The sequence below is a fragment of the Fukomys damarensis genome, unplaced genomic scaffold (genome assembly GCF_012274545.1).
Source record: "Fukomys damarensis isolate Sample0158 unplaced genomic scaffold, DMR_v1.0_HiC HiC_scaffold_26, whole genome shotgun sequence".
Classification (NCBI taxonomy): domain Eukaryota; kingdom Metazoa; phylum Chordata; class Mammalia; order Rodentia; family Bathyergidae; genus Fukomys; species Fukomys damarensis.
This window is the reverse complement of record NW_022900938.1, coordinates 1412731-1475293: the sequence shown is the minus strand read 5'-3', so window position 1 is coordinate 1475293 and position 62563 is coordinate 1412731. Positions and strand designations below refer to the sequence as shown.

The 62563-nt window shown below is 51.7% G+C and overlaps 1 protein-coding gene across 11 annotated transcripts; it reads right to left on the bottom strand.

Annotated features, from left to right (window-relative positions):
- Window positions 1-2038: 2038 nt before the first annotated feature.
- Window positions 2039-29976, bottom strand: LOC104867566. 11 transcript variants are annotated; one of them, XR_002025608.2, is made up of 11 exons: window positions 28807-29976; window positions 27319-27452; window positions 24347-24505; window positions 23137-23207; window positions 22327-22448; window positions 20461-20804; window positions 15549-18147; window positions 12964-13908; window positions 3442-3684; window positions 2810-3025; window positions 2039-2680 (listed from the first exon to the last, which is right to left on the bottom strand). XR_002025608.2 is itself a non-coding variant. In XM_010631983.2 (10 exons), the coding sequence occupies exons 4-9, from the start codon at window positions 24401-24403 to the stop codon at window positions 2843-2845; spliced, it is 828 nt and encodes a 275-aa protein (XP_010630285.1). In that variant the 5' UTR covers window positions 24404-24505; window positions 27319-27452; window positions 28807-28915; window positions 29022-29976; the 3' UTR covers window positions 2039-2680; window positions 2810-2842. The 11 variants fall into 11 exon arrangements, 6 of the variants coding, with proteins under 6 accessions (XP_010630285.1, XP_010630287.1, XP_010630283.1 ...); XR_004514419.1 differs by having other exon boundaries at window positions 16766-18147; XR_004514420.1 differs by having other exon boundaries at window positions 15549-18143.
- Between the last annotated feature and the right edge of the window lie 32587 nt (window positions 29977-62563).

Genomic DNA, 62563 nt, shown 5'->3' with positions numbered 1-62563 from the left:
TTGGTACATTTTAGGTATGCAATATGATGGCATTCATCATTGGGATCTTGTACCTGTTTGTGATGTATCTCGGTTCTTAATTTTTCCGCATTCCCCTGCCCCCCCTTAACCCCTCCACCCCTCCCTATTCACAAAGATTGTTTCCGTTTTTTCCTTCTGTTCTCAGGACCAAAATGTATAATAGACAATGTGGAATAGGAAGGAAAGAAGGGAAAGAAAAGAGCATGCAGCTCTTCAGGCTACTGCCAGGCCCTGCACTCCCTGTGTTCTGGGACCTGGAGTCACCAGCATGGGAAGTCCCAGTGCCATTCTTACCTTGAAAGTCTCAGCCAGCTTTGCAGCCTGCCATCCCCAAGGAGGCCCCATTCAGCAGCGGGCCACCTAGTGATCCACCACCAGCGGGGGACACTGATCTGAACACAGAAACCGGGACTTTTCTCGGGGAAGAGAGGGCGCTGGCTTCGGGAGCCGTCCCAGGGCCCGCACTGAGGTATGAACAGTGGACATTCAAAGCAAGCGGCCCCGGAGGTCTATGCAGGGAGCAGCCTGCTCCTAACGGGGTGAAGGCTGGGTGCCAAGATGCCGCCAGGCTGTGTAGGGCGGGGTGCTGCTAACATCTCAGGACTGCTGGGAGCGCGGTCTGGAGGCTACCAGCATCCGCACGGGGTTTAATATCAGAAGCAGAAAGGCCGTCTGCAGCTCTGCACCATGTGTGCAGTGACAGCAGTGACCCACGTGTCCTGTGAGGGCAGGGAGGGCTCAAATGGGACAGAAGACCTTGCAGGCTCTAGGTTCAAGAGGCCTCCCACACTGCGGAAGGCCTGGGGATGGGAGCCCCATGGCCCAAGGGGTGCAGGAAGGAAGCTATGGTGTTCCGAAGCTTGTGTGCATGCTCTGTCCCGCGTCCTGCAGAGAGGCCACATGGCACTGGGCTGCTCCGCCGTCCATGCATGAAATCCTCTCACACTTCAGACCAGTATGGAGAACGAGGAGGACTCGGACCCCAGTGCCAGGGCACCAACACAGCCGCCGAGACCCTGACGAGCCGGTGGCACAGAGACACGCACCACGCAAAACGTGGACTGGGCATCCCTGGGACTCCCCACCTAATATGTGGAGACCGGAGCTGGCCAGGAGCAACTGAAGCAGAGGGAAGACAAACCTTGTGATCACTTGTCAAGAACAAATACCAACACCCAGCCAGAGCTGAAGCTTTGTCATCCTAGAGTCCTAGGAGAAGCTTACATAAAAGAAATCTTAAAATTTTATTCAAAATTGCTTAATTTCCAAACTTTTGATCAGTTGCATTTTAATACGGTTAGACAAATCATCCTTCAGAACTGTCAGCTCCTGTAAATGTACCACTGGGGACGAGACACTTGCTTCAATTGGCACCCTGAATAACAACCTGGTAAACGTTCAGCTCTTTACATGTGAAATTAAGGCCATCATTTTGAAAACTGAAAATGACCATCTCTGCATTAGGCTCCCAGCTGCCCTGATGCAGCTGCTAAATGAGGGGTTCACAAGTTCCCAGCCTTGTTGTCTCACTGCTCTGGGGGCTGGAAGTCGGAGCCAGGCTGTTGGGAGGACCCTCCTTGTCTCCTCTGTGCTCCCAGGGGGCTGCCATCCTCGGTGTTCCTGGGTTCCCCACTCTCTGGCTCTCCAAGCACCATCTTCCTAGGACACAGGTATAGGAAAAGCCGGCCCTCCAGCGCTATACTCTCAGCTAACACATCTGCAAGGACACTACTGTTCCAAGCCAGGTCTGAGGCCCGGTGGGTTTTCTGCAGAGGATACAACTCAACCTGCACCAGTCTCCAAGGTTCGGAATTCTGGGCATTCATTAAAGCACTCTCTAACGTAGTTTTGTAGTATAACAAGCTTACATGTGCTTTTCTTCTTCCTCCCACACTTGTTTTGATTCTTCCTAAGTCTGGATCTTGGAGTTAATCTGTCTTGAGTGTCACCGTACTTGACTTAAGAGATTTTTCTTCAAGTAGAAATTCAAGTCAAGACAGAATAATAGGGAGCATATTTATCCTTCTGTTTGAAGCAATTGAAGCACCAGACAAACATATGAAACCTTTTTAAAGACACTGGGCATCAAAGAACAAACAGCAATGATCCTGGAGGGGAGGGGACCAGCAAGGTGAAGCCTCATTGGCCCGGGGGACAGTGTGGACGGTTTCCAAGGCACAGTACAGGGAAAGGAAGCCGGGAAAACCAATTCTCAATCCACTGTCCTGTTGGTGCAATTATTTGGATCTTCTTAATAACTGTTATTAATCCATTAAATCGAGGTTCTTACAATTACCATTAATCATTGATGTGCCACTGACTTTTGGAATAATTGTTGTATATTTATTGTTAGACTTTCAATAAGGAAATGCTTCCATCACTAACAGTTATCCCTAAAAGGCTTACCTGTATTTGCAAGTAAGATTGTAGATATTAATAATAATCTAAATGTCATGCCTGGCTTACAGTAGTACCATAGTCGGACTAGTTGGCCCTAGGGAAATGTACTCAAGCACGGTCCTGAGTGAGTACAGGTCCAGGGACTAAGGGGGTGACGCTGAGTTCACACCTGTTTTATTTCCAGGCTGAAACCAAGCCCGAATTGGAAGAAGTGGCCGAAATAGCACAGCTGCAGCTAAAGTGCTGATCTTTCTCAGACCTGAAAAAGAAAAAAAAAAAAAAAGAGCAAAGGTTAAAATTGAGAAAAGAATAAATAAAAGTATACATGTTTCCTTTAGAGTTATTAACAACCAAAAGTAACCGAGAAAGGAAGAAATTTAAAAGTCACTTTCGTAAGAGTTGCACTGCAGGTTGGGGACATCTATGCTTTGCTCCAAGTTCCAGTGCTGGCCACTCCCGTCTGCAGGTGCTGCTGTCGCGGTGGACACAGGCACAGGCCGGCCGTGAGCTCCAGTGGACATGGCCGGCCGGGTCTCCCAAGCTGCCTCGGCCTCCAGTTTGCGCACATCAGCAGAACCTCACTGGGTGCTTCTCTCTCCGGTCTCTGTGGAAGAGAGGCGAGGTTTACACTTCACAGACCAGGAGCCGCCTTCCTGCACTGTGACTTCCGGCAGGGTGGGCCGGGTAGGAGACCACACGCTGTGACCCGCGTGGTTCTCGCTGCCCCTCTCGGTCCATCCTCAGCCCCCCTGAGTTCCTGTACCAGAGCCCAAGTCACTTCTGGCTCGGAGCTGCCCAGTTCACGGGTCACTGTGTGCTCCAATAAACTCCTCAAGAATTTTATTGTGCCTCGGTTTACCTTTTAGCAGTATATTTATCAAAAATTGGAATTTTGGGGGCCTCACAAGCATAAGGTCCCGAGTTTGATCCCTGGTACCAAAAAAAAAAAAAAAAAGGAATTTCTTAATCCCCTTCACAAGAAAATATGAGCTGTAAGACTGAATGCGCTCCGGAGCTCACCCGAGCCCTGTGGACACTTGGTTTCCTGCTGCACTTTGTTGCTCCTGTGACAGTGACACAGAGGAGAGCGCTGTCTTCAGGCTGTGCTCTTCCCTCCTGGGCGCCTGCGGTAACGAACCTGCGCCGAAGCACAGCAGCTCTGGAAGGCAGCAGATTCGCTCTCCTGCAGATTGCAGCCTCGCTGTGCTCAGTCCGGAGCCACCAGAGTCTTTGGAAATTCATCCATCGTACCGCGTCGCGGTCCTTCAGTGCAACCGGCAGCAAAGAAGAAACACAGTCAATAAAAACTGAAAAGGCGAGAAATGCAAAGAGCGGATTTGAGAGCCAGGTGGCTGCAGTTTTAGTTTTTATATTAACAACAGCTTCCCACATTTCAAGATTGAGCAGAAAACTTTCCTCTTCCTTTTGAAAATGTATTAATTTTTCTGTTTCCCTAAGTACAATGAAGAAAGCAGGAGTTTTATTTAACAAGTGATGATTTCAAAATTGCTCCAAGTCATTCCACGGGACCAGGCATTCCTAGGCCCTGCGTGGCTTCAGTGGCCACAGGCTTGGACACCGCTGCCTAATGCTGGCCCTGAGTCTCCTCTTCCAAGAGAGACAGCCGGGTAGATGACGGCTATCCCTGCCTTTTCTCCCTAATCTCGGGATGTGAGCAGGGTTATAGCACCCACGGATGACGGGCGATGGAGACATCCCCAGAGAGGGCGTCCCGTTTCCCTTCCATTCCCGGAAGAGGCGCTCAGTTCTACCTTTCTGCCTCTCAGCGCCCCAAACAGTCAGGTGCGATAAAAGCTTCAGACTAACAGAGGCTCCTGATTCAATAGGACATCCCTGTAACACTGTTTACCAGGAGGCTGGGAAAATTGGAGGGATTAGGGTTACAGCCCTAAGAATTTCCCTTTATAGATTTAACCTGAAATAACAGGCTCAAAGGACAAATAAAATTAGCAGTTTCCCGGATCATTCCTGGAAAAATTTAAATATAAAATCCTGCTGCAAAACAGCAAGATGTCAGTGGCCACATTCAGAAGAGACCTAGGAGGGAAGAGGCGAGGGAGGCCCTGACCCCAGCTACGGCAGTTCCGGTCTTGCTGCCCACCTGGCAAAGGGACAGACTCCTGTCACAGCAGCGTGGTCTCAGCTGTGCCCTCACCATGAGCAATGCTCATTCTGCTGGTGTCTGTCCTGGGCTGCATGGCGACAGAGCCCTTCGGAGGTGTGAAGATTCTCTCTCCCCCACCTTTTCTCCCTCCCTCTCTCTAGGGTCTTACTGTGTCATTCAGGCTGGCATCAAACAGGGATCCTCCTGCCTCAGCCTCCAAGTGCTGGGATTACTGGTGACCATGCCCAATTAACACTCTCGTCCTGAATTCATAATAAAATATTCACTTAATTCTCTTGCATGGAGGGGTCTGATCATTTCAAACTCTGACTACACTGAGGCTGCCTTCAGTTTTATACTGTGGTTTTCTTATATTGGTTCTTGCTAAATTGCCCAGGTGAGAGATGAACTCTCCTGCCTCAGCCTCCTAATGCCCAGGAATTACTGGCATGCATCACAATGCCCAGCTTGCTTTTCAGCAAATGTGAGGCAGGGTGGAAGTCAGGTGAAGGAGCCTCCAGGACAAGGAGCACATGGCCTTGGTGTGGTTCTGCAGTGTCCTGGGTCTCACAGCTGCCACCACGAACTAGCATCAGTGGTGGTTTAAACAGCAGCAGCATCTCCCGCATGCCATGGAGCTGGAAGGCCAGGACCCAGGGGCAGCCCAGCCTCGGGCTCTGAGTCCTCCATCCTGGCTCAGGCGCCCCTGGCCTTGCCTGCGCCGCTCTTCCTCCTGCGGCCTGCCAGTCCCTGTTACCTCTGGACGCCGAGAACCCCCAGGGCCTGGGCTCAGAAGCCCCGAGAGTCCCTCCCCACTCCTCTCTGTTCTGCGCACCCGCTCTCCGCAGCAGGCCTGACCCTCTCAGAACCCGGAAGAACCGGCCCTTCCCTGCGGCCCTCAATCCCCCTGCATGCGGAAGCAGCCGCTGCAGCTCCGCAGCTCCGCGAAGTGTCCCGGGCCCCTCACTGTGCTGCTGTCTGGTTCCCTTCTGACAGAGCAGACCTGGCCTCGCCCTCCAGTCAGGAGAGCGACTGCCCTGCATCTTCAGTGTCGGGCTGCGCCTGGATGGCAGCCCCTGCACAGAAAGCCCACGCCCTGCTCAGCCGCCCTCTGCACGCACCCTTCCCTGCCCGCTCCTTTCTTCTCCTGACTTCACCAGCTCCTGCTCAGCAAGCCCTGATCCTGGGCATGCAAGCTCACCCTAGAATCTTCCTGACCTTGGCTCCTCTCAGGGACATCCTGCTGTCAGCCATCAAGGCCTCCCGTCCCTGTCCTCCTAGATGTCACTGATGCTCAGTTAGCCAGAACGTGTTTGAGGCAAGTTTCTAAAAATGTGCTTCAACTGGGAATCAAAACTCCCACGGCAACGCTGCTTCTGAAGGAAGTGTCACAGTGAAGGGTCCACTTCCTCAGTGCCATTCACCCCACACCCCTGTTCAGACAAGAAAGGGCAGAGCAGCCTCCAGAAGACAGGAGCAAGGTGCAGCCGAGGTCACCACAATCCGAGGTGCAAGTGAGTCCCAGAGTGCTGGTTCCGTCTAAGGACAGGGAGCCACAGTCCGTCCCTTACAGAGAGTCTGAAGTGGGCGTGGAAGTGCCCATCTGTAATCCCAGCCCTCTGGAAGGCTGAGGCAAGAGGACTGCAAGTTCAAACTCATCCTGGGTAGCCTAGTGTCTTAGAGAGAACTTGTCTCAACATAAAAAGTACAAGAGCTGGGATGCAGTTCAGTTTGAAAGCCCTGGGTCTGGTCCACATGGCGTCAAGAGAGGGAGGTCCTGAGCCTCCAGAGTCACGACTGCAGGGCTCGGGACGGCACAGGGAGGGCGGGGTAGAAGTGGTGCACGCTGTGGCTTCCCAGCCCTCAGCAGCCCCAGACCAACAAATGCTGGAGGCGTGGCCCCAGCATGCAGCACATCCACTCTCCACGGTCCCTGCACAGGGAGACTATGGAGAGCACCGAGCAGCCCCTGCTGTCCAGCCTGCGGGGGGAATCCCAGCACCCAGGGCCAAAGCGCAGGGAACAAGCTTCCCTCCACCCAGCCGCAGTGCAGCGAGAGGACGCGAGGGCTGGAGCACAGTGTGGCAGAACAGACCCAACCATCACGAAGGCACGGCCGCACACGCGTGCGATGCCACACCGCCACTCTAAGCTCACCCGTGACTTCGGCCGCCAGTGGAACCAGAAGCCACACACAGACAGGAGCAGCCGAGGGCAGAGGTCGCTGGCTGGATGTGGGGCGCTCACGTCCGGAGCAGCTGGAGCAGACGCGAGGGCCCGGCCAGCAGAGGGGACCAGGCGCTCCACCTCAACCCCATTCCTTAAAGATCACACTCCAGGAGCTTCCAGTCTGCCAACCACTGGCACAGCACAAGGCAGCTCCAAAGAGAGAATTCGGAATTACAGTGGACCCTCGGGTTACAACCAGCCTAACATGAACAACTTGGGTTATGATTGCAGTTTTAATTTTAACTATGACCAAAGTCTTGAGTTACAACCCAGATGCCGGCCACTTATGCTTCCAAATGGTCTCAGATACAGATTTAGCCCTTACAGATTTCTGGAAGGAACATGACATCACCCTTTCCTGGGTGGGGTTCACTGAGAAATCCTGGCCAGCATCTCTCTAAGGACCCTGAGCTCTGCCTGTGTGCAGGCTGTGTAGAGGAGGCTGAGCCTTCACTGGCCAACCTGAGTTACAACCAGCCTCAGGAATGCATTGAGTTCAGAAGTCGGGGGGACCACTGTATTAAATTCTCCCTCAGCGGTGATCCGCAGGGGTCCTGGAGCCCGGCTCCTGCTGCTGGCTGCTGCTTCCTGAACAGAGAAATTAAGTGCTTGCAGAGCCCCCCAACCCCACACTTACCCTGGGGGCCTCCTGTGAGCAGCCCTGACGGGGTGCCCAGTCCTGTGCCCTCTCTGTGGAGGCAGCACAGTGATCTTGTTCAAGAAAAAGGGTTTCAAGGGCCACTGAGGCCACATGTTGGCCTTCGTTTCTGCTTCTTGATCCTTCTTTGGCCTCTTCTGTGTTCTCCACCTATCGCTGGGAAGCCCACCACCTCCGGTTACCACCCCTCACCTCACGAACAAAAGCTAAGGAGCCAGAAGACCCCAGGTTCCCTGGTGTGGTGAACTAATGAGGTTTCTCGGTTGCTCACACAGGCAAGGCCTTGTGCCTAGGTGTAGAAAACAGAGCCATTGGCAGCTGTAACAATAAAGAAGGAAAATGCCTCGTTCCGTGGACAGGACAGCAGCACCATGAACGTCCACTCCTAGAACCGCACAGGCAGGCACACAACCAGGAAGATCTCCAGGGAGAACAGGCCCAGAGCCCCCGTGTGGGATCCTGACGCTGTGGTGCCCAAAACGGGCCCAGGAGGATGTGCATAAATACACCAAAAAGTAAAGGCCTCAGACAATGCTTTCCCACTGTCAAACCCTGGGCCACAGCCACCTGAGAGACTGGCTGAGACGTGACGGCCCTCTCTGCATGTTGAGGGCTCCTTCTCTCCTCCTTTATTTACAGGCCCCTCACTCTCATCGTCCACACAGCAGACCAGATGCTCAGAAGGAGTGGGGGAAGCTGTCCTGGGAGGGACGGTGGCCACCTGACAGGCTTCTCAGGGCCACAGGGCTCGACCTGGGCATGAGAGGACTGGAAGACCGCACCAGGAGGCTGAGGCTGCAGACAGCATCTGCCAGAGATCTTTGTATCTCACTGTTTAGCGATTTATTTTCAGGGTATTTTATAAAGTGCTTAACCCACATTGGATGGAAAAGAGAAAAAAATCTCTCTTCTGCCAAAAAGAGCTTGAGTTTTATCACGGTGGAGTATATATCACACTCACAGAATGCAAAGTACTTTTCATCTATTATTTCATTTTACCCTGAAAAATACTTTCAAGTAAGTAGTGAATGTTTGGTTTCCCCCACTCTACACATGGTAAAACTTTTAATTTAAATTATCCTCAATTCACACAGAAACGTTGGCCATGGGGAGCAGATGGAGAAATTGAGTCTCTAGCTCCCGGGAAGTGTGCAGTGGTTGCGCCGCTGTACTGGAGGTGGCTGTGTGGGTAGGGTTCACTCTTTTGGTGTAGAAAGCCCAAGATGTGTACTCTGCCATCCGATGGGGGGGGGGTTCTAACTCACTTTTTACTTTTTTAAACTTAAGATTTCAAATGAATTTCAGACGATGAATCAACTCTGAATCAATTCAGCCCATGCTTTGAATCAATTACTAGTGATTTTATAGAAGGCAGGGTATTTGGAGATCATTGAACTTCCCCAACATCCACTTTTTAGAGAAAGCCTCCTACAGAGTTGATATTTACCCTAAAACCCATCTTGAGACCAAATTATTGTTCTCAGTTTTACTCTGGGCCCAACCAGTATAGACAGAACTCTCTGTCTGGGCGTGAGTCTGGTGTTGCAAGCACGCCCAGGCTGACTGCTGCCCAAGAATGAGAATTACACAGGTCAGAGTCTGTTTACCCTGCAAACTGTGGCAGGAAACGGACCAGGGTTGCTGGAAGATTCGCCACACTCCTAGCCAGCCACAGAGCCCAGGACCACAGTGTCCTGATGAGGGAGGCCGAGGACCTGTGCAGATCCAGGGGTCACCAACGTGGACTCCGGACAGACTGGCCCATGGGGTGGCGGGCGATGCGGTGACCCACAGGAGGGATTGTCACACGGGCGTCCCACCTCACACCTCACAGCTGCGCCAAGGCACAAGTACAACGGTAGTGAGAGACTCGGTGTTTGACGTATGAGCACCATGGTACAGAATGATGTTTTACAGAGCCGCAGCAAGAGCAGGCGGCTGATTTGCACAGTGGTGACATGCTCCCTGCCCTTCCGAGGTCCAGGACTGTCATTTACAGCTCCAGTGATCGTAGGGTTCCATTTCACACCTCCCTGCCCCTTCCCAGACAGCTCTGAGTTGTGGGCACAGAGAACCTGCATTTGCCCCTCGGGTGAACATTTCCGTTATGGAAATGAGCGGAGAGACCACAGATTGTGCACACAGGAAAGTTCCTGCAGGTCAGGTGCAGTGGAGGCCATGTGGCCCCAGCATCACCGAGTGTCCCCCTCCCCACCTGTCGCTCCTCAGGCCAAGCCCCGGGCTGGCATCCACCCGGCTCTGCGTCGCCTCAGCGTGGCCGGGCCCACAGAAGCCACTTGACGCGTACCTGCTGAATACGAAGGGTGGCTGGAGACTAGGAATCCCTGCGTGTTTCTCTTCAGACAGACACTCCCAGCAGGACCAGCCTGCCCAGCGGCTGTGGGCTGCGCCGTGACCTTCCTGTCACAATGCTGACTGATACAAAGCCCCAGGATTTTCTTCCTTGTGAAGTCTTAGAAAGGTCAAGGCCACCCGAGTCCCTCTGCAGCTCTCAGGAATCTGGACAGGGTTTCCACCCTCCCATGGCACAGGCTGCTGCCCCCTCTCGTAAAGCTGTATCTGCAGTCGTTAACAGGCACAGGGAAGGGGAGCCGTCCTTCTGGTTACGGAGAAGAGGGGCCCACTGACTCTTAACATTCCTTGGGTTTCACTCTTCTGCCCTTCAGCGGTCCACAGCGGTCCGCAGGGTCCTCAGGTCATCTACTGGCCTTAGTCAAACTTCAGCAAATGCCGTGTGCACTCTGGCCTCCCTACCCTTCCAGCCCTGTGGGGATGCCAGGTTCTGGTAGCGCTGGGACACTCAAAGGTGGACGTTGGCTTTGCCTTTCTGGATAAAGAAACCTGCCCTGGTGCTGTCATAAAAATGGGTGCTATTGTCCCTTGTTGTCTTCCCCGGTGACTTAGTCCATGTTCTACCCACCATGGATTCACTTAGAGAGAAAGCAAATCCCCTCTGCAGAGAGCCCAGCTTGCAGCGCCCTTCCCTGGAATCCACTGTCCTGGGATTGCATCAGCCTCGAGCTGCGTCGACACTGCCCCAGCCTCAGCAGCCGTTCACTGAGCACAGAAAGCCCCCCAGTGGGATCAGACCCACGGCAGCCAGTTATTTCGCCAGGCTGCATGCTGCTCTGACTGAACTGAGGACATCAGCCCACAGCAGTCATCCTGGCCCGGGAGCTCATCTGACCTCCCGTGGCTGCAGGGAGCAGGGTGCCCGTGAGGAAGGAGGGTGAATTCCCCACAGCGCCTTTACCCTGTGCCCCTCAGCTTGTCCAGGAGAGGGACAGCAGCATAGAAGTCACACTGCTGGAGCCAGTCTTCATGTGTTCCCTTCATATCGTGACATGAGGTGACTTACCTGAGCGCCCTCTGCCTTGATCCATGACGTGGGCCCAAAACACCTATCCTGGAGGGCCCGGATGCTGGGCAGACTCACAGACTGTGGCCCCCAAAGCCCTTCGTGAGCAGCCCACGTGAGCCACAGCCCTTGTTACGGTTTCAGACAGCAGCCTTCACGGGGTGACTAGGGTTTCCCCGAGTCCCACTATTTTTGCATTTGAAATAGTCCTCTGCCTGTCCCTACACATTTCATCTGCAGAGTTCTCCACACCCACAGGTGCTGTCCTGGACGTGACAGTAGCAGACTCGGGAACCGACCCACTGGAACTGTCTCCTCAGCTCCACGGTGACCAGAGCTCCTCTGTTAACTATGAGTGGCCTCCCGGGAAAGTAAATGTGTGGGGAATGCGTGTGTGCATGCGTGTGGGCGTGTGTGCTGAGTCTGGGGCCACCACGTCTCCAGGGAGCAGAGCTGCTGTGATATGCTTCTGTTGTCTTACAATTATCGCTTTTGAAGAAACAACCCGCTCTGCACTCCACAGTGACCCGTGCTTGTCACCGGCCCTGTGGGATGGACGGCTGTGGTCACAGAGCAGGCGCGGAGGAAGAGGACCTCCCGGCAGGAGGTGAACTCACTGCTACAGCACACGTGGACACACCTGAGCCTCCCTGTGGCTTCTGTTCCTGCAGGACACAAGGCCTCTTCCTGCAGGCTCACGGCTGTGGGGAAGCAGCCCTTGGTGTCCTGGCCCTTTGTAGGACTCAGAACTGGAAATAGTGACTCAGACTTCCCGCTCCACCCGGGTTCTCTGCTCCTGCCTCAGCCCCGGGCTCTTGACGTGGTTTCAGTATTGCTGTTCTATAACATGAGATAAAACCAGTGTTGTAGCTGTCTGATTTTTACTGGGTGATTAGTCGAGGCATGATAAGGAGAGAGGCACGTAAAGTATTATTTTATTTGAAAGCCAGAAGCACATAATGTTTATTAATAAAGAGCCTAGTTTACATAGATTTTATTATTATTGAGCATAAAATGGTTTATATTACAAGCAAGGGTGAAATTACTAACTAATTAGCCTGTGATGATCACATTTAATGGAATATATAAATCTAGGGTGTTGCTTTCGTGCAAACCTTGAGGGTCTTATGCATTAAGCATGTATATATGCAGCCTTTCTGCTGAAACGGGATTAGGACGGACATATAACCCAAGGTCAATGACAGATTTTGTGTTTCCCAAATTCCAAATTCTCGGCGCCCTAAATCCCTTAACGCTTGTGGAAGTCAGTTTTAATACACAGCTAAAATGAGAAACACAAAAGTGAAGAATTTATAGGCCAAACTCCCCTGTCTCTCTCTCCTTCCGTCCCTCCTCCCCTGTAGTGCAGGACTCACTTCACTCTTCTGGAGAACTTTGCTTCTATTAACTTAGAGGATTGCTCAATCTTTGTAAACACACCATTCTCATCTATTTCAGTTAAATGTTGTAATAGCACCATAAAATGTGTCAGGCATTGCAATAAACCATCAGTCACCAGAAGCACAAATCGTATGGGAAAATTACTAGAAACCATGTTTTAGAAGGAAGGAAAAAAGAAAACCTTGAAGAATTCAGGAAAATAATTCTAAATGTTTCTCGTTGAAATGGAGCAGGACTGTAGTTTGAGCAAGTTTCATCATGAACCAGGGGCTCCTTGCTGCCTTGAGGATGCTGGAGCCCAGGGCCTGAGCCTCTCAACCCCTCTGCACCCACGGTGCCCAGACCACGGGAGGCCCACACACTCTGTGCAAAACACAGAGCTGGATCACATGGGGCTGAGGGTGCACAACGGAGCTGGCTGCCAGTCTCCCTGCACACGCTCCCACCAGTCATCCTATCCACCAGGCACCACTACCGGGCCCTCTCGAAGGAGCTGGGGCGGCCTTTCTAGGGGAACAGAGGCCCTGCCAAGGGTGGCACCTTGGGGGCTTGTCCCTTCTCAGTCAAGCAAACCAGACAGAAACAGAAAGCCAGCCTGGCTGCTCTGCAAACACTCCGTAGCTTCTGGTTGCTGTGGGACCCCCCAGCCCCCAAAGGCCAAAATCGTTATGATGAGCCCCATACTGTACATCCTGCTTTAGGAAAATGCTTTTGTTTTGATGGCTGGACTCAGAGAAAATGTAGACTTACCAAACCACGAATCTGAGCCCCAGGAAATCTGTGTTTGGAAGGCTCTGGGGCTCTGCTCCCCCTCTCTGGCCGGCTCCTGTTATCTGCAGATGAACACTGCCCCCTGCTGTCCAGAGTACGCACTTCCCCGGGGAGCTCTGTGGTAGAAGCCACTGCAGGGTAACCAGAAATTAATTTTGATTCCTTCAGCTCTTAGCTGTCAGTTCTGAAGAGTTACAACTGCAAAGAATTGTGCTGCATGAAAAGACGACTCACTTTGTTTTATTATTGTTACTCAGTCATTTTTATGAACTATCATCACTAGCAAAGACCCACTGAAACAAAAGGCCAAGCAAGAGACAAGGCAGCTGCTGCGGCTGGGAGCCCAACTGAGCATGGAGCAAGGTGTGGAGAACACAGAGCTCTGCGAAAGGTCCGGAGCCAGGTAGGACACCCACCCAGAGGGAGTGTGTGGGCTCAGGCCAGAAATAGTATGCCGGGAGCCTCCTGGCTCTGAGTCGGCGCTCTGGTCCCTGCCCGGCCCCTAGTCTGACTCCCTGGCAGAGGAACGAGGCCCGGGCTGGAGGCGGCTCTGAGGAGGAGTCCGCACACCACAGAGCAGGGATGTGTCTTCCCCTGGCCTCCTGGGTGGGCTGCCTCCGGTGACCTCTGTGAGCAGGTCCACCCCGAGGAACTTCGGGGCCCTCTGAAGCTCTCAGCAAGGGACTTTTGGGGTTAATGGACCTGTGGAGCTCCTTGCCGTGCCACACCAGGCACTGTCCTGCCCCATCCCCACATCCTAGGCCCGGTGTCAGCCACGCCGTGGATGCCCGGGTGACATATCTCCTTCTCGGGGCTCGTGTGGCAGGAGCGAGGTCCTTGCTGTCCTTCACCATTGCTCTCTTTGCAGGTGGTACCACCCCATCCCACAGTCATGGAGGAGCAGGCGCAGAGAGCTGTGAGGGACTGAGAGATGAAGACCGCATTTATTAAAATATATTGTCACGTTGTCCTATTTTATTGGTAGTCCCTACTGTGGCCAATTTACAAGTTAAGCTTTGCCTAAGAAATCAACACAGTGCACTTCGGGCTCCAGGCCGTCCAGGGCTCCCAACCTCAGGGAACATCCTGGAGGACCGTGGAGGGCACAGCCTCTGTCCGCTGTCTGTCCCGGGTGCATTACGGAACAAGGCCTAGGGAGCTCTGCTCTGAGAACTCCTGTTTCTGTTACCCCTTCTTTAGCGAGTAGCTCTACACATGTAGGCCAACGCCTGAAAGTCCGACCACATCAACGGTGACAACAGCTGATCCTTATTGCACTTCCTACTTGCCAAGCTGCACGCTGGCATCTTCCATGAGACGCTGTCGTGTGATCTCGGTGACACAAGCTAAACTGTTCTCACGGTCACACCCTAGGCACATGCAGAGCTGGGCCTTGCGCCTGAAGATTTCCTTGGTTCCCATATCATAAAATTCTCAAGTGTTTATTTAAACACCGAAAAGGTTCACTATCATAGAAGGAAAAACACAAAATACAATTTTCCTCTGATTTGCCGACAAGAAGAATCATACTTGGCACAGAGGACTGACCACACACTGTCAGCACCTGGTAAAGACGCCCGAAGACGTCACTCCAGAATCGACTCCAAAGCCCCTCGAAAGACACCAAGGAAGCCAAGCTGTCTCCAGAAGCCAGGAGAACTGCCGCTGCCTCTGTGGCCCTGCCTGTGCCCCGGCGTCCTGACATCCTGGCTATGCGAGTCCTAGGAGAAAGTCTGTGGCTTTCCCGTTGGTGCTGAGCATGGAGCAGCTGCTCACTGAGTGTTCGTCTGCAGGCTGATTAAACACAGCCAGAGCCCCACTGCAGGTCAAGGCAGAATCACCCCCTGCACCCACCCAGCTGACCTGGGCTCTTCTTGCCTCTGCCTGTGTTCAGCTCCTCTGCTAGTGGCAGCTGGTTAACAACAAAGAGATAGCATCTCTGAGAGTCCTACTGCTCCTAACCCTGGATTCCTGGGGTGGGGCTCTCAGTGTTGTTGGGAGTAGACTCCTCCGAGAATATTGCTATGACTGGCAAGGACTGGCACTCTCAGTGGTGTGCAGAAGAATTTGGCAGTGGAAGTCCCGTTTCCAGGGCACAGCTCACCTTTAAAAATTAGTGGACAAAGAGGCTAGCGGTGTCCCCCTGCATAGCCTGCTGTCAGCTCTGCCCCCACAGCCCAGGCCACACCTCTCCCTGCACCCTGAAAACCACATCAGTGGGAGCAGAGGTCAGAAGACACGCAGCCCCCACTGAGAGAAGAACCCCATGGCTTCAGAAACCGCAGAGACACCTGCGATGCTGGAGTCCACTTTACCGAGAAAGGACTGTTGAGCCATAGTATGGGCTGGATTGTCTGTCCCAGATGCTGTGCTGAGCCCTAGAGTGACCACACTGGGTGCAGGGTCATTGGGTGCTGCTTTGATCCCACAGAACCGGTATCCTCAGAGGAAGAGGAAGAGATACCAGCAACACAACACACACACACACACACACACACACACACACACACACACACACACTGCATGCTGGGAAGAGAGGCACAAGGGAAACCTGATCTGCCAACCTCTAGATCTTGGGCCTCCACTTCCAGAACCGATAGAAAGCAGGTTCTTGTGGCACTGTCACGACCACAGACCAGACTGACAGCCCTCAACCCGCAGCCTGGCCTCCTCCTCGAGCGTCAGGGTCCCCACGGGCTCCAGTCAGGACTTCTGGTTGTCGTTTCTCGGAACTTCAAGCCTGGAGCCGAAGGTCTCCATCTCCCCAGCTTCCCTCTCTGCCTCTGCATGGGCTGTCTGAGAGCCGCACGGTGTCGTCACCGTGACCCTCACCACAGCCTAAGACCCGGGAGGAGCCAGCCCTGCGCTTTTTCCTCGAGCTCTGGGACACAGCATTCAGCATGCGGCCCCCGGGGCTCCCCCACCCTCCCTGACCCTGTTGCTCTGTTTCTCAGAAGACTCTGGCCTGCAGCCCTGCTGCCCACAGCTCTGTCTCCTGAGGGCCCGGCCCGTCCAGCCCGCCTGCATGCAGCACACACTCACGCCCAGGCCCGGCAAGGTGGCACAGAGCCAGCAGCGTGGGGCTGACGCCCTGCAGTGAGCGAGCTCTCCTAAGGAAATGCCCCCCGCCCTGCGCAGTTTCTGCTTTGCTGCCCTTCAGCCACACGTCATATCTTCCCTAGATGCCTTCCCCGCTTAGAGACCACTTCGCTTCTGCCCTCGTCCCTCTCTGCTCGGCCCCGGCCTCCCAAAGTGGCTGACATGGCCATCCGTCCACATTCCTCTTCCCACACAGCAGCTCGAGCGAGGGACCGGAACCGGGATTTCCAAGTACAGATTACCCATCCGAAGGCGTGGCACCAGTGCCTCCTCTTCCTACTTTCTGCTTAAACCCTGTACTGGCAGTGAAAACACAAACACAATTCCCCTAACTCTCGGCGGGGACTCTTGTTGGCTGATTTCTTCCAACTCAATTGCACCGGTTCAGACAAAGATCAGCCAAGGTCACAACAGTGAAATGCATGTTGCAAGCTGAGCAGAGACCTTGGACAGGAGTCACAAGCGTGGACTCCAAGCCAGAGCGCTGAAATCACCCTACAATTATTTTATTTTTGACTATAGCAAGTCTCAATCAAATGGCTATCCTGGGTTCAAAGCACAGTTTTCTGAAAACATTTAAAAGCCAACGTGTACTTATGTGTAAATGTGCACATTAAATGTAAACGATTCGGCAACATGGGTCAGATTTTACAAGCCATAGAAATGTCTTCTTTAAACTCACCCAGCCCGGAAATGGCCTCGTCATACTTAGCCACGTTTGAAGACAGGCTTTCTGCCCGGACAGGAGAGTCCTCTAGGCTGTGGGGAGTCTGCCGGAAGCACCCTCGCTCAGAACAGCAGAGCTGCTGGGGGATGGGGGCCGTGTGCTGCCCACCAGGACCGGACTGGATGCCTTGGAGGAGCCACCTTGCCCTTCTCCCCAGAGGTTGACAGGAATGCGTCAGGCTCACTCCCGGGCTGGCAGTGCCAGGCCTAGGTCGGGCCCTGGGCAGCCGGCCAGCAGAACCCAGCCCCCACCTGGCCCTGGGGAGGTCAGTTCACCTGGAGCCAGTGCAGCCACAGTCTCTTGTGTCATGAGCCATTCGTGTTTGGTCACCAGGCGCCCCTCGAGCTTCTGGAACCAGTCACAATCGTTCCGCCAGAGCTCCGTCCATGGAAGGCCAGCAAGATGCCCAGGAGCCAGTGGGAGAGAAAGGGGCAGAGTCCCACAGGGCGGCAGCGGACACCCAGTGAGGTCTCCCTGAGCAGCAGGTCCTGGTCCATCTCCCGCAGGACAGCTGATGGAGAGGGACGTCCCAGCTCTGCCACCTGGGTGATCCTCAGCTCTCCTGCCCACCCACATTTCCCACCACCGCTCGCCCCCCAGGCTGCAGGTTCAGAACCCTGCTGACAGCCTCTGAGTTCTGTATGACTGGTGATCAAATAACGAAGTTTATTAAAAATAAAATAGAACCTTCATAAAGCTCCTCAGACACCAAATGACTGTCACAAAACAACACTTGGATGCATTAAGTGCAAACAGATCAGGAACCTGTGGATTACATTTCCATGGAATACCTGTGGGTTTAAATATTCAGCAGGAAAGCGTCCGGGAAAACAGATCCTGAAGTTTCCTGAATTGCAGTCACTGAGAAATAATCTCTCCCAGGTCCCCATGCACACGTAGTCACACGGGCACAGAGGCCAACGCAGCCTGCCGCCAGGGTCACAGCTACGGCGGGATGACTGTGTATGCGGAGGACGGAGCTCTGTGTTCACCTCCCATGGCGCTGTGTTTGGCTCTCACCGGAGAGAAGGTGGGAATGGCTCCCGCTCACGCTCTGCCGCCCCTCCCGATCACTTCCCTCTGTCTCTAGAGCCCTCGGGAACCTGCTGTACTGGGTGACAGAAAAGTGTGTCTCTCCCCACAGACCTCGGCTGGCGCTGGCCCAGGGCCCTGGCTCCCCAGGCCAGCGCTCCACACTCGGGACTTGCATCTCATTGCCACGCTGAGCTGGAGAAGTCAGTCGTCTCCGCAGAACGGCGAGAACTAAAAGTAGCAGCAAGAAGTCTCCGCTTTCCAGCACAGAGCCGGCGTTGCCAGAAATCCACAGCCAAATCTGACTTAAAATTTGTACAAGAAAAGAACATCAACTCCGGTACCCACAGCCTCCCCTCCCCTCTAAGACCCATGGGGCCGGAACCACAGCTATCCAAATTTCACTCTGGATGGATGATTTTCCTCCGCTCCTTCCCTGACGGAACCTTGCGGTTCATTCACTGTCACGAGTGACCAGATCCACAGCGCTTACCCACGAATTGTCGACGTGCAGAGCTGAACAAAGCAACTTTGGAAATGTGAACAGAATGTGAAAGAGGAAGAAGAAAGAGCCGGGAAGCGCAGTCTATTATTTAAAACAAATAATTCCTCTGGAGGGCATGGAAGCCCTCAGAACGTATTCCCTGGAAGGATGGGAGATCCATCCGTCTGGTCGTCCTGACTGTGGTCCCGGCTGTGTGTGCCGCTGAGGCAGCTACAGAGAGGTTTCCCGGGAGGAAGCCGTGGCCCATGTTCAGTTACCTTAGCAAAGGCTCTAGAGCAAAACTCGTCATCTAAGTGGGAACCATTTTCTGAACACACATCTATTTTCACGGACGGCACCGAGGTGTCCACAGGGATGTCTCCTAGCACCTCCGGTGAAGAGCCCACAGCTTCCTGCCCTGTGTCCCAGCCTTCCTTAAGGATACCAGAGGAAGCCACTGCCCCCCACCAGGTCCCAGAGGATGCACAGAGCTGCCCTGTAGATACTCCCTGTCTAGTTCCTGCCTGAGCCCCGCCAGGCCTGGTGACCGACACATCCAAATCTGCACTGGCCTGAGGCAGCCCGATTCCCACCCCACTGGCAGAGGTCTGAGGTGCGCTCCGGAGCACGCCTGCCCACTCAAGGACGCAGAGCACCCGTTTCCGGGGAGGGGCTCTGCGTCACAGAGAGGAGGGCTGACGTGGCCAGCTGTGCTCCCTGCACCCCTCTGGGAAGTCAGGGCGGTGTGTCTGCCCTCCAGACAGCAAAGGACACTTCCAGCCTCCAAGCCACCCTCTCCTATTCCTGAATCCCAAGTCTCTTCAGGCCAGCTTCCTGCTTCTACTGGGCAACCACTCCCTAGAGTCAGAGGGAAATACAGTTTCCAACTTGAACGTTGAGCCCTGATCTTTGTGCCCCTTTTCCCCAAAAACTGGTTCCAAGGAGCTTTTAACCTCACCTCCCCTGCCTGGGGACAGGGAACCCAGAGAGGGCAACAGCTGCGGCCTGGAGGACACAGAGGCCGGGCCACGGGGAAGGATGCAGTGTGAGTCACAGCCAGTTGCCCAAGCTGCTCTCTACTCAAGCCCTGGAACTCTGCATAAAAGCAGCGGCCTCTTTCACTTCCCCTATGCTCTGAATCCAGGTCCGGAGCCCGGGCTTAAGGGAAACGAAGACAGTTGTGACCACACTGTCCTTCGTGGCTTGCTTCTGTGGTCCTTGCTATGTTAAAAACACTGTCTTTCCTGATTAGCGGAGCCCTGCCCTGCCATGAGGGTGAGCTTGGGTCATCTGTAGGAAATGGACGCACCCTGAGACCACACCGTGAAGAGAAATAGATCGGACACACGAGCTTAAGTATTTCGTGGTTTCTACTGTATGAGAAACCCAGAGTACAAACAATCTCAGCACACAAAATAAAAGACAGACAACAGGACACAGGCAGTTTGATCTGTTGTGGTCAGGAGGAGACCAAGAGATGTAGGGAAGGGGAGGGACATAAAAGAATGAAGGTGCGTTGTACGCCTGTACCTCCCCAGGGGTGCAAGCACTATGTGCTGCAAACATAGACCAATAAAAAAATGACATATGCCCTCCGTGTGACAGCGAAAACATTACAAACATGCTTGCCAGACATACAAAACCTCAGCAAAGAATCATGGCTGTTTCCTGAAGGACACAACGGGAGAGTTACTGGGGGAGGAAGGACGCAATGCAGCCAAACAGAACCGAGGAATGCCTTCAGGAGCATAAGCACTGGTAAGCCAGCCTCTCCATGGATTAAACACTTTGGAGCAAATACGAACACAGAACCACAAAGACGGGAGCTTAGTGGAGCAGAGCTACAGGAGCGACCTAGGACACACAGGAAGACCGTGTGTGGCGGGGTGGCCCTCAACTCAGGGGCCCACGATGATGGAACATTCGGAAAACATGCTGCCCACCAACAATGTGCCACAAAGCCATCACGCCTGTGGGACAGGAGTGCTGCCCCCGCTTGCACCCACCCTGACGACATGGGGACTCTGGGCCCTGGAGCCCAAGGCCGGGCTCTGACCCCACACACCAGTACACGGAGTGCAGCACCTGACCTCCCTGCCCTCTCCCGCTCTGCCAGACCACCCAGACAGTGCACCTGCTTCCGGGAGCAGCAGGAAGGATGCACGGGGCTGATGCCATCGTGACTTTGGACCTGAGGCCCTACGGACATCAAGGGCTCCGGCGCCCATCCATCTTCAGAACCAGCTTCTGCATTGCTGTTTGATGTGCTGCCCAGAAGGGCAGGGTCTGCTGGTGCCCATTCAGCATCTGTCCAAGGCGAGGTGATTAGGGCCAGGCTGCGGAGTCCATGACCATGAGCACATTGCGAGGTGCTGAGCAGGGAGGACGGGGCAGGTCAGTGTGGGCAGTCACTGCGAGTGCAGGGACTGGCACCAGTGCAGGCAGAAAACACCAGGGCCACCGTGATTAATTCTGCTCCTAGTCCGGAAGGTGAAAAGCTTTTCATTATGTAAATTATAAATGTCCTGGAGGGAAACTTTATCTCCTGCTCTCCCAAGCTGCCAGGCTGCCTGAATCAGGGTTTTTTTTATGTTTATTAGTCCAGGGGGGGCAGTTAGGGCTCTCACAGCTCCAAAGTGCTGAAGTGCTGACGTTTATCTATTGCTTCCAAACGGACCCTATGGCAGGGTGCCCAGGCGGGCACTGAACAAGGAGCAGGCTGTGGACCTCGTGGGACCCATCCCACTGCGGTCCCCAGGTCCTCGCGTCCTCTGTCATAGCTCGCCTCCTGCTCTCCCTCCTCACCCCTAATTCTTGGTGTCAAGGTTACTGACAAAGGGCCCCAGCACTTCCCTCAGGAACAAGCTCCTATGTGGCGGAGGTTGGCTCCTGGGTCCCTTGCAGGGCCGTGGTGGGCAGGGGTGCTGCCAGTCGTGCTCTGGGCATCTCCAGTGCATTGTGAGTAAAGCATAGACCCTCACTCTTGAGGGTGGGCTGCGTCCAATCAGGTGAAGCAGCACCCGACTTGTGCACACCAGGCTGAGCTCCCTCAAAGGAGGGAACAGGCTGTACACAGCCTGCCGACATGGACAGCAGGGTGGACCGCACCGGGTCCCCACCTACCACCCACCCCGCAGAGGCCTTGCCAGCCCGCACCATCACAGGAGCCAGTTCCACACAACTCTCCCTCCTATGCCCTCCACACGCAGGCTGCATTTCTCGGGAGAACCCCACACCGCTGCACCCCAAAGGGAGGTCTAGGAGAGGGACGGTGACCACAGCTGAACAAGCCTCGCCATCTCAGTCCACGGCGGCCCCTGGGCAGCCGTCCAGGGTGGGTTCCCCGGCTGCACAGAGGCCCCAGGAGGGGTAGGCAGACACGGGCAGGCCATGGGTGGGTCTGTGGCTCTCGCTGGGAGGAAGCTGAGCAGAAGAGTCCCATCCTCCACAGTGCAGACCCGCGGCCACTTGGTAGCTGGGCAAAGCCTTGCTGCCTGTGGTCACACATGAGGGGCAGTGCAGCAGACAGAATAGCACACAGAAATGTCCCCACCTGCCACAGCGAAAAGAGCCCCGCCACCGCCCTGTGCGTGTAGGATGTGCACAGTGAGGCAGTCTGGTGAGCGTGTAAGTTTTCAAAGTTCGTTACAGTGGGACACATTGCCACTAACCATCCTCATACTCCCTGTCACTTCACAGGCTGGTCCATCGTCCCTGCCACCCTCGGAGCAGACCTGGACTTCCTCCCTCGTGGGCGTCTGCAAGGTTCGACCAAAGCTAAAGCAAGTGTGGATGCTGAAGGCCACTCCACAGAAAGGCAGCTCCTGAGCCCTGGCACCGGGTCCTGGGCCACCTCACTCTCAGGGTCTGAAGCCATGCAACTCCCGGCTCATCCCCAAAGTCAGGATGGCTACGAAAGGGCCCGTTTTGCACGGAGTCAGACGTCGAGGTGGCCAGAGTGGCACAGCTAAGGACACGTGCCCTGTCCTTCTGTCCTCACCTGCCCTTCGAGCCTGGGCCTTCACAACAGGAAGCTGCTGCTGCAGGGAGACCATCGAGGTTGAGTCTGGAGGGGAGGTGCTTGGGGAGCCACAGAAGCCGTTTGGAGCTGAGTGCCTGGCTCTGGAAGAAGCAGAAAGGGTTAGGCTGAGGGCTTGGGGTCAGAGTTTGAGTCAGGGTTCGAGAACACACTACAGAAAAGGGGTACAAAGCCCATGACTGGGACAGCAGCTCTAAGGCAGGCTGCCTCTGGAAGCCCAGGCCTGCTCCCTGCAGCCTCCTGGGAAGGTGGGAGGTGAGCTGGACGAGGGGCAGATGACACCATGAATCCTGTCCCAGGTTGCAGCGAGGAAGAAGGAGCCTTTGTCCCAGCATCGTCTGAGGATGCTGTCCGGGACGTTAGGGACACAGGGAGGACCCTGTGCCTGGACATTCCCCACCCTGCCCATCCGAGAGGTGTGGATGCCAAGGAGACCACAGACTGGGAATCCCGTCACTGCACCCGTGACTTCAACACAGGGACTTACAGTCCATGTCCCTCTTTTGCTGCTTGTTGCTGCCAGTAATAAAAATCAGTTGGGCGTGGTGGCACACACCTATAATCCCAGCATTCTGGGAGGCTGAAGCAGGAGGATCACAAATTCAAATCCAGTCTGGGCAATTTAGAACTCAGTGAGAACCTGTCTCAAAACAAAGCACCTTTAAAGGAAGAGTGTGGGGATGTAGCTCAGTGTGAAGGCCATGGGTTTGTTCAATCCCACATACCACAAAAAAATAACTAAAGCACACACATAAAACTACCCATACTTACCTACTACTTCTCTTCAATAATAGTGTCAACACATTGAGGGGCAGAACATTCCACTCTGGCTTTGGAAATATCTGCAAAAGACATTTCAGAGACCGGACACTGTGGGTCTGAGAAAAGATGGCTGGGCATCACACCACCCTCAGGGAAGGTCACCATGCCTGGGAAAGGGTGGGGACATGGCTCTGGAGCCTGGCAGGAGGGGTCACACCCTGGGCCTCCACCTGGCTTGCCTGGCTCTGTCAGTTCCTGTCCTGCTCAGAGCTGCTGCTCTTTACTCCCCATATTGGAAGTTTGGAGCTATGCAAAGTTGCTCAACGCACAGCCACCCCCTTGGGGCGGGGAAGGGCATAGGACTGGAGTCAGGGCACATGTCCTGACCTCCGGGCTCCTGGTGTGACCTTAGGCCTCAGTTCTCTAATCAGCACAGGTCGGGGCTCACAGAGGGCTTACAAAGCTGCACGCAGCCCTGCACACGGCAGCCACGGCACTGTCCTCCCACGGTGGCAGCTGCCACTGTGACGGCCACACGGCCACTGAAGGAGGAGCAGCGCAGCCAGCCCACCCTGTGACCCTCCGTGGTAGCTCAGCCTGTGTGCCTCCATTTTCCTGTCGGAAAAGACAGATGCTAATGGCTGTGATACTCAGGCACACACAAACTCGAGGCTCTTGATGGCACTGTGTTGACAGCAGGTGTAAACATCAGCTTCTGTAGTTCTTAAGGGACAATAATTCAGATTCATAAAATAACAGGTCATCTGTCCCGGAAGTGAGCCGGTGCTGGCAGTGTTCAGTCTAACCCGACTCTGGTTAGTGGGAGAGAGCGCCCAGCCTCGGCTCTCAATGAGCAGCGAAGGTGAGGCCCGGTGACAGGGCTGAACAGAAAACGCTCCCACCTCACTGTTCAGAGTGGATTTGCTTCTCCAGATCCACATTTTACCCGGAAATACTGGGCATCCTTGGCTGAAATGTCAGCACGGAGGATGAGAGCCAATTGGGGTATAGGAGGGCAGGGGAGGTTTTAGAAGTATTTAAACAAAATAATAGACAAAGTTCACTCTCCCATGATGCTAACTAAGCTAAAAGCCACAGGAGAAGGCACTGAAGAGCACAGAACAGGATGGGGACCAGGGTCACCCAGCAGTGGCCCAGGTCACCCAGCTGGCTGACCTCAAGACCATCGCTCCACATTTCCAAGCCTCAGTTTCCTCACCTGTGAACCCCGGGCACCTGCATGGATGCGCTCAAGGGCCCTGCAGCCCCTCACCATCTCAGAACTGAACACACATTAACAGACAAGCAGCACTGCCTGGTCCTTGCCTTCACTTTACTATGCAACCTCAAAACATTGATCTGGTTATTTTGTAGAGATCTACAAATGAAGGGATATTGTATCAGTCAGTTATGCTGCAGTAACAAACAATCCCAGTGGCTTTCAACAAGCCAGTGTTAGTGACAGTGCTGTCCATCCATGATCAGCGGTGGCTCTGCTCCATGTCCTCCCTGGCTAGGAGCGGTGTCTCTATCTGGACACAGCTGATCTTCTGCCAGAGGGAAAGCAGACTTCTCCACCAGGAGCTGGCTCTGACGGCTCCCTCGTGGTAGGACATGTGTTGCCCCTGCCTGTGTTTTATTGGCCAAACCGAGTCATGTGGTTTCTGACTTCAAGGAGGGGCTGGATAATCAATCCTACCACCAAGAACGGCATGACGGGGGACAGAGTACTCACCAAACAGGAGTCAGAAGCACTGAGCAGAGCCCACTTGCCCCTGAGGAAGGGGGGAAACTGGCTCCTCTTCCATGCAGAGGGCTGCGTGGTGCCCGTGGACACTGCATGGCCACATTTCCGGGAAGATGGAGGGAAGCAATTTCTCTTTGCTACTTTGGGAAAAGTAAATACCAAACAAGTATGAAGAAAAGTCCCAGAGAGGAGCAGCATCAAGGAGTAGAGCAGCAGGGAGCCAGGGAAGCCCAGGTCTGGAGACACCAGCACTTCCCGCAGCCCCTGCAGCCCCAGTGGCCATGGCTCCTGCCTGCTGGAAGCAGCATCTGGGTTTGGGGTCCCAGCCCATCCAGAAGGCAAAGGAAGAGGGATCACCTTGTTTCCTGCCATCTCCAGTGAGGGCAGGCATCTCCCAGCCTCCACAGTAGAAAGAAAAGTCAAATGCACATTTCAGCGCTGTAAGCCGAGCACTGCCCAGTGAGCTCCACGGCCCTGCCCGGCCCCTCAAAGCAGCTCTGGCAGCCCACGCCCCTTGGCACGTGTGTGTAGCAGCTGGATGGCTCATGGCACTGCAGCTCTGCAGCTGGTGCGGAAGCGACTGGCGGGAGCAAACTGTCCAGATGGGCAGTAAATCCTCTCTAATGTCCTAATATGTCAGAAGGAGCGACTTGTGTTAGAGCAGCTTAGGAGAACTCTTCAGGAGCTACAGAAATTCCTCACGGATGACAGCGCCGGCTGTGAGCTACAACGAGAGTCCTGCTTCCCAAGCTCAGTCTGGGGGCTCCTCCACACTGGGACTATGAGGGTTTGGGGGACCTCCCCTCTACTCCATTCACAGCTTGGGGTTCTCCAGTCTGCTGACGTCTGGCTGGCACTTAGCCCTACAGACGTAGGGTGGGAATGGAGCCTACAGAAGGAAAATGATGCTTTATTCTGGGATTTTATGACTCTCCGGGGCCACTGCCTCTCAGGTGGTAACTGCAAAATTTTTAAATTAGGAGTAAAGCAGTGACTGATGTGTAGAGGAGCGTGAACAGAGACGAACATTTCCAGACATGTAACACAACAAAGACAATATTCACAATATGTATTTTTTAAATTTGCCATAAATCCATGAGAAAGCACATCAAAAACCTATTTAGAAATGCACTTAGGATATGAATTTGCAATTTCTAGAAGGGGAGACTCAGGTGGGCTGCAGAACTGGGAAATAATTAATCAACCTCGTTAGTGGTCAGGGAAAGCGAGAGGCTGTGCTCACCGGACACACTGGGCAGCGCACTGGGAAGACACTGCTTCCAGAGTGCAGAGTGGCCAGGACCCCGGGGGCACCGTCTAAGGATCTGAACTAAAATCGTCCCGCAGGAGACGCTCCCTAGGCCCGGGGTCAGCGAGCTACACCCCCAAAGGCTCACAGCTCAAGGCAGGAGATTAGCACCCCCAGGAGGCCGCTGCAGCCTGGGGAAGCGGGTGCAGGCCCAGCCCAGAGCCAGGAACCCAGTTGTGGTGAGGGTCCCAGGAGTCCAGTGAAGCAGCCACTCTGCTGCTCCACTGCAGAGGACCCTGTTGGGCCCTGCATCAGGACGTTGACGTCTGTGACACAAGGAAGACGGAGACTTCCGAAATGTTCACAGGCGGGGTCACACCGTGTGAAACTGGCCCACGGTTTGCAAAAATGTGGTAGATAAGCGCCGATTCTAAACATATCCCAGAAGTAATTTTACAGTGTGCAGTTACTTTTTTAAAAGATACAGAACGTATTTCCACGCACACGTTACTTCTGCACACTCTTTCTGTGCGTTAAGTGTGTTTCATGCTTGTGTAGCACTCAGCAGAGCACTCTGGAACATGGCAACTGACAGCAGTGGGAGATTCTGCAGTGCGAATGTGGCAGGGTCCTCTTATTTCTCCTGAAAATAACTCGTACAGTCACTAGTCTTTAAATTTGAGAAACACACACTACTGGGGCTGGGGGACTGGGTCCTGCACCATCCAGCTATGTCACCGGGGGCAGGTGCCAACCTCCTGGGCCAGCCGTTCCTAACCACCAGCAGGGAGGGGACTTGGTCCTGTCATCCAGCTTTACCATGCTGAGATCCTTGCCTGTCTTTGGAGTATGAAAATTCAGCTGCTACGTAAACCTGGGCAAAGAAATAATCAGAAGCTTGTACAACTCCATCCTTGGAGGGACTAGTTAACAGTGTAAGTCCATCCTTGGAGGGACTAGTTAACAGATGGAGGGACTAGTTAACAGTGTAAGTCCATCCTTGGAGGGACTAGTTAACAGTGTAAGTCCATCCTTGGAAGGACTAGTTAACAGCCAGCTCCACGGGCTGTCTTAGGACAGGGGCATTGCATGTCTATAAATACTGCATGGCTATGAGAAGCACTTTATATTTAAAGTAAACGTTTTTAACGAAATTGCCCCATGAGGAGCTTTAATCTCAGTATGTCTCCCAGACCTTGGTCTCAGCAGCGTGGTGACGCCCTTCTCAGCAGATCACCGGGTGAGTGGCCCGAGCACGCCCGGTGTCCGCACACAGAGCACCAGGGCTGTCGGGACCGCGCCCCACTCAGGAAGCCCCTCTCGTCTCATCTGAAAAACAGCACGGGCAGCATCTTGCATCACAAATGCATCTGGATTGCTTTTATCAAGAAATAGGAATAAACCAGAATCCCTAAGGGGTGGACGTGCAAACCTTGATTAACAGAAATCTCTACTAAAAAGGCAAAGCTAATTACACAATGTGGTCAGCTGTTCCCCAGAGAAAGTTCTCTTTCTGGATCAAGTGCAGTATTCAAACAGCAGTGAACCCCGGGGCTGCAGAGACCGTCAGAGCCCCTTCATTCCGAAAGCACTGTACCCCAAGTTCATGTTTGGGCCCAGAACCCAGGTTCTATCAGGTGGGCCGGCTCCCCGCTGAGTGTAAACAAAACCAGCACCAAAGCCTCTTGTGCCGGTTTCCTAGGAAATTGCTTTTGAAAAACAAAGCTAAATGCTTTCCATTGTGAGATTTTAAAGACAGCTCATAGGCAAACAGTCTTTCATAAATATTAATACAGTCTACATTTTATCAGAATTTAATCATTCTGCATATGGAGTAATTTTCTATTAATCATTAGAAAGAAGGGCTTAGGTGCAGCTCAGTGCTCACCGCTGAGCTGCACCTAAGCCCTTCTTTGTAATGATTATACCACAGTGATATATGTGCACCCATGTTTATAGCAGCACAGTTTATAATAGCTAAAACTTGGAAACAGCCCACCTGCCCATCAGTTGGAAACTGGATAAAGAAAATGTGGTCTTTCTATAAAATGGAATACTACTCAGCCATAAAGAATGAGAAAGTAGATTCATTCATAGGTAAATGGATACACTTTGAGGATATACTCCTAAGTGAAATAAATAACTCACACATGTGTAAATACTGAATAGTTTCTCTGGTGTGAAAAACTAAAATAGTACTCAAGATCCTAATGGGGCAATTAGCAATGTGAAACAGGAAGAAAAAGACCACAGGTGTAGGGACAGTGAGAAAGGTAGGGGAAGGGGAATAAGGGAAAGGGAAAAAAATATGAGAAAATGTAAAAATGGAATTAAAGTCTTTGTAGGTGGGGAGGGGAAGAGGGGGTGAAGGGAGGGTGGGGACAAGGGGAAAACTGAGAACCAAGATCTGTCATGTAGAGGTACAAGATCCCAGTAATGGATGTAACTACACTGTCTACCTAAAATGTACCAATAAATTCAATAAAAAAAAGAAAGTAGGAAAGATTAGATGGATTGATGATAGGTAATAGATGATTGGTAGCATAAATAGGTATACTGATGATAGATAAGTAAATAATAGATAGATAGTAGGTAGAATAAATACGTAGATTGATGATAGACAGACAGATAGGCAGACAGACAGACAGGGAAGCAGATGGATAGACTAAATGCAGCACACAACCTGCTGGTTGCTCTCCAGGAGACCTCCACTGGTCCCGTCTCCTTTGTTTACTGCCTGTCCTGGACACTCCAGCCCTGACCTGTTCAGCACCCTTATCTTCTGGCTGTGCCTGAATTTATCCAATGAGGAAGCACAGAAGCAGGAGTGGTTAGGACTTTAGGAGAAAGAGGAGGACACATCCCTCAGCACAGCCTCCTTCCTACCCTGGCTCCTACTTAGAAGCTTCATTTCAGCCTGCAGGATCCTGCTCTGGAGACCACGTTCCTGTGTCCCTGGCCACCTGACCAGTGCCCTTGAGCTGCTCACACCTCCATTTCTGTGAGATCCCTGCCCACTGGCACGCAGAGCAGTAGGAAGCCGGCAGGTATTCATGGGCGCTTGATGAATGAAGTCCCATGCCAAAGATGCCAAAGCAAGCACACCCTGGCCAGGGCCACCGTGGACCTGCCCTGGCCAGCCCTGCCTGCTGCATGCCCTGACCCTATAGGGAGGGCAGAGAAAAAGCCAAGCCAGCAGGACTCCACAGGGCCCCTCTCCGGGGAAGAGCGGGCAGCTGGCCACTGCTGGACACAAACCCACTGAGGACACAGCATCCACCTGGCCCATCTGCGTTGTCCCTGTGGCAGTGGGGACCAAGGGGCACATGAGAGCAGGGTGCTCGAGTTGGAGCCTCGGGTCTTCTGGCAGCTCCCTGACAGGAATGGGCTAAAGTTGGAGCTTGTGGGATGGGAAGCCATCTCCGCTCTCCCCACACCCAGCCGCACCCTGGGTCCCGTGGACAGACCTGCGCTTTCGGTTCCCTTCTCACTCGGCCCCCAAGGCTTTCGCTCCTCGAGCCTCACTCACACGTCACCTCCCAGCTGCATCCTCCCCAGGGAAGAGGAGTCACTCTATTTTCTTATGTTTTGTTTCAGCTGTTTGTTTACTGTCTTGCCATCTTCCCCACAATGAAATATATTCTTCAGGAGAACCAGGGTCCTCCGGACCTCATTTCTGCCGTCTCCCAGGAGTGAGGCAGGTGCGCAGCCCCAGAAGTCACAGGAACGGCCGAGGAGTGAAGGAAGCTACGTGAGCAGCGAGCGTTCACCAGGTTCCCCACGTCACTGGGGTCTGAATCACCCGGCTTCCAGGGCACAGACGTCAGAGGTGCGCCGAGACGTCGTGTCTTTGTGACGTATTTCCTGCTACGCACCGCAGTTCAGTGGAGCAGCGAGACAGTGTTCTGAGTGTGGTAAAGCACAGCATCATTCCCGCAGGGCGCAAGGTCCTCTGAGTCATCTGGGAGGTGACACCATAGATCCAAGGCATGCAGTCGGTCGGTCCCTGACTTGAGGAGAGGGTGCAGGAGAGCGCAGGGGCGAGAGGCTCCCCAGCCGCCCAGGCCAAGGCGCCGAGGTGCCGAGGTGCCATGTCTCCAACTCCGAGTCATCGCGTCGCGGGCGCCGCCCAGTCTCCCAGGGCAGTGTCATGGTGGGCGCAGCACTCCCTGCGTGGATACACAGAGGTGGCCCCCCAGGAGAGGCGCTGGGCCTCTCTGCCACGGGACCACCGGGGCCTCCACGCTGTCCAGCTCCCTGCTCCTGCCCAGCTGCTCATGGCCCATTTCCTGTCCACCAGGGCCTGGCCTCCTCCGGTGGGAAACTCAAATCCAGCCAGTGCTGACAGGAAAATCCACAGCATTTCCGGAACTGGCAACGCATTCTTCTAGGGCTTCTGGTCAGACAGGGCCGTGCCTGCGAGAGGGAAGTGTGTTCTGAGAGACTGGCTCCTACCTGTGAAAGGACAAGGCTGGGTATTTATTTAACAAATGCCGCCTCGCACACAGCTGCATCCCGCGGGAGGAGCATCACCAGGCTTTGCTGCACGACCAAGGCAGCCTGTCAGCAAGGAAACTGATGCATAGCAGAGTCAGGACACCCACCTGAGCCATGCAGCCATGGGCATCAGCCTGGGCCCGAGCAGCAGGGTGCAGCGCCTCAGCTGTGCCACTGCCCTGGGACGCAGTTCGGTCCCGGCCCCAGCATGTGCCTGGTGCAGGGGAGGTCTCTGGTCACCTTGTGTGTCCCCGAAGGGTCTTGGGCCCTGCCCTCCTCTCCCTGAGTCCCCCGAGACCATGGGTGAGACAAAGTTTTCCTGCTTGTGATTTGTGGAGGTGCAACTGAGCCTGCGCTGTGCCCTGGGTCCCACGCACCTGCACAGAGCGGCCACCTCTTGGGGCTTGCTGCTTCTACTCTGTGGGAAGGTGGGGGACACTGGGCTCCAGGGCAGAAATGCCAGAGAGAGAACACCCAGCCCCGGCGTGGGGCCTGGGCTCCTGTGTGCTGCTGAGGCCCCAACAGGCCGCCGGCTGTTCCAGCAGCCCCTCTCCTACCTCTCGCAGGTGGCATCCAGACGAGGCACACGGCCCCAGGGAGGCTCCAGCCCCTAGGGCAGCCCCGGAGCTGCATGCCTGCCCCAGGCCCCAAGCCTATAGTCAGCACAGATCCTTGGGTCTCTTTCAAGGATGCCCCTGTGCCAAACCCAACAGCTGCACTCAAAACAGCAACACTGGCGGGACAGACCACAGAGGGGCCCAGGCCCTGGCCCTGGAGCCACGGTGGGATGCAGTGACAATAGACGTGTATCCCTATACATTGTCGTCCCTGGGGACCCTGTGACATGGAGTTACCACACTGCTAGCCACAGGCCTTGGGGTCACAACATCTCAGGGGGCTTTGTGTTTGCAGCAAATGTACAGCTGTGAAGGGCTGGGCAGGGGGAGCTGTGCTTTCTGCTCCATTCTAGTGTAAACCTAAAAATGCTCTCAAACAAAGTCTAAGCCTGCCTGTGATGCACACCTGTGATCCCAGCACTCAGGAGGCTGAGACAGGAGGGTCACAAATTCGAGGCCAGCTTGGGCTGCATAGCAAGACCCTGTCTTTAAAAATGAATAAAATCCGTTTTTAAATAATACTAACATTTTTTTCAATTTCAGAAACTACCTGGAAGCCACAGTCCCCTGGCACCTGTCCGTTGTCCCCACCCTGCTGTTCTGCCTCTCTCCCGACCCCTGAGGAGGACAGATGTCCCACAGCTGGTATGTGGCTAATACAAACTGGAATTTAAACTGAACCCTGCAGCACATGGTGGGGTTGGCACAGGGCAACACCGCAAGACTGACAGTTTCCCATCATGCAGACTTTTGAAATAACGTGTGCCCGCCACAAGTCCACGAAGGTAAAGACAGCCTGAGCTACAGGTATGATATAATTGCACACTGAGTTTTACCAGTACCACAGTCATACCATAGTGGTCTCTGAAGATGAATGCCACCAGCCCACCCCGGAACCTGCCTGGAGCCCTTGGCAGATCTGACCTGGGAGAGGCTGTATCCTCTTTCCTCCCAAGGAAGAAGGTTGTTGCTAGGCTTTAATAATTTGTTTCTGCAATATAATTCTTGTATCAGAAATATTGAGATAATCGCACCATACTATGTAATTGTAGCTTCAATGTGGAATTCAGTATTTTCTTTTCTACTTAAAATGTGAGGTATTTTGCAAAGAAAGATAATGTACAGCGCTTTTCAGCATCCGGCCCTGAACTTAAACCTCAGCCTGATGCTTAATGACGCATCTGCCAAGTGTGCAGATTGTAAAGCAAGTGCTTTCTTTTGTTCAATAATCCATCCTATTTAATAGCCCTATTATTCAATAAAAATCCCTAAAGAATTCACTTCCAGCAATGTTTCTGACCTCCCTTTGGTGTCTAGACAATAATGATTTAGTGAAATGTGTGGGGAGTAACATAAAAAAAGGTCTCAAAACATAGATGACATTTGAGGTTATTATGGGGAGAGAAGAAAAAATAGTACTGTGGCAGGGCAGAAAATTTCCAGATAAAATCATTTCAATAGAAATGGGATGTAATGATCAAAACTCCGATGTGAAAAAGTTACATTGGTCAGCATGACAATCTACTGCTTATAAAATCGGAATAGTTTTCTACGAATTCTCAAGGTAAAGTGACAATCTGTGAGGTAACAAAAAGACCGCTGGAAGATCAGAGTCTGCCCGCAGGCCACCGTGTTTTCCGAGTATTCGTGGAGAAGTTACAGATCTCGTTCAGGTGGGCCAGGAGCACAGGGCCAGAGCCCTGGAGCCTCTTCTCCTGTCGGCCCAGCACTGGCTTCCGCTCACCAACCGTGCTCCATTCTCCCACCAGCTCTGTGAACTCGGTTAACTGGAAAGGCAGTCGTCCCATGCGGCGGGGCGGTCTGAGAACGCACTCCTCCTGCTAGGGTGCAGAAGTGTGTGTCCCTCCAACTTCCTGGGCTGGGATTTAAGCCCCACGACGACAACGGCATTGGTGGGGATGCAGGGAGGTGCTTACTGTGAAGGCTCTGCCCTCGTGGATGGGGTCCACACCCACGTAAAGAGGGTTCAGGGCAGCCGGCCCTTCCCACCTCTGGGTGCCATCTTGGATCTGCCAGCACCGGGGCCTTGGCAGTGCCAGCCTCTGGATCAGGGAGGCGTAGACTTCTGCTAGGTACAAGTGACCCAGGACAAGGTATTTTCTACCAGCACCAAGAATGAACAAGAACAAATTAATTTTGGCACAGTCTAACTTTTAAATCTCTAGGCAAGCTCTGTGCGCTTTACACAGAGGACACAGAGTATGCATAGAGTAAGGAATTTCTCAGTTAACTGACAGCATTGAGTTCTATTTATCCTCTAACATAGTGAGTGGCCCACTTCTTAGGCGTGGTAAGCAGGTGTGAGACAGACAGTGGGGGTCTGTGCCTCACAATTTGTATTCTCAGCGGGGCATAGATTTGAGCAGAGTATGGAAAGAGATGCCAAACATGGCAATAAACCCTCATGAACCCGGGATATGTTCCAGAGATTATAAATCCTGACAAAAAAACAATCCTGCAATAAAAGATTGTACTGCAATTTGGCTCTTATGTTTGCATACAGAAAACTTAATATAAAATTCTTACGCTGCTGAACAAAAGCCACCCAGCCCATCACAAGTTACTGTAAGGTTAAGGGAAGCAAAAAAGGAAGAGCTTTTCTACAGTGTTTTTTTCCCCTACCCATTCTACAGCGTTTTGTATTCTCACATACTGTTATATTTGCCACTTTCTAAGGAAAAAGCAGCCTTGTTACAGTCACCTCAGGGCCTTTTTAAAGGAAAAATCTAATACCCCACTTAGGTTCCCTGCCCTTAACAAATCACGTAGAAGGTAAAGTTTGCGCACTGACAGCCTCCGTTTCTGCTTTCTGAGATCTGTCGCTGTGTCATCCTCCCTCTCCCCTCCCCCTGCTCTGTAATTTGTAAATTAGAAAGCCCAATAGTTGAGGAAGGAGAGGAAGCCAGGTAGGGCGTATGGCAGGGATCTGGAATGTGGGACAATCCTGGGAAGGCAGAGGAGGCCCCGGCCAGTTCTCGAGGGATGGTGGCAGCCCTAGGAGTGCCCTGCAGGCCCCACAGCACTCAGGACAGCCACACACAGCTCTGAGACTGGGCGAGTGTGGGGACAGAGGCCTCAAAAGGAGGGTCTGAAGGACTGGCCCCAGAGTCAGGAGTGTTTTCTGCACAAACCCTGCAGTCAGGCGCACTGTGGTCAGATACACTGCTCGGTGGCCTGTGTGAGGCTTTCCCCCAACTCTCCAGCTGCGTAGGCTTTTGGGATCCACTGCTGGCCTCGGGGTACTTGCCGTCTCCAACTGGCCCTCCCTCTGCTCCAGGGCCTTCCAGCCCCACAGGAAACTGGCAGAGAGGTGTGCTGGGTGCCCCCCATGCTGCCTGCCGGGGACCCCTGCATGGGGCCTCTCCTCTTCCTCTTCTCTGGCCTGGATCTGGGCCCTGGAAACCCCAATCTACAGTCTCTTCATTAGGCTCACCCAGCCCCAGGGAGGGATGTCTCCTCCTTACCAGGGTCCCAGTGGGCTCACTGTCCGCCCTCCCTCACCCACGGACCCCTCGGTCAGCTGGTGTCTGAGTTACACTGTCCCTTCACACTTGCACACTGCCTCATCTGGGGATTCTTGGGATTGGCAACCTGCCTCTCCCAGCATGCAGCCTGCTGGTCTCTCACCTTTCAGCACTGCAGCAGGGCTGCTAACACTCACATCCACTGTGCAAAGGGCCTGTGGCAGCTCCAAGTTAGGCACTCGCACATCTCTCTTGGGCTCCCTGGAAGGAGGAATGGTGAGTATGCACCAAAACATTAATAATAGGACACGGGACCTCAAAAAACCAGAGTAAGAGGGAACTGGGAGGTCACTTGGCCCAATCTCCTGGGGGGAAACTGAGGCTGGCAGCCATGACTTCAGAGCCCAACAGCACAGCCAGGCCTGGGTATCAGGCCCACTGCTCCCCTTTCTGGAGCATTCATTCCTTGTCTCTTCTAATACTGGTTTCCAGTACTCCGTGTCTAATTACTTAGAAATTCAGCTCATGCATGCGCCAGGCCCTTAGCACACCCCTTCTTCTCCACGTAGCACACTTCTGCCCCTCCCAGCGAGTGTGACTGCCGGGCCCAGCCACTAGGTGTCCAAGTGTCTCACACACACACACACACACACACACATACACACACACACACAGAGCATCACACCCACCCAGCTGCGAGGCATTCAGCACACTCAGAAAGTTTCGCATGCAGACACTGCCTGCCTGGCTCCGCTCTTCCCCGACAATCTGGGCGGGGCCCTTGGTCTCTCAGGCAATCAGGTAACAGAGCGGCCAGCCGAGCTGATGAGAGGGGGCCTCGGCGCCCCACATGCAGTGTCCATAACCACGCCAGCCCCCCACGCCACCTGGCTCCTGTGACCGACAAGCAGGAGCCGCAGCTCTCGCATCCCTGGCTCCCACTCGGTGCAGACTTTGCAGTCACCTGCATGTGGACCACGCCGTGCCCTCCGTGTCCTCGTCCTGCCCACGCTCGGACCCTGGGCACCTGCGGCTGGTTCGTCCCTGGATGCAGCTGGGAGCAGGCTCCACACCTCAGCAGCGGTGGGCCCAGGAGACATCAGCACGGCCCGACACCGGAGCAGGGAGCGACACCGGAGCAGGGAGGGCAGGGCGCTGGCCCGGGACCCTGAGGGCCGAGCATGGAGCCTCACTGGCGCGGCACTGTCGTCACCTCCAGGGGGCGCCGCACAAACTGTCAGCTGCGTCCGGGTGGCTCAGCATTGAGGACGGTGCATTAGCTGCCGATTTAAATTAATTTTGCTTCTTGAACCATGGAAAATAGTTCTTTGAACAAGAATTCATGATAAATACACATGTGTAAAAGGCCTTTAGTCATAATTATTTTAAATACATAAAACACAGTTTAAGACTCTCAGCCTCATTAATTTTTTATGGCATCAAAGAATAAAAACAAATAAATGAGAAAAGTATAAGTCATAATTTAAATGTATTAGGCATGGTCATTTAGCTCATTAAGTGAGAGGATTTGCTGTAAACTCTGAGCAGAACAGCTCTGCCCATCTAATCGTAGACAGCAATGCTGCAATTTTCTTGTCGAGAACCAGTGTTTTATGTCCCTCAGATTTTAAAGACTGCTACATACAATAAAACTGCAGAACCAGAACCACTGAGAGCACCTTGGGCTTCCTCTTCCGTTGCGCTCAACTTTTTCTCTGTTGGTCCCTGAAGGGCAGGTGCACGTCCCCGGGGTTGCACAAGGTGGGCTGAGGCACACAGCCAGACCCCTGGCTCAGTCCCCCTGCACCCCGGCTCTGAGCCACTGAGGGTCCCCGGCTCACCTCCCTCTGCACTCATCTGTCTCATCACCAGGGTGTGGCTGACCTGGAGGACCCAGTGCTAGTGCTCAGCGCTCAGCCTGTCCAGGTCCCAAGGACCCCTGGACAGTGGGACGACAGAGCCTGGGCCTGGCCTGCCATGTTCCAATCTCTGCTGCCTGCAAACACACTGATCTGCTGCTCCCAGTGACAGACCAGGAAGGACACGCCCACCACACCACCATACCTGTGCCGTACTCCGCATGTCCCCTGCCCAGCAGGGCTGCTCTCACTCAGTGTCCAAGACTGCGGGCTCCACTGGCCTCTTGGTTTGGTGTTCAGAGAGGCCAGCAGCTTCTCTATGCAGTGGGGACCTGGGGGCTCCTTACGACCAAAGGCCTCACAGTTGCCATTTCCCCAGACAGTACGCTTCTCACCCCCACCTGGGTTGTGATGGGGAAGCCTCAGAGCTTTCCCTGGCAGCTTCCCTGAGGGCTCTCAACCTCCAGCCAGGGGTCGGAGTGGCCTCTGACCAGGGCTCAGCACGCAGATGTGTGGGACACACCAGACTCTCGCGCGGGTCGGCGCGAAGGAGGTGCTGCTTGTGAGCACAGAGCACTGAGGGCTGCCATGGCTGCAAACCCGGCTCACACAGAGACAGTTCAGAGAGCTCTCTGAGAGGGGGACTCATCCCCTCTAAATGAGGACGGAAAAGCCCGAAAGACCATGCTTGGCCACAATTCCAAGGAGAGCAGAGCTCGAGAGAGGACTTCGAAGTCCAGATCAGGCCTGGCTGGATACGGTGTCCATAGCCCCATGTTCCAGGCTGGCCCTGTCTGTCCTCCCTCGGTGAACACAGTGGAGGCCAGGGCATCACTGCATTGCTTCTCCCACACCAGAGCCTCAGGAAGGGTGGGCCCTGCTAAGGAGAGGAAGGGACCTAGGACAGGACAGCCATGCGGGAGCGAAACAGACGCACCAGCTGGGAGCTGGAGCCATGTGGGGCTGCCCAGAGCCCATTCAGCCTTGCAGAAAGCCTTTCCTTTTCCATGATTTGGAGCCAAATTGAAACGTCAAAATTCAATGCCCCTCTCTCTTGGGGCTCGGAGAGAGAAGACCTTTAAGTGGTGAGAAGACTTTATCCCCCTTGCAGGGAGCCTGGGAGCCAGTAAATCAGCCCTACTTTCCCAGGACAGCGAGCCCAAAATGCACTGTACCACGTGAGTCTCCAGACTTGACTCTCTTCCCTACCACGTGTGGGGTCACTCAGAGAAGCTACGGATTTTCTAATAAATGCCACAAACTGCCAAGAAAATATTCTTGTTCGTGGGACATTCCCCCCCCATGGGGCTGAAAATAAACATGTTCATTGTTTCCTGAAATGATGACATTCTGGTACAACTGCAAATTCTTGTGACAGGCAAGTGACTCCCTGACCAGGTGCTCTAGCGCCCACCAGTAATGGCTCAGTGGCCTCTGGCAGTGGACACAGGGCCTGCACACCTCGCCGCTGAGGAGGAGGACTTGGTTCTGTCTTTCCATCAGCCCATGACAGAAACATCTGCTTGGGTCTTCAAAGGTGCCTCTCCGTGTTCTACCAGCCTCCTGCCAGTTATTCAGAGAATGAATATTTCTTAATACAAGTTGCCTAACTCAGCTTGGTAAAAGACTTTATTTACATTTGCTCAAGTGAGGAGTTAGTACTAGAATCACAGAGTTCCCAGAAGAGTGATTCTGTATGCCCAGGAGTCTGCATCTCCTCAGTTTACTGGGTGGTTACGTGGAGCAGGAATTGTTGCCGGTTACACAGGTGGATGTGCTTCCCAGGAGGATGAGCACTGTCGTGCTCAGATTCCTCATCTAGGAGACATGACGTCCGCAGTTTAGGAGAGGTTCACTTTGGGTTGTAGTGTGAGGAGCTTCCAGTCCATGGCGGGTGGCCTCCAAGGCAGGGCGACGGGGCAGAGCTGCTCAGGGCATGGCCCAGCAGAGAGCGGAGGGAGGAGCCGCGTGGGAGACACAGCCCCAGGCCACGCCACAGTGACAGACTCCTCCCACAGGCCCCACCTCCCAACAGCAAGTCAGTTAAGAGCCCATAATCCATCACCTTCCAAAAGCCCCACGTAGGAGCACGGGAGGCTTTGGGGCCACCTGGACGTAAACCATGGCAAGCACACACGAAGCTTTTCATGGGCTGTCTCAAGAACAGCAAAAGGGGAAGTAGAACTGGGTTAGCCATGGCAGCCCGGAGGATTCTGGGGACAGTTTCCCAGCCTCCTCTGTGCCTCCGGGGTCCCATCCATCCATATCTCTCGAGCCAAACCATTGCTGGGGCCTGGGGGTCGGCAGCCCCCTTAGAGAACAGACACACAGGAGTCACCGCCAGAAGTCCCTGTCCCCTGGTGGTGGGCACACCCCAGGAAATGCAGGGGACTGTGGGAGAAGGCTGGGTGGAGCCCGAGGACCCCGGCCCAGTCTCTCCCTGCTCTCAGTGTGGGCAAAGCCTGGTGTTCTCTGCCTCCTGCAGCCAGGGACAGCAAAGGTGGCACCGCTGAGAGGCATCAGAGGAGCCACCACCCAGAGGCTAAGGCTCTCCCCCCGACCTGCAGGGCTGCCATCACCCTGCCACCACTGGGTGTGCAGGGAACTCTGGGAGCATGTGAGGAGAACTGGGCTGGGCAGGGACTGGGCTGCAGAGCACAGGAGGCAGAGATCTGACCCGGCCCTGCAGGGCTCGGGAACTGGCACAGCACCTTGCCTCGCTGGAGGATGGGGTGAGGCGGCTGCACCTCCACACTCCTGCCTGCCCCTGATGCCACCTGGCTTCAGGACGATTTAGGTTAAGTGCTCTGTCAACCTCCCAGCCGCTGAGGGGATGTGCATCTCCTTCCCAAAGGAGCAGCTGGCAAAACCACACTGCAGCCCAGCCAGAGCCCCTCACAACCATGTGCTTTGTGTAACTCGCTCGAGGAGCTGGTCCCCCAGGAGCCTGGAGGGTCTATTTCTGGGAAAAGTTAAAAGATAGAAGTCAGGAGGATGACTCGTAGCTCACCGCCTTTCCAGGACAACCCATCTCCTTCCTGTCACTTCTTCAAGCCTCACAGGGCTTCTGCTGATCCCAATGGCACCCTTTGGTGACCCAGACCCTCAGGGTCAAAGCCCTGACTCTGGGCATGACTGCTGCACTTGTCTATTTGGGGTCAGCTGGCAGGGCAATGCCTAGGGCACCACAGCAAACTGGCGCCAAGCATCCTCTGCTGCCAACCAAAGTAGCAGCAGCTCAGCCGTCCCTGGTCACCAGGAGGAATGGCCCTGCCAGGAGAGGGGTCTCCTGTGTGAGTGTCAGGAGATGCCCCACATCTCTTCTGGAGCTGCTCTTCCCTTGGGAACAAGAGCTGCATCCACAGGCCTGGAATCACAGGGACAGAAAGCACAGATCTCCCAGGAGTCCCTTGGAGCCACAGCTGTGCTACCACTTTATCTCCTGGACCCACAGCTGCTCTCCTAGAGGGCTGGTTCTACAGCAGAGGCTCAATATGGTCTTTGCTGGGCTCTACACCACCAGCAGCTCACCAGCCTTGGCAGTGATGGCCACATTGGGCCCATGCGTAGTGCCCGTCTCTGCCCCCCACTCACAGGCCGCTGTGACTGTCCTGGGGTGACCAAGGCCAGAGACCATCAGTTGGCAGCTGGTGGGTCTTTCTGGGCACCTCAAGGGTCTCTTCAGGCTCATGCTCTCAAGCCCACCATGTGTGTCTTATCTTTGACAGTGCAATATGTCTCCTTCCAAACGGTGGACCCACGAGTCTAGACCTTGGCCGTCACCTGTCTGCAGGACTCGTTCGTACCTCAGAGCCTCACACTATGCTCCAGTATGGAATACGCTGCCAAGTGTGAGCTGGACTTGCTTCTTACTGATGGGAGGAACTGAGGAAATGACAGTTCCACTACCACCAGAGCCTGGAGGTAACTCCTGACTTGGTGGCCCCTGTCCTGCCTAGGGGCATTATTTTCACTCCCTAGACCTCCGACGTACAGGACACTTCTGTACCACCCAATCCAATTCACACAGATCTCCACATATTGAAAAAATGAACCAGTGTGACGTAGAGTGTCCAGGTGGTGTACGTCTCTTCAGCTTTCCATGGCCAAGGGTGGAGAAATTTGCACAGCCTGAGGCAGAACCACACCACCTTCAGTCCCAAGCTGGGAAATCTCCTGGCCGACTCTCCTGCGGCAGAAGACAGAGCTGAACACATCCTAGGGAAACCACCACTATGTGGCTTTGTGGAGCCGGTGGGCCTGACCCAGCACTCCTTGGTCCCCTGGCCCCACAGTGCTTCTGCCGCACTCCGGGAGGGGCCAGGTCTCTGACTCCATGTCCAGCCCACAACCTGTACCCAGCAGCCCTCAGAATGACTCTCTTTCCCCCTTCGCACACTACCATATGGAAGAGTGCTCGTGGCTTTCGGGTTCCTTCCTCCTGGGAGCCCAGCCTCTCCTTCAGTCAGCAGCACCCATCTCTAAAACCTGTCCCAGTTCTCCAAGCCGGACGAGGGATTCTGTCACCTGTACCCTCTCAGCTGCCCATCCTTAATTTCTCTAGATTGCTTTAGAATAAGCAAGGCCCCCTCTAACTGCCTCTCATATCCAGAGGCCACTGTAGGCTTCTCACTCCTCCGTGTCACTTTGAGTTGTTGCTCACTGTAATTGTGTGTGCTCTGTGCTCTATCAGCAGTGCCATCAAGGGGCCCCTCTGGAGCAGCAGCACCTGCGGCCAGACCTGGACCAGGGAGGACAGCACCGCAAAGCCTGGCAGCCTTCACCAATGCTCTCTCACCACGTGAGAAACAGGAGTATCCAGGTCCTCTTCCCTCCATAGCGGCTGGTGGCGTCTCGGCCCTGCAGGGAACGCCCACTCCCGTCTGCCAATGCCTTTGGGTCTCTTCATCCACTCCTCGGTTCTCTGCCATCACAGGCCCAGTGTTTCCCTTCACGCTCTCTGGGCCACCATCATCTCCAAACTCCCCAGACCAAACTTAGTTGTGTATCAGCATCATCTCCCGGGGCCCGCGGGGTAAGCCTGGAAAACCGAGAACGGGTCCGAATCCCTAAACCCTACCTTACCAGCTGACACCCCCGGCAGGCCAGCACTGCCAGGCCCCAGGCCCACACGGGCTCTCCGGACCCCTGCCCAAACCTCCCTGCTCCTGAAGCCCCCGCAGGATACAGCTCTCCACCCTCAGCCGGCCCGGCCCTGCCCCCGGCCCCTGCGGAGCTGCTGCCATGCGGGCGGTGGGGTGCGTCCCATGGGGGTGCGTGTGGAGTTGCCAAGGAAGACCGTCTGCATCATGGTCTTGTGGGTGGATGCTGGCTTCTGACAGAACGAAGAAGCCACTTCCCCGGGCCCAGGGGCGCAGACAGATCTGGAGATTCAAGATTTCTGAGTGCATCATTTTATGTGCCCCAATTTCAAGCCTGAGGGTCACACTCCTTCCTAGCCAGGGCCCTGAGCTTATTCAGACAACTTCTCAGGTTGAAAATCTAAATTCTTGGTGCTCCAATGCCTTGCAGCTTGAGGTCTGATCCTCAGCTTCGACCTCCATTTTCAGAAGTTCTGGCATGCTGCACAGTGGGTCTGCTTGGCAGTTCATCGCCTCCAACTGTACCTTGCCCCCCTGTATTAAGGGCCCCAAGCAATCTGACTCCACAGTCCTTACACGAACTCGTCTCAAATGCCCAGTGTCCTCCTTGGTCCACTGGGGTCCACATGCTCCGTCCCTCTGGGCCAGCAGGAAAAGATGAGAACTGCACCAACCCTGCCTGCCAGGGCTCTCTGTGCGCCCGACCCCACTGGAGGGTCCTCACTGCCAGCCAGCAGCGCAGTGCAGCTCTAAATTTCTCAGCACAGATTGCAAAGGAGCTCTCAGGAGCAGCAGGGCCGAGGGAGGCAGGAGGAGACAGAGGGAGGCGGGAGCTGGACGGCGCCCTCAGCCTCACCCTGAACGGGAAAGGAAACAAACCCCAGCGGTTCGCCTAGGGCTGTCCAGGGCACTGTGCCCCAGGGCAGCTCTGTGGTCCAGGAACGGAGGAAGTGGGGGTCTGGGAAGAGAGAGCTCTGTGAGCACCATAGCGTTCCTTATGGCAGCAGAGGGACTTGTGGCCAAAGAAGAGTGAAACGCACATGCCGGTAACTCGTAGTGCTGGGGAAGCCTGATACTCTCTCCTAAGAGAAGTCCTAAGAGTATTTAATGCTATTCACCTTATTAAACTTAGGGCTTCCAAATCCGTGAGGGCCGCTCACGGCCCACGACAGTCTGCTCTCCCCTCGCCTGACTTAGCTGTTCTACTTCATTTGCTCTTGGCCACAGTGAATTCTTGAGCATTTCTACAGACCTCATCCTCAGTGAGAACTGAAGGATTGGATATCATCACGTACCTGCCTTTCTTTAAGGCTCCCTGAACCCAGGGCTTGAGCTGCGGTGTTTTCTCACTTCAGATCTCTGGACACCATTTCAGGCTCCATTTGAAGGAAGATGAGCTCTCACTGCAGCGATTCGCCTGACTGAGCTGGAGCTGCTACGTCACCGCAGAATGCTGGTGTGGCCCTAAACAGTGTGGCCTTGCCAGGGCAGCTGTGCCATGATGCTGGGCATGAACTTTGTCCCACGTCTGGTCTGCCTCCAGCCCTGTGGATAGTGTACAGTGGGGACCCCAGAACCTTCAAAGGGGGTGTCACCGAGCCCGGGTCCTGATGGCAACAGCATTTGTTTGGTGTTTACATTTCCTTGGTTTTTTAAACACTACAATGTGCCTACTTTGCCCTGCAGCCCTTTGAACTTGGCGGGACCCTTTCCCGTTTTCCTTCTGCAACAGCGACCTGGTTACCTCAGGTGTTACCATGGATACCAAATTTCATCCAGGTCTGTAGCTGCGTTTCTGTCCCTCCCATGACACCAACTTAACGAACACTTTCAGCATTTCTCCAAACTGATAGCACATGTGTACTCCTTTTTTAATGTCCCCAAATCAGAGTGTCTCTTCAGATTACTGGCTCTAGGAGTTAGGGTGAAAATGTGGCTGCTTGCGCACTGCCTGTCTTTTTATGATGGCGCCAACAGCTGACACGAAGTCAGTGCCGTAAAGCGACACAAGTCCATCACAGCTCAGACGTCCAGGATGGAGGAGGTGGCAGGGCCTCTTCCCTTGTTTCTTTTTCCTGTCTGTCCCTGTCTGTGGAGCTGCCTAGGCCTGCCTCGTTCATCTTCAGCGTGGCCCCAGCAGACTGAGCTCTCCATACAGCACCACACTAGCCGTGGGATCTGCCTCCCTGTCTGCATCTTGGAATCCTGTCATGTTGGCCACGTAGACAACCAAGGGCAATTTGGCATTCTAAGGCGGCTGGCCGACAGCCTTTACCACTGCACAGTGCATGCCTGTGTTATTCAGCAGCAAGACTGTCCGGAGCATCGCTCTGGCAGGGGTCATTCTATTCCAGTCTATTCTTATATGGCATGCATTTGTAAAATTGTTATTTTAAATTTCCTGTTATATTTTTTAAATTAACAAAAAAGTGTGCAATTCTTGTCCATCCTGTATGTAACTAATTGGACTGGTAACTGGTTAATTTCACCTGAAGTCTTACTTCTCTTGCACCACATAACATAACACATTCATCTTTTCCAGGGATCGGGACACAGACATCTTTGGGAGGAGGCGTAAATCTGCCTTACACACACACAGAACATGACGTGCTTGGCAATGTTTGACTCTATCTCTAGAGTTAATGGTACCCTACATTAAATAAAACAGGGTGTGCATAGTCAATATGAAGATAATATCTTCATATTTTTAAATATATAAAATATACAGGTATATTCATTTTTCCAAGGACATAACTTTGTCCTGGAACCCTGTGGTGACCGCGCCACTACTGTTAAATGCACAATTGGAATTCTAAGCATTGCATGTTTGGATTCTGTCCCAGAAGCTGCATTTCTTCATCGAAAGGAAATAATGATAGCCAAACACGAAGAATGACGTGAACCTAAGCTGGAGGGCAGAGCTCATCTGCATAAGGAAGACGGGGAAGGCAGACTCAATCCAGGAAAACGTCCGTGTATTACCCTTCTGTGGAACGGTGCTGGGAGGAGAGCTCCCGACAGGGCGTGGCTTGTCCTGCTGGCCCCAGGAACCTGTCCTTGGGCCCCCATCCACCCTTCCTGGTGGGTGCCTGGCCCTGCTGAGCTGCTGCCCCCAGACTGTGGCCAAAGGGACAGGCAGAGAGGAAGTCTGGGGAACAGGAAACCTAGAAACCAGAGCAGGGCGCTCTTTGTGACCACAATCGAATAAAATTCAAAGTCAATATTAAGAGAGTGACCAAAATCATCTCAACAATTTGGAAATTTAAAAGCACTCTTAAATAAATATTAAATAAATCCTACAGATGAAATAAGAGAAATTGGGAACTGTTTAGATAATGAAACCTATGAGATATAGCAAGTTCTTTACAAAGGAAAGTTTATGAACCTAAATTATTTGCCTTTACAGGAAAAAAGCTAAAAATTAAATAAATCCTCCCTCCTAAAAGTAAGAAAAATAAATACTCAGTAGCCTAAAGAAGCTAGGAAGCAAGAATTAATAATAACAGATACAACTAATAAATAAAACACCACAAAATGGAAAGAATAAATGTACCATAAACAGTCCATTCTCTCAAAAAGATAGGATTGAAAAAAAAAGATTCAAAAGCCTGATTAAAAGCAACAGAGAGAGAAAGAGTACATCATAACCACAAATGTAAGAAAGCTGAGGTTATAAGAGTTCTTTGCACAAATTCATGGAAAATAACTTTGAAAATCCAGAGGAAATGGATGATTTCCTCACTGACTATAAATCACCAAGATTGACCTAAAGAAGTGAACACTTCAATTATCATTTGTAAAAAGTCAACCTGGTGATGTGGCTTTATACAATCTCTCAACAGTTACAGTTGCAAAATTGTTTAAAGTATGCTGGACTATAGAAAAAGATGAAACAGTCTTCAATTTATTTCATATAGCAAACATTACTTCATACAAAAACATATGAAAGACAGTAACAAAAAAGAAAAAACTCTAGATAAATCTCACTATGAATATAGCATAATACTAAATAAAACATTGGCAAAAATAGAATCAAAATGCCAAAGGAATAGCATTATATGACCAAGAAGGGCTATGGAAGCTTCCTTAATAGCAGGAAATCTATCAGCATAATCCCTTATATAAACACATTATGTGAGAAAAAGTCATTGAAAATATTAATAATGCCAAAAGTTAATATAATTCACCAGTCAGTGCTATAAATCTCTAAGAATAATAGCAATACAAGAAAACAACTGACAACATTGACTGCATACAAAAAATCATGCATTTTTCTAAGAGCAAAATGTTGCAATCGTATTCCCAGTGTCTTAATTATTTGCTTCCAATTTTTGGAAAGAATAAAATAGCTGGCATGTACACTGGAAAAGAAGATATAAAAGTATGTCTTTTCTGTTGGTAATAAAGATGCATGCCTAGGAAGCACATAAAAATTCAAATTAAAAACAAACAAATAAAAACTTTTAACGCTAACAAAATTGGCAAGGTAGCTGGATATAAGATAACTAGCTAAATGTCAATATATTTTCTCCACTTAAGTTCCTAGAAATGAAAAATGAGAAGATATTATGAATATAGTAGCATAAGCAATAAAATACTTGGGGTAACTCACCTTCTGGTCCCCCTTCTTTCTCTCAATACATTTTTTTTTCCTACTCTTAAAAAAAAAAAAACTAGTTGGAATGAATTTTTCCTGGAAAGATGAAAAGGATCACAACACTACCAAAGAGATAAAATAAGATCAAGCAAATGAAAAGGTATCAGATTTTGGGGTGACAATACTTAATTTCATAAAAGGATCAATTAAAAACGTACTGTCTTTCTGATTAGAATTTCAAGAAGACACTGTTTTCAGCGGGTGGGATGAAGGTCAGACAATTTTGCATTAAATATTTTTGAAGGACTATGCCCAGCACAGCATATTTAAGAGGCAACAGAGAAACAATAGATATAGAACAATAATTTCATTAGAGATGATGTTCACAGGGGTATGTTTGGAATACACACAGAGATCTTACAATTTGATTTTAAAAGATAAAAGCCTAATAAACAAGTATGAATATAAATAGGTAAGTTTTACATAAGTGCAATTTTTCAACAAATACGTTGTTTAAACACATCCAAACTGTCCACCAGCAGCTTCACTTGTAAGTGGCAAAAATTGAAGAGAATTCTATATAAGGAAAGAGATACACATGACATTAAGTATCAATGTGATGTGTTACAGTGCTTTTGGAAAGTGACATGACAACTCCTATAAAAATTTAAAGCCCATAAAATAGTCTTTGACCCTATGATCTTAAAATTTTGGAATCTGTCCTATAGAAATAAAAGCACCACCAGTAAGTGAAGACATATGTTTGATAATGTTTATTATGAATTATCCTGAGAAAAAGTGGTGAAATTATGGCTAATTCACAAAATGGAATATTAAATAGCAATTAAAAGGAACAAATAGGAACTACTGCTGTATATCAACCAGTTTGTAGAGATTTCCATGAAATTCTACTTGTAAAATTCCTGCTTTGTTTTTGTATATTCATGTATAGGTCTATATGTAATTGTATGAAAGTAGGGGGAAATCATAAAATACACAATAGCATAGGGCATTAGGACAGAGAAGGAAGAAGGACAAGAAAGAAATGTAGAACCCAGCAAAAAGAAAGAAAAATAAATTTTGACTTTAAGAATGTGAGACATGATCAAATCATACACTATGTAAGTTATAAGGCTGTGCATGCTTACACAAAACTTTTAAAGTGGGCAAATGGAAACACCATCTCTTGGACTGTGATGGAAAAACCATGCGACAGGATTAAGACCCAGGGGAACAATCGCATCATAAAGCTACAATTCTGTTGCTATGGCAACTTGCAAAGTATCTTCGCAGAGCTGTTCTCATAGCTCCCACACGTACAATCAAAACAAATATGCCAAACAGTAAAATTTAAAGAGAATTGGTCATTTTATGTGTTGTATTAACACGTTTAATAGTGTCATTGTCCATAATGTGAAATTTATGTTAAATCCATATAATATTATGCAGTCAAAGCTATCTATTTTTGTTTACTTTGTGACGGTGGTTTCCAATGGACTAATGGTATAAAGAAAAAATTCTGATGCAACAGTACAAACTGATGAGACACACTACAAGCAATACAACGTTCCCATTCAAGTACATGCATGCACACATGTGTGGACCTGTTTGTGTCCATATTTGTACACACTAAATGCTGTTGTGTGTACTACATTTGTATATACCATCAGCTTTTAAAAATCACATCACTTAGATGAAATTTATTTCTATAGAGGTACTAAAAGGATTAGCTATGCTGTGCCCTTTGAAAATAATAATATATAGGAAAATTATGTAGAGTAATGTTTCCATTGTGGCTTTTGTTGTTTTCTTCCATTTAATTTTATGTGTTAAAGGAAAATCACCATGAATTTCATTGAAAAGACCTAAAAATGGTGGAAGATGGAATGGAATTCTGGAAAAAATATAATTGTTGGTATACTCGGTGAATCAAATTTCACGAATACTGGAAGTACAAAATCACAAAGCAATTATACAACAACATCTCACAAAGAATTAGGACTTTTTGTAAATTTAGAAATAACTGATTAGACATCAAAGTATACCGAAGATGACTGCTCATCGAGGATCACGCTACCTTCCAAGCAAGTCTCTTGTTCCCTCCAGACACCCTCTCCGCGGTCTTCCTGCTCCTGCTTTGCGGTTCTGACTCCCTGGGCAGGGGCCTTCCCACTCCAGCGGCACCTCCTGCTGTGACCCCAGGAGGTGGTGGCTGTGTTGTCCCCCCGTGCAGCTGTGAGAGCCCGGAGGCCCCAACCAAGCCGGCCCAGCTGCACTTGGCGCAGTCAATGCCCTGTTCCCACCATTCCCTCGTCTGGCCCGTGCTCTTGTTGTCTTTAACGTCACCACCTTCTCACTACTTGGTGTTTCCTGCAAAACTGACCAGCTTTCTCTGGGGATTTCCCATGTGCAGTCTGTCTGTCTCTGCCAGCTTAGAGTTATCTCGTCCTTGGTCCACACACTGGTTCAAACTGCTAACGGCTCCCTCCGCAGTCTCCTGTATCTGAAGCAAGATCCCAAACAAAAACCAAGGGGCAAATTTTTTTCCAAATGTTCTAGTACCAAGCTTAAGTAGTTTAAGTAGCCATCTAGCTAATTAAAAGACATTGTTTCCCCTCTAGATTCTCTCTGTACTATCAAACATGTTAGGAGATTTATAGTTTCTTATTTGTAGGTAATGAATGGATTGAGAGCACACACGCAGCGATGTCGAAATGCTTCTGAAATCGTCCAATGGCCAGGGCAACCCCGGTATGTGCTGTGAGGACCCAGAGCGCTCCTCCTACCTGACACAGCTCTGGATCCTAACAGCAAATGGAAATAGCCTCTCCAGTTGCCTGCAAGTATCTCTACAGCCAAAGTTCCCTTGGAAATACAGCGAACTATTGGAAATGCAAATAATACATGAGGCTAAAAAGTCGTGTAGCAGGTGAGATGCAATTAAAGGATGAATGAACCAAGGCAGAATTCTTCTTTTGTCCTCACCAGAAACGCTGGAGAGTTGGTTTCAAACTGCCTGGGAGCAGATCAGGAGGGAGGAGTGACTCGAGAGCCAATTTTAAAAAAACCTAAAATATATGTAAATATTTATTATGAATAAAAAGTCACAATAAAGTTGTCAAAAACAAACTGAAAAACCAAGCGGAGAGGACAGTATTTTGAAGTCTGATGTGGTACAAGGACATTGGCCCGTGACTCCACCACAAACCTTGCCCCTTCTTCAGACAGACAATTTGAACTCTAGACCAAGCTTTGATACAAACATTTTCATTTTTAAAACATAGCGGAGGCCAGGGTTGCAGTCAAGATGCAGCACACGTGAACAAGGGGCCAGCGGAGAGGCTCTCAGCATGGACAGCAGGGCTCCCGGCCACTCAGGCCGAGACCCGGACCAGCTGCTCAGTGGCTCTGAGGAGGGCGGACAGAAAACTCCTGTGCCACATTAAACTTGAGCTGCTTTCCAGAGCTATGATTTTAGCAGACACTCATTACAGGCATTCTTCACTCCATTATTATTTTTTTCCTGTACAAGGTTAGTTCAAAGGGTAGGACCCAAATTTTACAGAAAGGACTGACATAACAAGGAGACCTGCATCTCTAATTATCCCTGTGGAAGATCACTTTTCCACACACTCATGTCCAAATGAGCCGGCACCCAGAGGACTCTGACTCAGCACGATGAAGCACAGCAGTTTCATCACTGAAAATTCAGGTGTGCTGGGAATTTATCGATCCGGATGGCCAGCAGTGGCACTGACCTTAGCAGCATGGCCTGTTTGAGAACAGACATGGAGGAATTGAGTGTTAGCACACTTTTAATAAATTTCCAGTGCTCTTTCGAGGAAATGGGTGATTTTTTATTCATAATAGTGGGCTGCATATATGCATAGGGGAATTAGCATTCCTAGCAAACTACAAAAGAATTTAAAAATACACAGTCACTGTGGCAAAGCAATCATTTCTCATGTGAGGGGACAAAGGGGTCATGAAGAGTGGGGACCAGTGGCCCACAGACTCCAGGCTGACCGGAGACTACACAGTGACCCTTCTCTGCGGCAGAGACTGCAGCCTGAAGGGACTCTGACCGAGCCACGGCCCTTGGTACCAGACTCTTCCTAGCAGGCAGCTTGGCCTTCCTGTTCAGAGAACACGTTCATGTCAGTGTCTTTGGAGCCATCCAGACAGCCCGGCGCTGTCCTGCAGACAGGCATGCCTGGAGGGACAACGGCACACAGGGACTCTGGGGTCAGGGGAGCAGGGTCCCATCCGGCCCCACCACTCACGGCCCCTGGACTCAGCAAGTCCATCAGGGTCTGCAGAGAAACGAAAGCAGCTTTCAACCGGACTACTGCACAGTGCCCGGCCCCATGCCCGGCACACGGATGGGCACTTGAGTCTGTAGGTGCAGAGTTAGTTCCAACGTGGCACTCGGTGGGGAAGGGGCCCTCTGACAGGGTGATACCACCTATCGTCTCTTACTGACAGCAGGTAGAAACCGCAGCAGAACACGGTGGCTGAGGAGGGTTGGGCCTGGCTGCCTTCCCTCTCCCAGTACAGCCCACCCGGTGGGTCCACCCCAGCCTGGGCCTTCAGACCACCCGGCGCTGCCCTCCCACCCTCTTCCTCTCCCTGCATGGTGCCCAGCAACACCCGAGCATGACTCCGTGGACTTGTGTATTTGTCAGCTGCCATCTCCAGCCTGGACCAGACAGCAAGCGACCGACACACAGTGGGTTCTCGGTTCGTATGTATTGGAAAATTTCCCCAAAGCAGTAAACTGCTGCCTACCAGGCAGTGGCCGGGAAACAGGAGATGGCTCTTGCCAGTGCCCTGCTGTGTCTCCTTCAAGGAGAGGGGCCTCTGGGCTGGTCTTCAGGCTGTCAACGACGAAGGAGAGCTTGAGGAACATCTGTCCCTCTGAGTGCATCTCTGTATCCCACTGCCGTTCACATCTTAGGTTAGTGTCATCTGTTAAAATTTCAACTTCATAGGAAAAAGCAACCAAATCTGTAGTTTCCTATCACCACCACCTTTTAGGAATTTACTCATTGCTGAGGGCTGATGGAAACAACACTGCCTCCTAGAAGAGGCACACAACACCTTGTAAAACATCCCACCTGTCTCCCAGGGATTTAGGATGTCAAGAAGACACAAACAGCTGTGATGGTGAATGTTTTCGGGGCTTTCAGTGCTGCAAACAGCCTGCTGCTGCATGAACACCATAGATTCACCACCACTGCAACAGAGCATGCAAATATTATTATGATTTTAAAATTTTAAACAGGATTAGAAATAATATTTTAGATTTTTTTATGAGTGTTACTTTAAAACTCAGTAAGTTTCTCATGGTGACAATAATAATGAATAATACCAGGATAATTCAAGAAACAGCAGAATTTTGCCTAAATTATTTAGAACAGTAGCTTCAAATTTTCCTATGTATCATTAAATAATGAACTTTAAAATACTGGTAGTTATCCAAATACACACATTTGATGACTTATCTTAAGCGTATTTCTCTAGCAAGCGGACCCATAATTGCAGTTAAGGTATGTGAGCAGTATGATAACACAGATTTTATTCCACAGAAACAACTTCATTGGGCTGCAGGTCAGACTAGGCATCTTTAGGCCATCAACTCTAGGTCAGTTCTTAAAGTCACTGCCCAGATCTTAATGGATAATTGAAGATTTCAAACCACACGCATAAGCTGATCAATGGTGATTGACCCAGCCCCGCTGCTGAAATCGGGAGTGATGGCAAATTTAGTCACATCACAAAACTCCCTCATGCAGTGGTTCCCTTTTGGTAAGCACTATCCTTCTACAAAATACGAAGTCTCCACCAACCCAAAACAGTATGTCCTTTCTGGCTGGGAAAACAAGCAGCCCTTTGGTGCTAACTCTTTACAAAGAAAACTACTTGACCCTTCAGGGCCCACTCCTTAACCCCTCGTAGGCCAACTCTGAGCTGGGCAAGCTAAACAGCATGCTACTCTCTCACCTTTGCACCTTTGCTAGCAATTAACCAACAAGGGGAGCCAAAAAGAAGGCTAAAAAAGGAAAAACAAATCCTAGATTTTACATTATTCAACTGTAAAATCCCACCCTCACTCACAGAGCACTGCTGGCAGGTAGTTCACGTACAGCGATGCAATCATTTCTAATGAGAGATGTCTTGAACGGTTATAAAGATATATTTTCAATTTAATTTTCAATCTATGCTCATTAGCAGTAGTGGAGGCTAAATCTTATGTAAGTAGAAATGAATTTCAATATGGAGGATGAATGAATCAATTTATACTGAGAGTGAAATTCCATGAGTTAAACATATACTTATTCTAAGTAAGTAAAAGCCACATATCACACTGTGTGGGTAGGAATACCTGAAATTTCATGCTTTTGAAAGCTTTAATTCTTTTTTTTATTTACAAAAAAGTCACACTCAAAATGCTATTTTAAAATCAAAGAAATCTGCTCTGAATCTCATTTTACTGTTTAATAGAGCAGCTGAAAAATGACTTAAAGATGTGGCCATATGGTGTGAAAATCCAGAATCCAGGAAAGAATGAGATACTGTAAACACGTAAAAAGCAATAAAAGGAGACAAGTCTGAGCTCAGTTAATGAAAAGCTGATGATGGAGCCTGTCTTTTATTGATTACATTTGAGGACACTGACTCACTGGTGTTTTCCAAAACATGAATTCTGTATCTTGAGTGTTGGAGGAACACAGCAAAGTCGCTTCCCTCAGCCTGGAATGGTTTGCACGGAAAGACTCCATAGAATAAATTACCGTGGCTTCCAGCACAGCTCATTTAACTGAATGGAGCAGAGAGAGAAAAGCTCCAATCTGGTAGCCACAGAACCTGGCACGATTTTTGCCTGAAGAGTTTAGAAGTGGATCATGGAGCATTTCAGACAGCCTGACTGTCAGAGTGGGGGAGAGGCTGAGAAGAGACACGGGAGGAGCTTGCTTCCCCGATGGCCCACAAGAAGCCAGGTGTCACTCGGGTCTGTCCTCCTGAGGAATTCTGGAGTCCAGATGAGCTGATCGTTCCAAATGCTTCCTTTTGAACTGGACCTACTGTCCTATACCCCAACGTCAGATCAGTGGATAAATGATTAAACTGCCCACCCCTACAAGACAGCTGATTCTACTGACCCAGCCCCAGGGCTTGGTGTCAGCTGTTTGTACATTAATTCATTCAACAAAGATTTTCTGAGGCTTGGCCTTGGAATTACCATGTAGAATAAAACAGCCTCTGTTCTCCAGGCGCTCGCACCCTGTGGACAGTATTTACCATACATGAGGTCAGTGCCATGACCACGTGTGGTCAGCATCCAGGGAGGAACCAAGGTGGGGGCGGCTGCAGGTGCTGCCAGCCACCTTACCTGTGTCCTGGGCGATTTTCAGTCTCATTCCACCGGGGCCTCGTGGGTGTGTTAGGGGCACCGGGACATTTCCCTCCCTGTCTTCCATGTGTGTGGTGACCTCTCAGTTCCAGCATGGGAGTCAGAGAGCCCAGAGAGGACTTCTCTGGGGAAGCTCGGGGAGCACCAGAGCTCAGTGACAGACGCCACTGTCTTGGGCTTTGCTTTCACACTCATACAGTCCGCTGCTCTTCCCATGGCCACAGGCAATGGCTGAAGCGCAGGGAGCCTGGTCCTGCTGCTGAAAGCCGCGCCGTACAGGCAATGGCTGAAGCGCAGGGAGCCTGGTCCTGCTGCTGAAAGCCGCGCCGTGGGGCAAGCGCTGAGAGCAGGCAGAGACTGAAGGCCCAGCTGGCGGTGCAGGCTCCACAGCAACCCCAGGCACCAGGACCCGTGCCTGGCCTGGGCCCGACACTGGGCCCTCCCATATGACACTACAAACAAAAACAAAGGATGCCGTTCAGCAAGTTCTTCAACAACTTCTTTCTTTCCTAAGTTTGAAAGAAAAACTTGGCAATCACAAAGCTGAGTTTTTTATTTTTATATATTTTCTTCTTAGTGTCAAAATAAACTGGAAAAGAAAAAAATAGCCCAGTGGTAAGAAAAAGAAAATACACAAAACCCTTCAGAGCTCCATGGGCCACACGCAGCCGACGCCATGCCAGGCACCGTGGTGCTCGCAATCCTGCACCGGAGCACCGCCTTTCCCTCTGTAGGATGCGGCTCCTCAGGGTGACCCAGGATAGGCTCCCCGTGTTCACCCGGCTGAACATTTACTTTAATCACAGTGACATTTCCCAGGCGGTGTCATCCAGAAAACCTCATCTGAAAAAGGAGTATGCAAGGATCCAGTTGTGCATTCCAGGGGAAATTGACAACAGGTGTGCCCGCCTCAGGATGCCTCGGTTTAAGACAATGTGACGCTGGAGCCGCGTGCTGTCCCAGTGGGGAGCTGGGACCTGGAAAGGGCACCAGGGACTGCATCGGCCCCACACTCCCCTGCGCTCCTGGGTGGGTCCCTGGCCTGGTGCTCCGGGGTTTCCAGATCTTTCCTCTGCCCTCAGAAGGGTAGGTGAGGGAGACTTCAGAGCAAGCAGCTGCTTGCAGGCCTCGCTCAGGCCAGTGCCCCTTAGGACTCGGTGCTCAGCCTCCACGCTGAGGGCACAAAGCTGCTTCTGCAGAAGCTAAAGCCTATGAGGGCTCCACTTCGGAAATTAGGTGACAGTGACGCGAGCTCCGGAAGGGAGGTGATGGGACACAGCTCATCCAGGAGGCCTTGGAGGGCTTTCCAAAGACCACTGCGTCAGGAGTCGGAGAGGGCAGACTCGGGGCCCGGGGCGGAGTAGAGGGGCCTAAAAATCCCAGGACAAAACAGGGACGACTGACACTGTGATATTATCACTCGCCATGAGTGGCTGACATTTGTGAGATCACTGTGTAGCCGCGCTCAGAAAGAACACACCCTTCCGTGCCTTCGTGGACGTGTTTCTCACTTCTGCTGTGTGCTGACCTCGTCCCCTCCCAGAAACAAAGGCCAAGGCCCTGCCTGGCCCAGCTCACCCATGGAGACAGTTCTCCCCTGCCAGCAAGGACAGGTCTCAGCCTCCCGGGCTCAGAGCCAGCCGCCGCCCCTCCTGCAACCCCTGGGCTGCTGCCAGGGCTGCACCGCCTCTGCTTTGCCACACTGCAGTGAGCTTCCGCTACCAGGCTCGGTCCCCCGGAGTTAGGGCAGCGACCCGCAGAGAGGCGCGGGGCGTCTCGGGACCCCTAGCTCGCCTCAGAGGCCCCCCGCTGGACACAGTGGGGGTCAGGTCCAGACGGAATGTGGACCTGCGTTTGAACGTCTGACCCCGGGAAGGGAGCTCGGCTGCTGCGCCACCTGGTGGAGTGACGCTGGCCGAGTCAGGCCGGCTGGGCTGGGACCGCAGCCCCTCAGGGCGCCGGGGCCCAGTAGGTCCTCTGAAGCTGAGACTTGTACAGTTTTGAGCACCATTTTTAAGAAAAACAATCAAAAAAAGGGTTTGGAAATGAATTTAAAATGAATAAATAAGTCTTGACAAAGTATACTTCTTAAAAGACAGACGTCGCTGTCATTACCACAAATTCTAGAAAATGATGTGCCATTAATTACGTGGCTACCACTTTTCCATGTGCATTTTTGTGGCTACTCTTTGATCACCTGTCCAGGTGACAATGGTCTGTGATTTTATCATTTGTCATTTCAAAGAGAATGTAAAGTGAACTCATTTCCCCAGAATGGCTGATAGATATTGGTTAGTAATTGTTAATGTTTGAGATGCCACTTCCCACCCGGACACATTTGTTTTTTGTGGTTTTACCGGATATTTTTTTAACACAATTATTCTGGCCGACTCCACGCCATGTGACTGTGGTGAAGAAAGGACTGACCCAGTATTCATAATTGCATGGCGTCATCAACACGCCCAGAAGGCGCTCCCCGCAGCACTCAGGGTCTGCTCTGGATCGGGATTGTGACCCTCTACAGTCTTTGCTTACAATTTCATGCTCCTAAAACCAAAAAGGCCGGGTGTCAGTGCAGATTTTCCACACCTGCTTTCTCCTCCCAAGGACCCTCAGCTCTGTGCATGCCGAGCCGCCCGCCCCAGGGTGGCGGGAGATTCCTGGAAGTGGTGTCTGCAGCGTGGGGCTAACAGGGCTGAACCATACGTGGAAGCAACTGCAAGCCACAGAAATGCACACACAGAACCCCAGCCACCACCCAACTTCCCCTTTATCTGTGTCCACAAATGTCGGCCACCACTCCCAGACCTGGAGGAAGGCTGGGCCCTGAGTGGGCCCCTCGAGGCTGCAAGCAGGCCGGGCCCTCAGCACAGCAGCCCAGACGGGAGCTGCCCAGCCCTGGGAGTGGGTCCACAGGCGCGGTTTAGGGTCAGAGTGGTTGGATTTCAGGACATTGGCCTGGTGGGAGGGTAACTGCCTGAGCCCGCTGAGGAGACTAGGAGGATTGTGCTGCTTTCCAGCCGCAGGCTCCTGAGGACACCAAGCTGAGGAAGGGTGAGCCCAGGGAGACTTGCTGGTCCCAGGGTCAGAGAGCAGAGGAGGAGGGATGGGGGTGCAGCTGACAAAGGGCTGACAACACACCCTAAAAATGCAGGAAGAAGCCAGGCACAATGGCACACACCTGTACTCCCATCTCCTTGGTAAGCTGAGGCAGGAGGATCACACGTCTGAGGGCGGCCTGGGCAACTTAGAGAAACTAATCTCAAAAAAGAGAAGGAAATTTTCCCACATTTAGTTCTGTTTTTTATATGTTAGTTCCTCTCAATTCATCTGCAGAGAGGGACAGAAGAGCCTGGCAGAGTTGCCCAAAACAGCACGAGTCCCACCCACTGATACCTACCATGAGCTGTTTCTCTTCTGCAACGCCCTCTGCCAGGCCACCCTGCCTTGGAGCTGCTGACTATGGGCTAAAACCTCTTCAGACTGTGAGCCAAATAAACCTGTCCTCCTTTATCTTTGGACGTTGGGTATTTTGTCTCGGCAACAAGAAAAGTAACCAAGACACCTATTCATCCTTGTACTACAGCACATGAGCATCTCCCTAGACGTCCTCAGCAGGAAACATTTCCCCATGTTGTGAGCAGTTGGACTGTGGCTGTACAGAAGGTGGAGGGAGGAGGACCAGGCCCCTGCCTGCCAACCCGGGAACAGAGCTTGCTCTGCCGGCTACATGGCTCTCACGACTCCCTGGCTCCCAGGACTGAGACACCAGCTCTGGTGTCACCTCTCAGCTTCCTCCATCTTCTCTCCTCACTGACATCAACTACTGACAGACAGAAGAAGCCACCTGCACATCACATTCAGGGGAAGAAAAATGTGATGAGATTGGAGAGTCCAATCTAAGTTGTAAAAATACTAGGTTGGGTCAGTTGGTCCTGTAAGAAGGTAGAGCACAACCTCTTGCATAATTTTAATTCCTTAAAATAAATATACCACCTGCTCTTTTTAGAAAGGATCATCATCTTTCTAGCCACAGAAAATTAGTAAAACTGCATTTCTCTATGCTTAGTGGGTAGAAAGTATTTCATACCAAGCAACATAAATGCTAAATATTTACATGAAATTGCCAGAATCAACAGGTAGCTTCTTTCACTTCATGGAAAGGATGCACTCAGTTCAGGAGCTTCACTCTTTCGTGATTCCAGTCAAAAAATGGCAAAGTTGATTCAGCTCTCATCCAATTCAGTTTGCACCCAGAATCTGGAAAGGACTGAGTTCATGACCTGAGATACCACTGTGCAGTTTCTCCCACCAGTGTCTTTCTTATGTGACATAGTAGATTCGACTTCCCATTTAAGTTCCAAGAAGGACAAGCACCCCCTTGAGCTGCTCCCCACCCATCAGGAAACACCCTTGGTCAAATGTGGCCAGGTGGACAAGTCATCTTCCAGAGTTCTCTCTGGGACCAGCAGCAGGTCGCCCCAAAAGTGGCACAGCAAGAAAGCACAGCTATGCTTGGAAGGAGAGATTTTATTTTATTCCTCTCTGCTTTTAGTTGCTCTATGTTAGCGCTTATTTTTGAAATGTGTGTTTTAAAAAAATAACTACGCAAAACTCAGTAGAGTGAGCCTGAGAATACAGAGTAATGGAAACCAAAGCAAGTCCCTTTTCAGTTTCCTTACAACTATAGGCGGCTCAGCCACCTTGCCATAAGGTACCTGCTGCGGAATTCCAAAGAAGACTGAGAGAATCTGGCTGAGCAAAGAGCTTCAGCGTTTCAATCCGCAGGTGCACCCGAACCCTATGTGTCTTCCTCTCTTCTTCCCTGGCCAAAAGAAAACTTTAAAATGGCCGATGTTTTCCCTTAGAATTTCAGTGAGGCCACATGCAGATGCCTCCTGAATCTTCCAGCAGCCCGTGCTCTCCCTGACAGCAGCTCTGCTGCTCCTGGGCGTGAACCCATCTGGTGCTGTCCCACGGCACTGATTCCCCATCTCTCACCAACGTTAAATTGAATTTCAGGACAACGAAGAGACACACGAGAAAATCAGTCCTTGAGCACACTGTAATTCAGGGACCAAGAGTCTTCTGAGGTCTCTGAGCTCCTCCATCTCCAGAACTCTCCACATGACAAAGTCCCTCTGTGTTCCCTCTGCAGGGAAGAGCCGGCAGCTAGACGGAAGGGCACTAGCATCCTCCTTCCACACACAAGTCTCATGCCTCTCTGGCAACCCCTGGCCGCACGACGCTGTCGTCATCCAGAACATCGTCAGCAGGCACAGCAAAATCCACCTCCAAGACTCCATGCTTCTGGGGTTTCCATTCCTGGGCTGATTTTAAAATAATATAAACATTCCTGGGTGCCAACGCCAGGATTTGCTAAAGGGCGTTGTTTTAAATAAAAAAGGTATTTAAGCTACAAGTAAGTTTTATCTACTTTAAAAGCATCTGATGGATACTTGTTCCTTGGGCTCAGAAGAATCCCAGCTTTCCCAACACCGTGGGGAGAAGAAAGTGCCTGCCCACACCAAGGCCTTGCAGTAGCCACAGGGCTTGAACCTTGCCATTCCAGAGCCGACCTGGGCTCTTGGGGACAGGGACAAGCACCCCGAGTGCCCATGACTTGGCCCTGAAACCATCATCACCAAACTGGGTTAATCCCAGAGGAAAACGAACCTCAGCCCCAGTGTTACAGGAACTCACAGAGAGGAACAATCAGCCTGGGTATTAGGAAGGGCAGAGGGGGCAGGCATCATGAGACGTTGAGAGATTGGAACCTCATGCACACAGCCTGGTGGAGACAACTCCCCCCACCCATTTGTTTGCAACAGGGTCTTGATATGTAGTCCACACTGCCTTGAACTCACTATGTAGCCCAGACAATCCTCCTGCCTCAGCCTCCCCAGCACTGGGATTATAGGCAGACGCTACCATGCCCAGACACAACCCCTGCTTCTCAAGAGACTGTGGCTGCCACTGCCCAGCAGACCCCATTTCTGTACAGCTGGAGCCCAGCGTCCCACTTTTTGGTGCCTTGGGGATAGAGTAGCTCACGTTACAGAAACAGCTGAGCTGTAATTATAGTTTACGTTATGAGCTGGACGACTTGGTTAAATTAGCATTGGTATATGAAGCTGAGGTTTGCAGTTTCCTGGTTTTGAGAGAACCTTGCATTTCTAAGGCACAGTTGACATAGGACTGATGGAGGTGAAAGCCTGTCCTGGCATCTCCAGGCAGTGTCTCCACAGCCCCACTTCGACTTAGCTTTGCCACCCCTGCTTGCTCCTGCAGCTTTCAAAGCCGTTGCTTGTGAAGTCAGTGTCCAGCAGAGGTGTCGGGGTTTCCTTCCCAGGGAGCATGGTGCTCTGGGGCTCTGTCGCCCCACCTGCCTACTCTCAGACTAAGAGACTTGCATAGAAAATCAGCGTGCAGAAACAGCGTGTCACTTCTCCCCCCACGTGGAAAGAATGGAGCATTTCAGCCCCAGGGCCAGCCCCTCCACATTGGGGATTCTGTAAGATGAATCAGATTACAGTATTTCCTCATAATGCTGATTTCATAAAAATTAAATTTCCTAGCAGTCAGTGCATCTCTCTCATAATGTTATACCCCAATCACTTACTCTAAATATCTTTGAGAATTGCATCAGTTTTACCATTTCACAGAGTCCAGCTGGGATTTTTTTCCCATGCTATTCATTAACAGAAAACATCCAAGCATGGTTTTTCTCTTCTCTGCTCCTCCGTTATGTTACAAGTCCTGCCACTTTCTGAGATCTGCTACACGTTCCCTGCTCCGGCTGGAAACCCGATGATGTCTTTGTCAAGGTTCGAGGAAGCAGCTGGCTCCCTGGCAGGATGGGGCATAGGGCACACTGCACCCTGGGCTCCATCCTCATCTGCATGGCGCCCAGTGGCCCCATGCCAAGAACATCCCACCCAACCGACAGCCCCAGGTTCCCTCAAAGGCCAGCAGCTTGGAGTCACTGCTCACCGCGCCCCTTCCCTCTGCCCGGCTCCTACCCCAATCGAATGCTGCTCTTCTGGAATCTGCCCAGCGAGTCCCAAGGCACCTTTTACCACTGTACATCCAACAACCTCCCTTTTTCAGTACAATGTGCATGGTTGATCATCCCTGCCGGTAAACGAGCTGCCCAGGTGATCAGCAGGGACGGGGTCAGCTTGGTGCTGAGCCCTGGCGCTGTCGTACAGGGGCCCGGCTCCCTGGAGCAAAGTAAAGGCCCAGTTTCACAGTTCCTCCAGCTGCATACCTTAAAGTTAATTACCTCTTAGGAAAAGAAAGCTAAACATTAGAAATCATCTTATAAGCTCCTTTAAATCAGAGATGACACAGAAGAATTGTATTTTCATACGTGTCTTGATGTGTGTACTTTAAATTCTATTGCTCTTTGCTCACATGGCAATGTGATTGTGTTTTACAGCTGTGTGTGCTTTGACGGTTGTGAACCTGAGGTGTCCCTGGCCCTCAGAGGGGTTAGGAGGCCACAACCCACTTCTCTCTGCAGGAGGAGGGAGAGAAAGAAAGCAGGAAAAGAAAATTTCTCTTTCTGTCCAGATTCCTGCTTTTCCAATTTCCTCCATCTCGTCCTTCCAAGTCAAAACCAATATGGTGATCCAATTATACAGAATCAAATCCTGTGTTTAAATTCGGCAGTCCCATTGACCTTATTTAAATGCCGAACTTGGTTTTTTATGTTAATTTAAACCTACTACGAAGGCATTTTAAATGAAAGAGATAATTAATCCCAGCAAATCAGGTTTCTAGTTAAGTGTCACATAATTAAAGCCATTCCACTTTTGGCACTAAGATTAGAAACCCGAGGTGCAAGCATGTTTTTCAGCTAGCGGCTCCACAACCCTGCCCCTCCCGAGGGTTCCAGCTTGGTGTCACAGCAAGCTACAGGCAAGGCAGAAACCCCGCTCTGACTGCTCTCTGTGTGCTCTTAGTGGAAAACATATCGTGTTGAAGTTTGGTGTTTCCTCCTAAGTACTTTTGTCAAAAAGAAAAAGAAACTGAGGTTCAGTTGCTATTATTTCACAGGGAACTACAGCAGACCGGATGTCCCTGACTATTCTGCTATTTTTCTCATGTGGAAACACTGTATTTGTCGTATACTGTGCGGCTGGTGATTCAGACATTGTGAGCCCTTATGGTGAACTGATAGAGATGCAAACCCTTTCGCCAGATTGTTTAAACAAGAAGAAAAAAAAAAACCTAAATGCACTTAATTAACATCTGATGTGTAGCTTTGCAAACACAAATGCAATATTTGTGTTTGAGCACTGACAGTAATGACTGTGAACTATGCTATTAATGTCTGGTTTAAAGATGTTTGTGGTAGGACCACGTCGGGAATAACACACATAAAAACGGCATCAGACAAAACAATAGCGGAGAGCCCAGCAGGAAAATGGAAAAGCTGCGCTCGGGAGAAACACGTTATGTTTTTTCCCCTGTAGATCAAAATTATTCTCAAAAATAGGTCCAGACCCTATGGCTTTCAGACACTCAGAGGGGCGAAGATCCTCTTTCCTTCTCTGCACAGAAATGAGTGTCATTCGAGGAGGCCGGAAATCCCGCAGGCTCTGTCCAGTGCCCCCCGGGGCTGGCGCGTCTGGGGACATCTGACAGCTGCACACCTGCAGAGTGAATTCCACACTCCCGGGTCGCGTCACAGTTTGAATACACAGGTCCCCCTGGGCAACTCGACTACCCCAGTGAGCACTCTTCTCCCTGAAACCTGCCCCATGCCAAGTGCCAGAACTTCGCAGGCTGCGGGATGCAGAAGCACGGAGAAGGCCGAGAAAGGTGAACGTGCTCTTGGCTTCAGGGTGAAGAGCTCCAGGAG

Excerpts from the sequence above, each read along its gene's own strand:
- LOC104867566 (XM_010631981.2), bottom strand. The coding sequence starts at position 24,403 with ATGGTGAGGGGCTGCAGGGCCCTTGAGCGCATCCATGCAGGTGCCCGG. Across the intron at positions 23,208-24,346 it reads CAGGTGCCCGGGGTTCACAG|ATATTTCCAAAGCCAGAGTG; the intron begins GTGAGGAAACTG and ends TGTCTTTTGCAG. Across the intron at positions 3,026-3,441 it reads CAAGTGTCCACAGGGCTCGG|AGACCGGAGAGAGAAGCACC; the intron begins GTGAGCTCCGGA and ends TCTCTTCCACAG.